This window comes from Phalacrocorax carbo, chromosome 10, assembly GCF_963921805.1.
Source record: "Phalacrocorax carbo chromosome 10, bPhaCar2.1, whole genome shotgun sequence".
Lineage (NCBI taxonomy): Eukaryota > Metazoa > Chordata > Aves > Suliformes > Phalacrocoracidae > Phalacrocorax > Phalacrocorax carbo.
Window position 1 is genome coordinate 26711954 of NC_087522.1, and position 67063 is coordinate 26779016.

Sequence of the window (67063 nt, forward strand, 5' to 3'; positions counted from 1 at the left end):
GTTTTTCCGCGGGCCGGATCCAGTCCGGTTTTTGCGCGGCGGCCCATTCCGCGGGCCGGATCCGGTCGGGTTTTTGCGCGGCAGCCCGTTCCGCGGTCCGGATCCCGTCCGGTTTTTGCGCGGCAGCCCATTCCCCGGGCCGGATCCGGTCTGGTTTTTGCGCGGCAGCCTGTTCCGCGGGCCGGATCCGGTCTGGTTTTTGCGCGGCAGACCTGATCCGGTCCGGTTTTTGCACGGCGGCCCGTTCCGGGGGCCGGATCCCGTCAGGTTTTTGCGCGGCAGCCTGTTCCACGGGCTGGATCGGGTCCGGTTTTTGCGCGGCGGGACGGATCCTGTCCGGTTTTTGCGCGGCGGCCTCTTTCGCGGGCCGAATCCTGTCCTTTTTATGTGCGGCGGACTGTTCCGCGGGCAAGATCGGTCCGTTTTTTGCGTGGCGGACCGTTCCGTGGGCCGGATACCATCCGGTTTTTGCGCCGCAGGCCGTTCCGCGGGCCGGATCCGGTCCGGTTTTTGCACGGCGGCCCGTTCAGCGGGCCGGATCCCGTCCGGTTTTTGCGCGGCAGCCCGTTCCACGGGTCGCCTCCGGTCCTGTTTTTGCGCGGCAGGCAGATCCGGGCCGGTTTTTGCGCGGCGGACCGTTCCGCTGACTGGATCCGGTCCATTTTTTGCGCGGCGGCCCGTTCCGCGGGCCACATCCGGTACGGTTTTTGTGTGGCGGCCGGATCCCGGCCGCTTTTTGCGCGGCGCCCTGTTCCTCAGGCCGGATCCCATCTGTTTTTTGCGCGGCGGCCCGTTCCGTGGGCCGGATCCACTCAGGTTTTTGCGTGGCGGATGGGTCCCATCCGCTTTTTGCGCAGCGGCCCGTTCCGCGGGCTGGATCCCATCCGGGTTTTGCGTGGCGGGCCGGATCCGGTCCGGTTTTTGTGCGGCGGCCCGTTCCGCGGGCCGGATCCGGTCATGTTTTTGCGTGGCGGCCCGTTCCGCGGGCCGGATCCGGTCCGGGTTTTGCACGGCGGGACGGATCCCGTCCGTTTTTTGCGCGGCGGCCCGTTCCGCGGGCCGGATCCGGTCCGGTTTTTCCGCGGCGGCCCATTTCGCGGGCTGGATCCCCTCCGGTTTTCTGCGCGGCGGCCCGTTCCGCGGGCCGGATCCGGTCATGTTTTTGCACGGCGGCAGGATCCCGTCCGGTTTTTACGCGGCGGCCCGTTCCGCGGGCCGGATCCGGTCCGGTTTTTACGCGGGCCGGATCCAGTCCGGTTTTTGCGCGGCGGCCCATTCCGCGGGCCGGATCCGGTCGGGTTTTTGCGCGGCAGCCCGTTCCGCGGTCCGGATCCCGTCCGGTTTTTGCGCGGCAGCCCATTCCGCGGGCCGGATCCGGTCTGGTTTTTGCGCGGCAGCCTGTTCCGCGGGCCGGATCCGGTCTGGTTTTTGCGCGGCAGACCTGATCCGGTCCGGTTTTTGCACGGCGGCCCGTTCCGGGGGCCGGATCCCGTCCGGTTTTTGCGCGGCAGCCTGTTCCACGGGCTGGATCGGGTCCGGTTTTTGCGCGGCGGGACGGATCCTGTCCGGTTTTTGCGCGGCGGCCTCTTTCGCGGGCCGAATCCCGTCCTTTTTATGTGCGGCGGACTGTTCCGCGGGCAAGATCGGTCCGGTTTTTGCGCGGCGGACCGTTCCGTGGGCCGGATACCATCCGGTTTTTGCGCGGCAGGCCGTTCCGCGGGCCGGATCCCGTCCGGTTTTTGCACGGCGGCCCTTTCAGCGGGCCGGATCCCGTCCGGTTTTTGCGCGGCAGCCCGTTCCACGGGTCGCCTCCGGTCCTGTTTTTGCGCGGCAGGCAGATCCGGGCCGGTTTTTGCGCGGCGGACCGTTCCGCTGACTGGATCCGGTCCATTTTTTGCGCGGCGGCCCGTTCCGCGGGCCTGATACGGGCCGGTTTTTGCACGGCGGCGCGTTCCGTGGGTCGGGGTCGTTCCGGTTTTTGCGCGTCGGCCCGTTCCTCGACCCGGATCCGGTGTGGTTTTTGCGCGGCGGACTGTTCCGCGGGCCGGATCCGGTCCAGTTTTTGCGCGGCGGCCCGTTCCGCGGGCCACATCCGGTACGGTTTTTGTGTGGCGGCCGGATCCCGGCCGCTTTTTGCGCGGCGCCCTGTTCCTCAGGCCGGATCCCATCTGTTTTTTGCGCGGCGGCCCGTTCCGTGGGCCGGATCCACTCAGGTTTTTGCGTGGCGGATGGGTCCCATCCGCTTTTTGCGCAGCGGCCCGTTCCGCGGGCTGGATCCCGTCCGGGTTTTGCGCGGCGGGCCGGATCCGGTCCGGTTTTTGTGCGGCGGCCCGTTCCGCGGGCCGGATCCGGTCATGTTTTTCCGTGGCGGCCCGTTCCGCGGGCCGGATCCGGTCCGGGTTTTGCACGGCGGGACGGATCCCGTCCGTTTTTTGCGCGGCGGCCCGTTCCGCGGGCCGGATCCGGTCCGGTTTTTCCGCGGCGGCCTGTTCCGCGTTCCAGATATGGTCCGGATTTTACGCGGCGGTCCGTTCCACGGGCCGGATCCAGTTCGGTTTTTGCGCGGCGGCCCGTTCCCTGGGCCACATCCGGTACGGTTTTTGCGCGGCGCCCCGTTCCGTGGGCCGCATCCGGTCCGGTTTTTGCGCGACGGACCGTTCCGTGGGCCGGATCCGGTCCGGTTTTTGCGCGACGGCAGGATCCCGTCCGGTTTTTGCGTGGCGGCCCTTCCGCGGGCCGGATCTGGTCCAGTTTTTCCGCGGTCCCGATCCGGTGTGGTTTTTGCGCGGCGGTCCGTTCCCCGGGCCGGATCCCGTCCAGTTTTTGCGCGGCGGCCCGTTCCGCGGGCCACATCCGGTACGGTTTTTGTGTGGCGGCCGGATCCCGTCCTCTTTTTGCGCGGCGCCCTGTTCGTCAGGCCGGATCCCATCCGTTTTTTGCGCGGCGGGCCGTTCCGTGGGCCGGATCCACTCAGGTTTTTGCGCGGCGGATGGGTCCCATCCGCTTTTTGCGCGGCGGCCCGTTCCGCGGGCCGGATCCCGTCCGGGTTTTGCGCGGCGGGCCGGATCCGATCCGGTTTTTGCGCGGCGGCCCGTTCCGCGGGCCGGATCCAGTCCGGTTTTTGCGCGGCGGCCCCTTCCTCGGGCCGGATCCGGTCCGGGTTTTGCACGGCGGTCCGGATCCCGTCCGGTTTTTTGCGCGGCGGCCCGTTCCTCGGTTCGGATCCCCTCCGGTTTTTGCGCGGCGGCAGGACCCCGTCCGGTTTTTGCGTGGCGGCCCGTTCCGCGGGCCGGATCCTGTCCGGTTTTTCCGCCGGCCGGATCCGGTCCGGTTTTTGCACAGCGGCCCGTTCCGCGGGCCGGATCCGGTCCGGTTTTTGCGCGGCGTCCTGTTCCGCGGGCCGGATCCGGTCCGGTTTTTGCGCGTCAGGCCGTTCCGCGGGCCAGATCCCGTCCGGTTTTTGCGCAGCGGCCCCTTAGGCGGGCCGGATCCCGTCCGGTTTTTGCGCCGCGGCCTCTTTCGCGGGCCGAATCCCGTCCTTTTTTTGCGCGGCGGACTGTTCCGCGGGCAAGATCGGTCCGGTTTATGCGCTTCGGCCCGTTCCGCGGGCCGGATCCGGTCCGGTTTTTGCGCGGCAGCCCGTTCCGCGGGCCGGATCCCTTCTGGTTTTTCCGCGGGCCGGATCCGGTCCGGTTTTTGCACGGCGGCAGGATCCCGTCCGGTTTTTGCGCGGCGGCCCATTCCGCGGGCCGGATCCGTTCGCGTTTTTGCACGGCAGCCCGTTCCACGGGTCGCCTCCGGTCCTGTTTTGCGCGGCAGGCAGATCCGGTCCGGTTTTTGCGCGGCGGACCGTTCCGCTGGCTGGATCCGGTCCATTTTTTGCGCGGCGGCCCGTTCCGCGGGCCTGATACGGGCCGGTTTTTGCGCGGCGGCGCGTTCCGTGGGTCGGGGTCGGTCCGGTTTTTGCGCGGCGGCCCGTTCCGCGACCCGGATCCGGTCCGGATTTTGCGCGGCTGCCCGTTCCGTGGGCCAAATTCCGTCCGTTTTTTGAGCGGCGGACTGTTTCGCGGGCCGGATCCCGTCCGGTTTTTACGCGGCGGTCCGTTCCGCGGGCCGGATCCGGTCCAGTTTTTGCGCGACGTCCCATTCCGCGGGCCGGATCCCGTCCGGTTTTTGCGCGGCTGCAGGATCCCGTCCGATTTTTGCGCGGCGGACCGTTCCGTGGGCCGGATCCCGTCCGGTTTTTGTGCGGCGGCCCATTCCGCGGGCCGGATCCCGTCCGGTTTTTGCGCAGCGGCCCTTTCCATGGGCCGGATCCGGTCCGGTTTTTGTGTGGCTGGCCAGATCCGGTCCGGTTTTTGAGCGGCGGTCTGTTTCGCAGCGGGCCGGATCCCGTCCGTTTTTTGCACGGCGGACTGTTCCGCCGGCCGGATCCTGTCCGGTTATTGCGCGGCGGCCCGTTCCGTGGGCCGGATCCGATCCGGTTTTTGAACGGCGGGCCGGATCCGGTCCGGTTTTTGCGCGGTGGTCCGTTCCGCGGGCTGGATCCCGTCCGTTTTTTGCGCGGTGGACTGTTCCGCAGGCCGTATCCAGTCCGGTTTTTGCGCAGCGGCCCGTTCCGCCGGCTGGATCCCGTCCGTTTTTTGCGCGGCGGCCCATTATGCGGTCCGTATTCGGTCGGGTTTTTGCGCAGCAGCCCGTTCCGCGGGCCGGATCCCGTCCGGTTTTTGCGCGGCAGCCCGTTCCGCGGGCCGGATCCGGTCTGGTTTTCGCGTGGCGGACCTGATCCGGTCCGGGGTTTGCGCGGCGGCCCCTTCCGCGGGCGGCATCCCGTCCGGTTTTTGCAGGGCAGCCTGTTCCGCGGGCCGGATCCGGTCCGGGTTTTGCACGGCGGGCCGGATCCCGTCCGTTTTTTGCGCGGCGGCCCGTTCCGCGGGCCGGATCCGGTCCGGTTTTTCCGCGGCGGCCTGTTCCGCGTTCCAGATATGGTCCGGATTTTACGCGGCGGTCCGTTCCATGGGCCGGATCTAGTTCGGTTTTTGCGCTGCGGCCCGTTCCCTGGCCCACATCCGGTACGGTTTTTGCGCGGCGCCCCGTTCCGTGGGCCGCATCCGGTCCGGTTTTTGCGCGGCGTCCCGTTCCGTGGGCCGGATCCCGTACGGTTTTTGCGCGGCAGCCCGTTTTGCGGGCCGGATCCCGTCCGGTTTTTGCGCAGCGGCCCGTTCCATGCACCGGATCCGATCCGGTTTTTGCGCGGCGGGCCGGATCTGGTCCGGTTTTTACGCGGCGGCCCGTTCCGTGGGACGGATCCCGTCCGGTTTTTGCGCAGCGGTCTGATCCGGTCCGGTTTTTGCGCGCGGCCCGTTCTGCGGGCCTGCTCCGGTCCGGTTTTTGCGCGGCGGCCCGTTCCGCGGGCCGGATCCCTTCCGGTTTTTGCGTGGCGGGCCAGATCCCGTCCGGTTTTTGCGCGGCGGCCCGTTCAGCGGGCCGGATCCGGTCCGGTTTTTGAGCGGCGGGCAGGATCCGGTCGGTTTTTGCGCGGCGGCCCGTTCCGCGGGCTGGATCTTGTCCAGTTTTTGCGCGGCGGCCCGTTCCACGGGCCGGATCCGGACCGGTTTTTGCACGGCGACCCGTTCACCGGGCCGGATCCGGTCCGGTTTTTGTGCGGCGGGCCGGATCCGGTCCGGTTTTTGCGTGGCGGCCCCTTCCACGGGCCAGATGCTGTCCGGTTTTTGCGCGGCGGCCCGTTTCGCGGGCCCGATCCGGTCCGGTTTTTGCTCGGCGGCCCGTTCCGTGGACCAGATCTGGTCCGGTTTTTGCGTGGCGGGACGGATCCGCTCCGGTTTTTGCGCGGCAGCCCGTTCTGCGGGCCTGCTCCGTTACGGTTTTTGCGCGGCGGCCCGTTCCGCGAGCCAGATCTGGTGTGGTTTTCGCGCGGCGGCCGGATCCGGTCCTGTTTTTGCTCGGCGGCCCATTCCGTGGACCAGATCTGGTCCGGTTTTTGCGTGGCGGGACGGATCCAGTCCGATTTTTGCGCGGCGGCCCATTCCGCGGGCCGGATCTGGTCAGGTTTTGCGCAGCGGCCCGTACGGCGGGCCGGACCCCGTCCGGTTTTTGCACGGAGGCCCGTTCCGCTGGCCGGATCCGGTCCAGTTTTTGCGCGGCGGGACGGATTCGGTCCGGTTTTTGCGCGGCGGCCCGTTCCGCGGGTCGGATCCGGTCCGGTTTTTGCGCAGCGGGACGGATCCAGTCCTGTTTTTCCGCGGCGGCCCATTCCGCAGGCCAGATCCGGTCCAAATTTTGCACGGCGGCCCCTTCCATGGGCCGGATCCGGTCCGGTTTTTGCGCGGCGGCCGATTCCGCGGGCAAGATCCGGTCCGGTTTTTGCTCGGCGGTACGGATCCTGTCCGGTTTTTCCGCGGCGGCCCGTTTCGCAGGCCAGATCCGGTCGGGATTTTGCGCAGCGGCCCATTCCGTGGGCCGGATCCGGTCAGGCTTTTGCGTGGCGGGACGGATCCGGTCCGGTATTTGCGCGGTGGCCCGTTCCGCAGGCCGGATGTGGTCCGGTTTTTGCACGGCGGCCCGTTCCGCGGGCCGGATCCGGTCCGGTTTTTGCGCGGCGGCCCTTTCCGTGGGCCGGATCCAGTCCGGTTTTTGCGCGGCGGCCCGATCCATGGGCAGGATCTGGTCCGGTTTTTGAGCGGCGGCCTGTTTCGCGGCGGGCCGGATCCCGTCCGTTTTTTGCACGGCGGACTGTTCCGCCGGCCGGATCGGGTCCGGTTATTGCGCGGCGTCCCGTTCCGTGGGCCGGTTCCGGTCCGGTTTTTGCGCGGCGGCCAGTTCCGCAGGCTGGATCCAGTCCGGTTTTTGCGCGGCGGCCCATTTCGCGGGCTGGATCCCCTCCGGTTTTCTGCGCGGCGGCCCGTTCCGCGGGCCGGATCCGGTCCGGTTTTTCCGCGGGCCGGATCCAGTCCGGTTTTTGCGCGGCGGCCCATTCCGCGGGCCGGATCCGGTCGGGTTTTTGCGCGGCAGCCCGTTCCGCGGTCCGGATCCGGTCCGGTTTTTGCGCGGCAGCCCATTCCGCGGGCCGGATCCGGTCTGGTTTTTGCGCGGCGGCCGGTTCCGCGGGCCGGATCCGGTCTGGTTTTTGCGCGGCAGACCTCATCCGGTCCGGTTTTTGCGCGGCGGCCGGTTCCGCAGTCCGGATCCGGTCCGGTTTTTGTGCGGCGGCCTCTTTCACGGGCCGAATCCCGTCCTTTTTTTGCGCGGCGGACTGTTCCGCGGGCAAGATCGGTCCGGTTTTTGCATGGCGGCCCGTTCTGCAGTCCGGATCCGGTCCGGTTTTTGCGCGGCAGCCTGTTCCGTGGGCCGGGTCCGGTCCGGTTTTTGCGCGGCGGCCGGATCCCATCCACTTTTTGCGCGGCAGGCCGTTCCGCGGTCCGGATCCCGTCCGGTTTTTGCGCGGCAGCCCATTCCGCGGGCCGGATCCGGTCTGGTTTTTGCGCGGCACCCTGTTCCGTGGGCCGGGTCCGGTCCGGTTTTTGCGCGGCGGCCGGATCCCATCCGCTTTTTGCACGGCAGCCCGTTCCGCGGTCTGGATCCCGTCCGGGTTTTGCGCGGCAGCCCGTTCCGCGGGCCGCATCCGGTCCTGTTTTTGCGCGGCAGGCCGGATCCCGTCCGGTTTTTGCGCGGCAGGCCGGATCCGATCCGGTTTTCTGCGCGGCGGCCCGTTCCACTGGCCGGTTCCAGTCCATTTTTTGCGCGGCGGCCCATTCCGCGGGCCAGATCCAGTCCATTTTTTGTGCGGCGGCCCGTTCCGCTGGCCAGATCCCGTCCGGTTTTTCCGCCGGCCAGATACGGTCCGGTTTTTGCGCGGCGGACCGTTCCGCGGGCTGGATCCGATCCGGTTTTCGCGCGGCAGCCCGTTCCGCGGGCCGGATCCGTTCCGGTTTTTGCGTGGCGGCCCGTTCCGTGGGCCGGATCCAGTCCGGTTTTTGCGCGGCGGCCCGTTCCATGGGCCGGATCCGGTCCGGTTTTTGAGCGGCGGCCTGTTTCGAGGCGGGCCGGATCCCGTCCGTTTTTTGCACGGCGGACTGTTCCGCCGGCCGGATCGGGTCCGGTTATTGCGCGGTGTCCCGTTCCGTGGGCCGGTTCCGGTCCGGTTTTTGCGCGGCGGCCAGTTCCGGAGGCTGGATCCAGTCCGGTTTTTGCGCGGCGGCCCATTTCGCGGGCTGGATCCCCTCCGGTTTTCTGCGCGGCGGCCCGTTCCGCGGGCCGGATCCGGTCATGTTTTTGCACGGCGGCAGGATCCCGTCCGGTTTTTACGCGGCGGCCCGTTCCGCGGGCCGGATCCGGTCCGGTTTTTACGCGGGCCGGATCCAGTCCGGTTTTTGCGCGGCGGCCCGTTCCGCGGGCCGGATCCCTTCCGGTTTTTGCGCGGCGGCCCGTTCAGCGGGCCGGATCCCGTCCGGTTTTTGCGCGGCAGCCCATTCCGCGGGCCGGATCCGGTCTGGTTTTTGCGCGGCAGCCTGTTCCGCGGGCCGGATCCGGTCTGGTTTTTGCGCGGCAGACCTGATCCGGTCCGGTTTTTGCACGGCGGCCGGTTCCGCGGTCCGGATCCCGTCCGCTTTTTGCTCGGCAGCCTGTTCCACGGGCTGGATCGGGTCCGGTTTTTGCGCGGCGGGACGGATCCTGTCCGGTTTTTGCGCGGCGGCCTCTTTCGCGGGCCGAATCCCGTCCTTTTTATGTGCGGCGGACTGTTCCGCGGGCAAGATCGGTCCGTTTTTTGCGCGGCGGACCGTTCCGTGGGCCGGATACCATCCGGTTTTTGCGCGGCGGACCGTTCCGCTGACTGGATCCGGTCCATTTTTTGCGCGGCGGTCCGTTCCGCGGGCCTGATACGGGCCGGTTTTTGCGCAGCGGCGCGTTCCGTGGGTCGGGGTCGTTCCGGTTTTTGCGCGTCGGCCCGTTCCTCGACCCGGATCCGGTGTGGTTTTTGCGCGGCGGACTGTTCCGCGGACCGGATCCGGTCCAGTTTTTGCGCGGCGGCCCGTTCCGCGGGCCACATCCGGTACGGTTTTTGTGTGGCGGCCGGATCCCGGCCGCTTTTTGCGCGGCGCCCTGTTCCTCAGGCCGGATCCCATCTGTTTTTTGCGCGGCGGCCCATTCCGTGGGCCGGATCCACTCAGGTTTTTGCGTGGCGGATGGGTCCCATCCGCTTTTTGCGCAGCGGCCCGTTCCGCGGGCTGGATCCCGTCCGGGTTTTGCGCGGCGGGCCGGATCCGGTCCGGTTTTTGTGCGGCGGCCCGTTCCGCGGGCCGGATCCCGTCATGTTTTTGCGTGGCGGCCCGTTCCGCGGGCCGGATCCGGTCCGGGTTTTGCACGGCGGGACGGATCCCGTCCGTTTTTTGCGCGGCGGCCCGTTCCGCGGGCCGGAACCGGTACGGTTTTTCCGCGGCGGCCTGTTCCGCGTTCCAGATATGGTCCGGATTTTACGCGGTGGTCCGTTCCACGGGCCGGATCCAGTTCGGTTTTTGCGCGGCGGCCCGTTCCCTGGGCCGCATCCGGTCCGGTTTTTGCGCGGCGTCCCGTTCCGTGGGCCGGATCCCGTACGGTTTTTGCGCAGCAGCCCGTTTTGCGGGCCGGATCCCGTCCGGTTTTTGCGCAGCGGCCCGTTCCATGGGCCGGATCTGATCCGGTTTTTGCGCGGCGGGCCGGATCTGGTCCGGTTTTTACGCGGCGGCCCGTTCCGCGGGACGGATCCCATCCGGTTTTTGCGCAGCGGTCTGGTCCGGTCCGGTTTTTGCGCGCGGCCCGTTCTGCGGGCCTGCTCCGGTCCGGTTTTTGCGCGGCGGCCCGTTCCGCGGGCCGGATCCCGTCCGGTTTTTGCGCAGCGGTCTGATCCGGTCCGGTTTTTGCGCGCGGCCCGTTCTGCGGGCCTGCTCCGGTCCGGTTTTTGCGCGGTGGCCCGTTCCTCGAGCCGGATCCGGTCTGGTTTTCGCGCGGCGGACGGATCCGGTCCTGTTTTTGCTCGGCGGCCCGTTCCGTGGACCAGATCTGGTCCGGTTTTTGCGTGGTGGGACGGATCCGCTCCGATTTTTGCGCGGCGGCCCATTCCGCGGGCCGGATCCGGTCAGGTTTGCGCGGCGGCCCGTTCCGCAGAGCAGATCCGGTCCGGATTTTGCGCGGCGGCCCCTTCCGTGGGCCGGATCCGGTCCGGTTTTTGCGCGGCGGCCATTCCGCGGGCCGGATCCGGTCCGGTTTTTGCTCGGCGGTACGGATCCTGTCCGGTTTTTCCGCGGCGGCCCGTTTCGCAGGCTGGATCTGGTCCGGTTTTTGCACGGCGGCCCGTTCCTCGGGTCGGATCCGGTCCAGTTTTTGCGCAGCGGCCTCTTAGGCGGGCCAGATCCGGTCCGGTTTTTGCGCGGGCCGGATCCCGTCCGGTTTTTGCGCGGCGGCCAGTTCCGCGGGTTGGATCCCGTCCGGTTTTCGCGCGGCGGCCCGTTCCGCGGGCCGCATCCGGTCCGGTTTTTGCGCGGCGGCCCGTTCCGTGGGCCAGATCCGGTCCGGTTTTTGCGCGGCGGCAGGATCCCGTCCGGTTTTTGCCTGGCGGCCCATTCCACGGGCCGGATCTGGTCCAGTTTTTCCGCGGTCCGGATCCGGTCCGGTTTTTGCGCGGTGGCGCGTTCCGCGGGCCGGATCCGATCCGGTTGTCGCGCGGCGGCCCGTTCCGTGGGCCGGATCCGGTCCGGTTTTTGCGTGGCGGCCTGTTCCGCGGGCCGGATCCCATACGGTTTTTGCGCGGCAGCCCGTTCCGCGGGCCGGATCCCGTCCAGTTTTTGCGCAGCGGCCTCTTTTGCCGGCCGAATTCCATCCTTAGTTTGCACGGCGGACTGTTCCGCGGGCAAGATCGGTCCGGTGTTTGCGCGGCGGCCCGTTCCGTGGGCCGGATCCCATCCAGTTTTTGCGCGGCGGCAGGATCCCGTCCGGTTTTTACGCGGCGGCCCGTTCCGCGGGCCGGATCCCGTCCGGTTTTTGCGCGGCTGCAGGATCCCGTCCGATTTTTGCGCGACGGCCCGTTCCGTGGGCAGGATCCGGTCCGGTTTTCGCGCGGCGGACCGTTCCGTGGGCCGGATCCCGTCCGGTTTTTGTGCGGCGGTCCATTCCGCGGGCCGGATCCCGTCCGGTTTTTGCGCAGCGGCCCTTTCCATGGGCCGGATCCGGTCCGGTTTTTGTGTGGCTGGCTGGATCCGGTCCGGTTTTTGAGCGGCGGTCTGTTTCGCAGCGGGCCGGATCCCGTCCGTTTTTTGCACGGCGGACTGTTCCGCCGGCCGGATTGGGTCCGGTTATTGCGTGGCGGCCCGTTCCGTGGGCCGGTTCCGGTCTGGTTTGTTCGCGGCGGCCCATTACGCGGTCCGTATTCGGTCGGGTTTTTGCGCGGCAGCCCCTTCCGTGGGCCGGATCCCTTCCGGTTTTTGCGCGGCAGCCCGTTCCGCGGGCCGGATCCGGTCTGGTTTTTGCGCGGCGGACCTGATCCGGTCCGGGGTTTGCGTGGCGGCCCCTTCCGCGGGCTGGATCCCGTCCGGTTTATGCGCGGCGGCCCATTTCGCGGGCTGGATCCGGTCCGGTTTTTTCCGCGGCGGCCTCATTCGCGGGCCGAAACCCGTCCTTTTTTTGCGCGGCGGACTGTTCCGCGGGGAAGATCGGTCCGGTTTTTGAGCGGCGGCCCGTTCCTCGGTCCGGATCCCCTCCGGTTTTTGCGCGGCGGCAGGACCCCGTCCGGTTTTTGCGTGGCGGCCCGTTCCGCGGGCCGGATCCTGTCCGGTTTTTCCGCCGGCCGGAACCGGTCCGGTTTTTGCACAGCGGCCTGTTCCGCGCGCCGGATCCGGTCCGGTTTTTGCGCGGCGTCCTGTTCCGCGGGCCGGATCCGGTCCGGTTTTTGCGCGTCAGCCCGTTCCGCGGGCCAGATCCCGTCCGGTTTTTGCGCAGCGGCCCCTTAGGCGGGCCGGATCCCGTCCGGTTTTTGCGCCGCGGCCTCTTTCGCGGGCCGAATCCCGTCCTTTTTTTGCGCGGCGGACTGTTCCGCGGGCAAGATCGGTCCGGTTTATGCGCTTCGGCCCGTTCCGCGGGCCGGATCCGGTCCGGTTTTTGCGCGGCAGCCCGTTCCGCGGGCCGGATCCCTTCCGGTTTTTGCGCGGGCTGGATCCGGTCCGGTTTTTGCACGGCGGCAGGATCCCGTCCGGTTTTTGCGCGGCGGCCCATTCCGCAGGCCGGATCCGTTCGCGTTTTTGCACGGCAGCCCGTTCCACGGGTCGCCTCCGGTCCTGTTTTGCGCGGCAGGCAGATCCGGTCCGGTTTTTGCGCGGCGGACCATTCCGCTGGCTGGATACGGTCCATTTTTTGCGCGGCGGCCCGTTCCGCGGGCCTGATACGGGCCGGTTTTTGCGCGGCGGCGCGTTCCGTGGGTCGGGGTCGGTCCGGTTTTTGCGCGGCGGCCCGTTCCGCGACCCAGATCCGGTCCGGATTTTGCGCGGCTGCCCGTTCCGTGGGCCAAATTCCGTCCGTTTTTTGAGCGGCGGACTGTTTCGCGGGCCGGATCCCGTCCGGTTTTTACGCGGCGGTCCGTTCCGCGGGCCGGATCCGGTCCAGTTTTTGCGCGGCGGCCCATTCTGCGGGCCGGATCCCGTCCGGTTTTTGCGCGGCTGCAGGATCCCGTCCGATTTTTGCGCGGCGGACCGTTCCGTGGGCCGGATCCCGTCCGGTTTTTGTGCGGCGGCCCATTCCGCGGGCCGGATCCCGTCCGGTTTTTGCGCAGCGGCCCTTTCCATGGGCCAGATCCGGTCCGGTTTTTGTGTGGCTGGCCGGATCCGGTCCGGTTTTTGAGCGGCGGTCTGTTTCGCAGCGGGCCGGATCCCGTCCGTTTTTTGCGCGGCGGACTGTTCCGCCGGCCGGATTGGGTCTGGTTATTGCGCGGCGGCCCGTTCCGTGGGCCGGATCCGATCCGGTTTTTGCGCGGCGGGCCGGATCCGGTCCGGTTTTTGCGCGGTGGTCCGTTCCGCGGGCGGGATCCCGTCCGTTTTTTGCGCGGCGGACTGTTCCGCAGGCCGTATCCAGTCCGGTTTTTGCGCAGCGGCCCGTTCCGCCGGCTGGATCCCGTCCGGTTTTTGCGCGGCGGCCCATTACGCGGTCCGTATTCGGTCGGGTTTTTGCGCAGCAGCCCGTTCCGCGGGCCGGATCCCGTCCGGTTTTTGCGCGGCAGCCCGTTCCGCGGGCCGGATCCGGTCTGGTTTTCGCGCGGCGGACCTGATCCGGTCCGGGGTTTGCGCGGCGGCCCCTTCCGCGGGCGGCATCCCGTCCGGTTTTTGCAGGGCAGCCTGTTCCGCGGGCCGGATCCGGTCCGGGTTTTGCACGGTGAGCCGGATCCCGTCCGTTTTTTGCGCGGCGGCGCGTTCCGCGGGCCGGATCCGGTCCGGTTTTTCCGCGGCGGCCTGTTCCGCGTTCCAGATATGGTCTGGATTTTACGCGGCGGTCCGTTCCATGGGCCGGATCTAGTTCGGTTTTTGCGCTGCGGCCCGTTCCCTGGCCCACATCCGGTACGGTTTTTGCGCGGCGCCCCGTTCCGTGGGCCGCATCCGGTCCGGTTTTTGCGCGGCGTCCCGTTCCGTGGGCCGGATCCCGTACGGTTTTTGCGCGGCAGCCCGTTTTGCGGGCCGGATCCCGTCCGGTTTTTGCGCAGCGGCCCATTCCATGCACCGGATCCGATCCGGTTTTTGCGCGGCGGGCCGGATCTGGTCCGGTTTTTACGCGGCGGCCCGTTCCGTGGGACGGATCCCGTCCGGTTTTTGCGCAGCGGTCTGATCCGGTCCGGTTTTTGCGCGCGGCCCGTTCTGCGGGCCTGCTCCGGTCCGGTTTTTGCGCGGCGGCCCGTTCCGCGGGCCGGATCCCTTCCGGTTTTTGCGTGGCGGGCCAGATCCCGTCCGGTTTTTGCGCGGCGGCCCGTTCAGCGGGCCGGATCCGGTCCGGTTTTTGAGCGGCGGGCAGGATCCGGTCGGTTTTTGCGCGGCGGCCCGTTCCGCGGGCTGGATCTTGTCCAGTTTTTGCGCGGCGGCCCGTTCCGCGGGCCGGATCCGGACCGGTTTTTGCACGGCAGCCCGTTCACCGGGCCGGATCCGGTCCGGTTTTTGTGCGGCGGGCTGGATCCGGTCCGGTTTTTGCGTGGCGGCCCCTTCCACGGGCCAGATGCTGTCCGGTTTTTGCGCGGCGGCCCGTTTCGCGGGCCCGATCCGGTCCGGTTTTTGCTCAGCGACCCGTTCCGTGGACCAGATCTGGTCCGGTTTTTGCGTGGCGGGACGGATCCGCTCCGGTTTTTGCGCGGCAGCCCGTTCTGCGGGCCTGCTCCGTTACGGTTTTTTAGCGGCTGCCCGTTCCGCGAGCCAGATCTGGTGTGGTTTTTGCGCGGCGGCCGGATCCGGTCCTGTTTTTGCTCGGCGGCCCATTCCGTGGACCAGATCTGGTCCGGTTTTTGCACGGCGGGACGGATCCAGTCCGATTTTTGCGCGGCGGCCCATTCCGCGGGCCGGATCTGGTCAGGTTTTGCGCAGCGGCCCGTTCGGCGGGCCGGACCCCGTCCGGTTTTTGCACGGAGGCCCGTTCCGCTGGGGGATCCGGTCCAGTTTTTGCGCGGCGGGACGGATTCGGTCCGGTTTTTGCGCGGCGGCCCGTTCCGCGGGTCGGATCCGGTCCGGTTTTTGCGCAGCGGGACGGATCCAGTCCTGTTTTTCCGCGGCGGCCCATTCCGCAGGCCAGATCCGGTCCGGATTTTGCGCGGCGGCCCCTTCCATGGGCCGGATCCAGTCCGGTTTTTGCGCAGCGGCCCATTCCGTGGGCCGGATCCGGTCCGGATTTTGCGTGGCGGGACGGATCCGGTCCGGTATTTGCGCGGTGGCCCGTTCCGCGGGCCGGATCCCGTCCGGTTTTTGCGCGGCGGCCCGTTCCGCGGGCCGGATCCAGTCCGGTTTTTGCGCGGCGGCAGGATCCCGTCCGGTTTTTACGCGGCGGCCCGTTCCGCAGACCGGATCCAGTCCGGTTTTTCCGCGGGCCGGATCCAGTCCGGTTTTTGCGCGGCGGCCCATTCCGCGGACCGGATCCGGTCGGGTTTTTGCGCGGCAGCCCGTTCCGCGGTCCGGATCCCGTCCGGTTTTTGCGCGGCAGCCCATTCCGCGGGCCCGATCCGGTCTGGTTTTTGCGCGGCAGCCTGTTCCGCGGGCCGGATCCGGTCCGGTTTTTGCGTGGCAGACCTGATCCGGTCCGGTTTTTGTTCGGCGGCCCTTTCCGGGGGCTGCATCCCGTCCGGTTTTTGCGCGGCAGCCTGTTCCACGGGCTGGATCGGGTCCGGTTTTTGCGCGGCGGCCTCTTTCACGGGCCGAATCCCGTCCTTTTTTTGCACGTCGGCCCATTCCGCGGGCAAGATCGGTCCGGTTTTTGCGCGGCGGCCCGTTCCGCAGTCCGGATCCCCTCCGGTTTTTGCGCGGCAGCCAGTTCCGCAGGCTGGATGCGATCCAGTTTTTGCGCGGCAGCCCATTTCGCGGGCTGGATCCCGTCCGGTTTTCTGCGCGGCGGCCCGTTCCGCGGGCCGGATCCGGTCATGTTTTTGCGCGGCGGCCTCTTTCACGGGTCGAATCCCGTCCTTTTTTTGCGCGGCAGACTGTTCCGCGGGCAAGATCGGTCCGTTTTTTGTGCGCCGGCCCGTTCCGCGGTGCGGATCCGGTCCGGTTTTTGCGCGGCGGCAGGATCCCGTCCGGTTTTTGCGCGGCGGCCCATTCCGCGGGCCGGATCCGGTCTCGTTTTTGCGCGGCAGCGCGTTCCGCGGGCAGGATCCTGTCTGTTTCTTGCGCAGCGGACTGTTCCTCCGGCCGGATCCCGTCCGGTTTTTGCGCGGCGCACAGTTCCGCGGGCCAGATCCCGTCCAGTTTTTTGCGCGGCGGCAGGATCCCGTCCGGTTTTTGCGTGGCGGCCCATTCCGCGGGCCGAATGCCGTCCGGTTTTTCCGCCGGCCAGATCCGGTCCGGTTTTTGCACAGCGGCCTGTTCCGCGGGCCGGTTCCGATCCGGTTTTTGCGCGGCGGCCTGTTCCGCGGGCTGGATCCGGTCCGGTTTTTGCATGGCGGCCTGTTCCGTGGGCCGGATCCCGTCCGCTTTTTGCGCGGCAGCCTGTTCCGCGTGCCGGATCCGGTACGGTTTTTGCGCGGCGGGACGGATCCTGTCCTTTTTTTGCGTGGCGGACTGTTCCGCCGGCAAAATCCGGTCCCGTTTTTGCGCGGCAGCCCGTTCCGCAGTCCGGATCCGGTCCAGTTTTTGCGCGGCGGCAGGATCCCGTCTGGTTTTTGCATGGCGGCCCATTCCGCGGGCCGGATGCCGTCCGGTTTTTCCGCGGTCCGGATCCGATCTGGTTTTTGCGCGGCGGCCCGTTCCGCGGGCCAGATCCCGTCCGGTTTTTGCGCGGCGGCCTCTTTCGTGGGCCGAATCCCGTCCTTTTTTTGCGCGGCGGACTGTTCCGCGAGCCGGATCCGGTCCAGTTTTTACGCGGCAGCCCGTTCCGCGGGCCGGATCCGGTCTGGTTTTTGCGCGGCGGGCCTGATCCGGTCCGGCGTTTGCGCGGCGGTCCGTTCCGCGGTCCGGATCCCTTACGGTTTTTGCGCGGCGGCCTGTTCCGCGGGCCAGATCCCGTCCGGTTTTTGCGCGGCGGCTTCTTTCACTGGCCCGGTCCCGTCCAGTTTTTGCGCGGCAGCCTGTTCCACGGGCCGGATCCCGTCCGGTTTTTTGCACGGCGACCTCATTCGCGGGCCGAATCCCGTCCTTTTTTTGCGCGGCGGACAGTTCCGCGGGCAACATCGGTCCGGTTTTTGCGCGGCGGCCCGTTCCGCGGGCCGGATCCCGTCCGGTTTTTGAGCGGCGGCAGGATCCCGTCCGGTTTTTGCGTGGCGGCCCGTTCCGCGGGCCGGATCCCTTGCGGTTTTTGCGCGGCGGCAGGATGCCGCCCGGTTTTTACGCGGCGGCCCCTTCCGCGGGCCGGATCCCGTCCGGATTTTCCGCAGGCCGGATCCAGTCCGGTTTTTGCGCGGCGGCCCATTCCGCGGGCCGGATCCGGTCGGGTTTTTGCGCGGCAGCCCGTTCCGCGGTCCGGATCCCGTCCGGTTTTTGCGCGGCAGCCCATTCCGTGGGCCAGATCCGGTCTGGTTTTTACGTGGCAGCCTGTTCCGCGGGCAAGATCCCGTCCGGTTTTTGCGCGGCAGCCCGTTCCGCGGGCCGGATCCGGTCTGGTTTTTGCGCGGCAGACCTGATCCGGTCCGGTTTTTGCGCGGCGGACCATTCTGCGGGCCGGATCCGGTCCCGTTTTTGCGCGGCGGCCGGTTCCGCGGTCCGGATCCCGTCCGGTTTTTGCGCGGCGGCCTCTTTCACGGGCCGAATCCCGTCCGGTTTTTGTGCGGTGGGACGGATCCTGTCCGGTGTTTGCGCGGCGGCCGGTTCCGCGGTACGGATCCCGTCCGGTTTTTGCGCGGCGGCCTCTTTCATGGGCCGAATCCCGTCCGGTTTTTGCGCGGCAGGACGGATCCTGTCCGGTGTTTGCGCGGCGGCCGGTTCCGCGGTCCGGATCCGGTCCGGTTTTTCCGCGGGCCGAATCCAGTCCGGTTTTTGCGCGGCGGCCCATTCCGCGGGCCGGATCCGGTCGGGTTTTTGCGCGGCAGCCCGTTCCGCGGTCCGGATCCCGTCCGGTTTTTACGCGGCAGCCCATTCCGCGGGCCGGATCCGGTCGGGTTTTTGCGCGGCAGCCCGTTCCGCGGTCCGGATCCCGTCCGGTTTTTGCGCGGCAGCCCATTCCGCGGGCCCGATCCGGTCCGGTTTTTGCGCGGCAGCCTGTTCCGCGGGCCAGATCCGGTCTGGTTTTTGCGTGGCAGACCTGATCCGGTCCGGTTTTTGTTCGGCGGCCCTTTCCGGGGGCTGCATCCCGTCCGGTTTTTGCGCGGCAGCCTGTTCCACGGGCTGGATCGGGTCCGGTTTTTGCGCGGCGGCCTCTTTCACGGGCCGAATCCCGTCCGGTTTTTGCACGTCGGCCCGTTCCGCGGGCAAGATCGGTCCGGTTTTTGCGCGGCGGCCCGTTCCGCAGTCCGGATCCCCTCCGGTTTTTGCGCGGCAGCCAGTTCCGCAGGCTGGATGCGATCCAGTTTTTGCGCGGCAGCCCATTTCGCGGGCTGGATCCCGTCCGGTTTTCTGCGCGGCGGCCCGTTCCGCGGGCCGGATCCGGTCATGTTTTTGCGCGGCGGCCTCTTTCACGGGTCGAATCCCGTCCTTTTTTTGCGCGGCAGACTGTTCCGCGGGCAAGATCGGTCCGTTTTTTGTGCGCCGGCCCGTTCCGCGGTGCGGATCCGGTCCGGTTTTTGCGCGGCGGCAGGATCCCGTCCGGTTTTTGCGCGGCGGCCCATTCCGCGGGCCGGATCCGGTCGCGTTTTTGCGCGGCAGCCCGTTCCGCGGGCAGGATCCTGTCTGTTTTTTGCGCAGCGGACTGTTCCTCCGGCCGGATCCCGTCCGGTTTTTGCGCGGCGCACAGTTCCGCGGGCCAGATCCCGTCCGGTTTTTTGCGCGGCGGCAGGATCCCGTCCGGTTTTTGCGTGGCGGCCCATTCCGCGGGCCGGATGCCGTCCGGTTTTTCCGCCGGCCAGATCCGGTCCGGTTTTTGCACAGCGGCCTGTTCCGCGGGCCGTTTCCGATCCGGTTTTTGCGCGGCGGCCTGTTCCGCGGGCTGGATCCGGTCCGGTTTTTGCACGGCGGCCTGTTCCGTGGGCCGGATCCCGTCCGGTTTTTGCGCGGCGGCCTGTTCCGCGGGCTGGATCCGGTCCGGATTTTGCACGGCGGCCTGTTCCGTGGGCCGGATCCGGTCTGGTTTTTGAGCGGCAGCCTGTTCCGCGAACCGGATCCGGTCGGGTTTTTGCGCGGCGGCCCGTTCCGCGGGCCGGATCCGGTCCGGTTTTTCCGTGGGCCGGATCCAGTCCGGTTTTTGCGCGGCGGCCCGTTCCGCGGGCCGGATCCGGTCGGGTTTTTGCGCGGCAGCCCGTTCCGCGGTCCGGATCCGGTCGGGTTTTTGCGCGGCAGCCCATTCCGCGGGCCGGATCCGGTCGCGTTTTTGCGCGGCAGCCCGTTCCGCGGGCAGGATCCTGTCTGTTTTTTGCGCAGCGGACTGTTCCTCCGGCCGGATCCCGTCCGGTTTTTGCGCGGCGGGAGGCATCCGGTCCGGTTTTTGCGCGGCGGCCAGTTCCGCGGGCCGGATCCCGTCCGGTTTTTGCGCGGCGCACAGTTCCGCGGGCCAGATCCCGTCCGGTTTTTTGCGCGGCAGCAGGATCCCGTCCGGTTTTTGTGTGGCGCCCCATTCCGCGGACCGGATGCCGTCCGGTTTTTCCGCCGGCCAGATCCGGTCCGGTTTTTGCACAGCGGCCTGTTCCGTGGGCCGGATCCCGTCTGGTTTTTGCGCGGCGGACCTGATCCGGTCCGGCGTTTGCGCGGCGGCCGGTTCCGCGGTCCGGATCCCGTCCGGTTTTTGCGCGGCAGCCTCTTTCACGGGCCGAATCCCGTCCGGTTTTTGTGCGGCGGGACGGATCCTGTCCGGTGTTTGCGCGGCGGCCCATTCCGCGGTCCAGATCCCGTCCGGTTTTTGCGCGGCGGCCTCTTTCACGGGCCGAATCCCGTCCGGTTTTTGCGCGGCAGGACGGATCCTGTCCGGTGTTTGCGCGGCGGCCGGTTCCGCGGTCCGGATCCGGTCCGGTTTTTCCGCGGGCCGAATCCCGTCCGGTTTTTGCGCGGCGGCCCATTCCGCGGGCCGGATCCGGTCGGCTTTTTGTGCGGCAGCCCGTTCCGCGGTCCGGATCCCGTCCGGTTTTTGCGCGGCAGCCCATTCCGCGGGCCGGATCCGGTCTGGTTTTTGCGCGGCAGCCTGTTCCGCAGTCCGGATCCAGTCCGGTTTTTGCGCGGCGGCAGGATCCAGTCCGGTTTTTACGCGGCGGCCCGTTCCGCGGGCCGGATCCGGTCCGGTTTTTCCGTGGGCCGGATCCAGTCCGGTTTTTGCACGGCGGCCCATTCCGCGGGCCGGATCCGGTCGGGTTTTTGCGCGGCAGCCCGTTCCGCGGTCCGGATCCGGTCGGGTTTTTGCGCGGCAGCCCATTCCGCGGGCCGGATCCGGTCTGGTTTTTGAGCGGCAGCCTGTTCCGCGGGCCGGATCCGGTCTGGTTTTTGCGCGGCAGACCTGATCGGGTCCGGTTTTTGCGCGGCGGCCCGTTCCGGGGGCCGCATCCCGTCCGGTTTTTGCACGGCAGCCTGTTCCACGGGCTGGATCGGGTCCGGTTTTTGCGCGGCGGGACGGATCCTGTCCGGTGTTTGCGCGGCGGCCGGTTCCGCAGTCCGGATCCCGTCCGGTTTTTGCGCGGCGGCCTCTTTCACGGGCTGAATCCCGTCCTTTTTTTGCGCGGCGGACTGTTCCGCGGGCAAGATCGGTCCGGTTTTTGCGCGGCGTGACGGATCCTGTACGGTGTTTGCGCGGCGGCCCGTTCCGCAGTCCGGATCCCGTCCGGTTTTTGCGCGGCAGCCCATTCCGCGGGCCAGATCGCCTCCGGTTTTTCCGCCGGCCAGATCCGGTCCGGTTTTTGCGCGGCGGCCCGTTCCGCGGGCTGGATCCGATCCGGTTTTCGCGCGGCGGCCCGTTCCGTGGGCCGGATCCCGTCCGTTTTTTGCGCGGTGGCCCGTTCCGTGGGCCGGATCCAGTCCGGTTTTTGCGTGGCGGCCCGTTCCATGGGCCAGATCTGGTCCGGTTCTTGAGCGGCGGCCTGTTTCGCGGCGGGCCGGATCCCGTCCGTTTTTTGCACGGCGGACTGTTCCGCCGGCCGGATCGGGTCCGGTTATTGTGCGACGTCCCGTTCCGTGGGCCGGATCCCGTCCGGTTTTTGCGCGGCTGCCCCTTCCGTGAGCCGGATCCGGTCTGGTTTTTGCGCGGCGGCCGGATCCGGTCTGGTTTTTGCGCGGCGGTACGTATCCGGTCTGTTTTTTGCGCGGCAGGCTGGATCCGGTCCGGTTTTTGCGCGGCGGCCCGTTCCGCGGGCCGGATCCGGTCCGGTTTTTGCTCGGAGGCCCGTTCCGCGGGCCGGATCCCGTTCGGTTCTTGCGCGACGGCCCGTTCCGCGGGCCGGATCCCGTCCGGTTTTTGCGTGGCAGGCCAGATCCGGTCCGGTTTTTGCGCGGCGGCCTGTTCCGTGGGCCGGATCCGGTCCGGTTTTCGCGCGGCAGCCCGTTCCGCCGGCCGGATCCGGTCCGGTTTTTGCGCGGCAGCCCGTTCCGCCGGCCGGATCCGCTCCGGTTTTCGCGCGGCTGCCCCTTCCGTGAGCCGTATCCCGTCTGGCTTTTGCGCGGCGGCCGGATCCGGTCTGGTTTTTGCGCGGCGGTACGTATCCGGTCTGTTTTTTGCGCGGCAGTCTGGATCCGGTCTGGTTTTTGCGCGGCAGCCCATTCCGCGGTCCGGATCCCGTCCGGTTTGTGCGCGGCAGCCCATTCCGTGGGCCGGATCCGGTCTGGTTTTTGCGTGGCAGCCTGTTCCGCGGGCAAGATCCCGTCCGGTTTTTGCGCGGCAGCCCGTTCCGCGGGCCGGATCCGGTCTGGTTTTTGCGCGGCAGACCTGATCCGGTCCGGTTTTTGCGCGGCGGACCATTCTGCGGGCCGGATCCGGTCCCGTTTTTGCGCGGCAGCCCGTTCCGCGGGCCGGATCCCGTCTGGTTTTTGCGCGGCGGACCTGATCCGGTCTGGCGTTTGCGCGGCGGCCGGTTCCGCGGTCCGGATCCGGTCCGGTTTTTGCGCGGCGGCCTCTTTCACGGGCCGAATCCCGTCCGGTTTTTGTGCGGCGGGACGGATCCTGTCCGGTGTTTGCGCGGCGGCCGGTTCCGCGGTCCGGATCCCGTCCGGTTTTTGCGCGGCGGCCTCTTTCACGGGCCGAATCCCGTCCGGTTTTTGTGCGGCGGGACGGATCCTGTCCGGTGTTTGCGCGGCGGCCGGTTCCGCGGTCCGGATCCCGTCCGGTTTTTGCGCGGCGGCCTCTTTCACGGGCCGAATCCCGTCCGGTTTTTGCGCGGCAGGACGGATCCTGTCCGGTGTTTGCGCGGCGGCCGGTTCAGCGGTCCGGATCCGGTCGGGTTTTTGCGCGGCAGCCCGTTCCGCGATCCGGATCCCGTCCGGTTTTTGCGCGGCAGCCCATTCCGCGGGCCGGATCCGGTCTGGTTTTTGCGCGGCAGCCTGTTCCGCAGTCCGGATCCAGTCCGGTTTTTGCGCGGCGGCAGGATCCCGTCCGGTTTTTACGCGGCGGCCCGTTCCGCGGGCCGGATCCTGTCCGGTTTTTCCGTGGGCCGGATCCAGTCCGGTTTTTGCGCGGCGGCCCATTCCGCGGGCCGGATCCGGTCGGGTTTTTGCGCGGCGGCCCGTTCCGCGGTCCGGATCCCGTCCGGTTTTTGCGCGGCAGCCCATTCCGCGGGCCGGATCCGGTCTGGTTTTTGCGCGGCAGCCTGTTCCGCAGTCCGGATCCAGTCCGGTTTTTGCGCGGCGGCAGGATCCCGTCCGGTTTTTACGCGGCGGCCCGTTCCGCGGGCCGGATCCGGTCCGGTTTTTCCGTGGGCCTTGATCCAGTCCGGTTTTTGCGCGGCGGCCCATTCCGCGGGCCGGATCCGGTCGGGTTTTTGCGCGGCAGCCCGTTCCGCGGTCCGGATCCGGTCGGGTTTTTGCGCGGCAGCCCATTCCGCGGGCCTGATCCGGTCTGGTTTTTGAGCGGCAGCCTGTTCCGCGAACCGGATCCGGTCGGGTTTTTGCGCGGCAGCCCGTTCCGCGGTCCGGATCCGGTCCGGTTTTTCCGTGGGCCGGATCCGGTCGGGTTTTTGCGCGGCGGCCCGTTCCGCGGGCCGGATCCGGTCCGGTTTTTCCGTGGGCCGGATCCAGTCCGGTTTTTGCGCGGCGGCCCGTTCCGCGGGCCGGATCCGGTCGGGTTTTTGCGCGGCAGCCCGTTCCGCGGTCCGGATCCGGTCGGGTTTTTGCGCGGCAGCCCATTCCGCGGGCCGGATCCGGTCGCGTTTTTGCGCGGCAGCCCGTTCCGCGGGCAGGATCCTGTCTGTTTCTTGCGCAGCGGACTGTTCCTCCGGCCGGATCCCGTCCGGTTTTTACGCGGCGGGAGGCATCCGGTCCGGTTTTTGCGCGGCGGCCCGTTCCGCGGGCCGGATCCCGTCCGGTTTTTGCGCGGCGCACAGTTCCGCGGGCCAGATCCCGTCCGGTTTTTTGCGCGGCAGCAGGATCCCGTCCGGTTTTTGCGTGGCGCCCCATTCCGCGGACCGGATGCGGTCCGGTTTTTCCGCCGGCCAGATCCGGTCCGGTTTTTGCACAGCGGCCTGTTCCGTGGGCCGGATCCCGTCCGGTTTTTGCGCGGCAGCCTGTTCCGCGTGCCGTATCCGGTACGGTTTTTGCGCGGCGGGACGGATCCTGTCCTTTTTTTGCGTGGCGGACTGTTCCGCCGGCAAAATCCGGTCCCGTTTTTGCGCGGCAGCCCGTTCCGCGGTCCGGATCCGGTCCAGTTTTTGCGCGGCGGCAGGATCCCGTCTGGTTTTTGCATGGCGGCCCATTCCGCGGGCCGGATGCCGTCCGGTTTTTCCGCGGTCCGGATCCGATCTGGTTTTAGCGCGGCGGCCCGTTCCGCGGGCCAGATCCCGTCCGGTTTTTGCGCGGCGGCCTGTTTCGTGGGCCGAATCCCGTCCTTTTTTTGCGCGGCGGACTGTTCCGCGGGCCGGATCCGGTCCAGTTTTTACGCGGCAGCCCGTTCCGCGGGCCGGATCCGGTCTGGTTTTTGCGCGGCGGGCCTGATCCGGTCCGGCGTTTGCGCGGCGGTCCGTTCCGCGGGCCGGATCCCTTACGGTTTTTGCGCGGCGGCCTGTTCCGCGGGCCAGATCCCGTCCGGTTTTTGCGCGGCGGCTTCTTTCACTGGCCCGATCCCGTCCAGTTTTTGCGCGGCAGCCTGTTCCCCGGGCCGGATCCCGTCCGGTTTTTTGCACGGCGACCTCATTCGCGGGCCGAATCCCGTCCTTTTTTTGCGCGGCGGACAGTTCTGCGGGCAAGATCGGTCCGGTTTTTGCGCGGCGGCCCGTTCCGCGGGCCGGATCCCGTCCGGTTTTTGAGCGGCGGCAGGATCCCGTCCGGTTTTTGCGTGGCGGCCCGTTCCGCGGGCCGGATCCCTTGCGGTTTTTGCGCGGCGGCAGGATGCCGTCCGGTTTTTACGCGGCGGCCCCTTCCGCGGGCCGGATCCCGTCCGGATTTTCCGCAGGCCGGATCCAGTCCGGTTTTTGCGCGGCGGCCCATTCCGCGGGCCGGATCCGGTCGGGTTTTTGCGCGGCAGCCCGTTCCGCGGTCCGGATCCCGTCCGGTTTTTGCGCGGCAGCCCATTCCGCGGGCCGGATCCGGTCTGGTTTTTGCGTGGCAGCCTGTTCCGCGGGCAAGATCCCGTCCGGTTTTTGCGCGGCAGCCTGTTCCGCGGGCCGGATCCGGTCTGGTTTTTGCGCGGCAGACCTGATCCGGTCCGGTTTTTGCGCGGCGGACCATTCTGCGGGCCGGATCCGGTCCCGTTTTTGCGCGGCAGCCCGTTCCGCGGGCCGGATCCCGTCTGGTTTTTGCGCGGCGGACCTGATCCGGTCCGGCGTTTGCGCGGCGGCCGGTTCCGCGGTCCGGATCCCGTCCGGTTTTTGCGCGGCGGCCTCTTTCACGGGCCGAATCCCGTCCGGTTTTTGTGCGGCGGGACGGATCCTGTCCGGTGTTTGCGCGGCGGCCGGTTCCGCGGTCCGGATCCGGTCCGGTTTTTCCGCGGGCCGAATCCAGTCCGGTTTTTGCGCGGCGGCCCATTCCGCGGGCCGGATCCGGTCGGCTTTTTGTGCGGCAGCCCGTTCCGCGGTCCGGATCCCGTCCGGTTTTTGCGCGGCATCCCATTCCGCGGGCCGGATCCGGTCTGGTTTTTGCGCGGCAGCCTGTTCCGCAGTCCGGATCCAGTCCGGTTTTTGCGCGGCGGCAGGATCCCGTCCGGTTTTTACGCGGCGGCCCGTTCCGCGGGCCGGATCCGGTCCGGTTTTTCCGTGGGCCGGATCCAGTCCGGTTTTTGCGCGGCGGCCCATTCCGCGGGCCGGATCCGGTCGGGTTTTTGCGCGGCAGCCCGTTCCGCGGTCCGGATCTGGTCGGGTTTTTGCGCGGCAGCCCATTCCGCGGGCCGGATCCGGTCTGGTTTTTGAGCGGCAGCCTGTTCCGCGGGCCGGATCCGGTCTGGTTTTTGCGCGGCAGACCTGACCGGGTCTGGTTTTTGCGCGGCGGCCCGTTCCGGGGGCCGCATCCCGTCCGGTTTTTGCACGGCAGCCTGTTCCACGGGCTGGATCGGGTCCGGTTTTTGCGCGGCGGGACGGATCCTGTCCGGTGTTTGCGCGGCGGCCCGTTCCGCGGGCCAGATCCCCTCCGGTTTTTCCGCCGGCCAGATCCGGTCCGGTTTTTGCGCGGCGGCCCGTTCCGCGGGCTGGATCCGATCCGGTTTTCGCGCGGCGGCCCGTTCCGTGGGCCGGATCCCGTCCGGTTTTTGCGCGGTGGCCCGTTCCGTGGGCCGGATCCAGTCCGGTTTTTGCGTGGCGGCCCGTTCCATGGGCCAGATCTGGTCCGGTTCTTGAGCGGCGGCCTGTTTCGCGGCGGGCCGGATCCCGTCCGTTTTTTGCACGGCGGACTGTTCCGCCGGCCGGATCGGGTCCGGTTATTGCGCGGCGGCCCGTTCCGTGGGCCGGATCGGTCCGGTTTTTGCGTGGTGATCGGATCCGGTCCGGTTTTTGCGTGTCGGCCCGTTCCGTGGGCCGGATCCCGTCCGGTATTTGTGCGGTGGCCTGTTCCGCGGGCTGGATCCCTTCCGTTTTTTTCGCGGCGGCCCGTTCCGCGGGCCGGATCCAGTCATGTTTTTCGCGGCGGCCTCTTTCACGGGCCGAATCCCGTCCTTTTTTTGCGCGGCGGACTGTTCCGCGGGCAAGATCGGTCCGGTTTTTGCGCGGCGGCCCGTTCCGCAACCCGGATCCGGTCCGGTTTTTGCGCGGCGGCCTGTTCTGTGGGCTGGATCCCGTCCGGTTTTTGCGCAGCGGACCATTCCGCAGGCCGGATCTGGTCCGGTTTTTGCGCGGCAGCCCATTCTGCCGGCCGGATCTGGTCCTGTTTTTGCGCGGCGGCCAGTTCCGCAGGATGGATCCGGTCCGGTTTTTGCGCGGCGGCACATTCCGCGGGCCGGATGCCGTCGGGTTTTTGCGCGGCAGCACGTTCCGGGGGCCGGATCCTATCCGGTTTTTGCGCGGCAGCCTGTTCCGTGGGCTGGATCCGGTCCGGTTTTTGCGCGGCGGACCGGATCCGGTCCGGTTTTTCCGCGGCGGCCTCATTCGCGGGCCGAATCCGGTCATTTTTTTGCGCGGCGGACTGTTCCGCAGGCAAGATCTGTCCGGATTTTGCGCGGCGGCCCATTCCGCGGTCCGGATCCGGTCCGGTTTTTGCGCGGCGGACCGTTCCGCGAACCGGATCCCGTATGGTTTTTGCGCGGCGGCAGGATCCCGTCCGGTTTTTGCGTGGCGGCCTGTTCCGCCGGCTGGATGCCATCCGGTTTTTCCGCGGTCCGGAACCGGTCTGGTTTTTGCGCGGCAGCCCGTACCGCCGGCCGGATCCGATCCGGTTTTCGCGCGGCAGCCCATTCCGTGGGCCGGATCCGGTCCGCTTTTTGCGCTGCGGCCTGTTCCGCGGGCCGGATCCCGTACGGTTTTTGCGCGGCAGCCTGTTGCGCGGGCCGTATCCGGTCCGGTTTTTGCGCGGCTGGACGGATCCCGTTCGGTTTTTGCGCGACGGCCCGTTCCGCGGGCCGGATCCGGTCCGTTTTTTGCGCGGTAGCCAGTTCCGCAGGCCGGATCTAGTCCGGTTTTTGCGCGGCGGCACATTCCGCGGGCCGGATCCAGTCGGGTTTTCGCGCGGCAGCACGTTCCGGGGGCCGGATACCGTCCGGTTTTTGCGCGGCAGCCTGTTCCGTGGGCTGGATCCGGTCCTGTTTTTGCGCGGCGGACCGGATCCGGTCCGGTTTTGGCGCGGCGGCCTCATTCGCGGGCCGAATACGGTCATTTTTTTGCGCGGAGGACTGTTCCGCGGCAAGATCGGTCCGGTTTTTGCGCGGCGGCAGGATCCCGTCTGGTTTTTGCGTGGCGGCCTGTTCCGCCGGCTGGATCCCGTCTGGTTTTTCCGTGGGCCGGATCCGGTCCGGTTTTTGCGCGGCGGCCTGTTCCGTGGGCCAGATCCCGTCCTGTTTTTGCAAACCGGGCCAGATCCGGTCCGGTTTTTACGCGTCGGCCCATTCCGCGGGCCGGATCCCGTCCGGTTTTTGCGCGGCGGCCCCTTCCATGGGCCGGATCCGGTCCGGTTTTTGAGCGGCGGTCTGTTTAGCGGCGGGCCAGATCCCGTCTGTTTCTTGCACGGCGGACTGTTCCGCTGGCCGGATCGGGTCCGGTTATTGCGCGGCGGCCCGTTCCGTGGGCCGGATCGGTCCGGTTTTTGCGTGGTGATCGGATCCGGTCCGGTTTTTGCGTGTCGGCCCGTTCCGTGGGCCGGATCCCGTCCGGTATTTGTGCGGTGGCCTGTTCCGCGGGCTGGATCCCTTCCGTTTTTTTCGCGGCGGCCCGTTCTGCGGGCCGGATCCGGTCATGTTTTTCGCGGCGGCCTCTTTCACGGGCCGAATCCCGTCCTTTTTTTGCGTGGCGGACTGTTCCGCGGGCAAGATCGGTCCAGTTTTTGCGCGGCGGCCCGTTCCGCAACCCGGATCCGGTCCGGTTTTTGCGCGGCGGCCTGTTCTGTGGGCTGGATCCCGTCCGGTTTTTGCGCAGCGGACCATTCCGCAGGCCGGATCTGGTCCGGTTTTTGCGCGGCAGCCCGTTCTGCCGGCCGGATCTGGTCCTGTTTTTGCGCGGCGGCCAGTTCCGCAGGATGGATCCGGTCCGGTTTTTGCGCGGCGGCACATTCCGCGGGCCGGATCCAGTCGGGTTTTTGCGCGGCAGCACGTTCCGGGGGCCGGATCCCGTCCGGTTTTTGCGCGGCAGCCTGTTCCGTGGGCCGGATCCGGTCCGGTTTTTGCGCAGCGGACCGGATCCGGTCCGGTTTTGGCGCGGCGGCCTCATTCGCGGGCCGAATCCGGTCATTTTTTTGCGCGGCGGACTGTTCCGCAGGCAAGATCGGTCCGGATTTTGCGCGGCGGCCCATTCCGCGGTCCGGATCCGGTCCGGTTTTTGCGCGGCGGACCGTTCCGCGAACCGGATCCCGTCTGGTTTTTGCGCGGCGGCAGGATCCCGTCCGGTTTTTGCGTGGCGGCCTGTTCCGCCGGCTGGATCCCATCCGGTTTTTCCGTGGGCCGGATCCGGTCCGGTTTTTGCAAACCGGGCCGGATCCGGTCCGGTTTTTGCGCATCGGCCCCTTCCATGGGCCGGATCCGGTCCGGTTTTTGAGCGGCGGCCCCTTCCATGGCCGGATCCTGTCCGGTTTTTGAGCGGCGGTCTGTTTAGCGGCGGGCCGGATCCCGTCTGTTTTTTGCACGGCGGACTGTTCCGCTGGCCCGATCGGGTCCGGTTATTGCGCGGCGGCCCGTTCCGTGGGCCGGTTCCGGTCCAGTTTTTGCGCGGCGGGCCGGATCCGGTCCGGTTTTTGCACAGCGGCCCGTTCCGCGCGCTGGATCCCGTCCGTTTTTTGCGCGGCGGCCCGTTCCGCGGCCTGGATCCCGTCCGGTTTTTGCACGGCGGCCTCTTTCACGGGCCGAATCCTGTCCTTTTTTTGCGCGGCGGACTGTTCCGCGGGCAAGATCCGGTCCGGTTTTTGCGCAGCAGCCCATTCCGCGAACCGGATCCGGTCCGGTTTTTGCGCGGCGGCCCGTTCCGCGGGCCAGATATGGTCCGGTTTTTGCGCGGCGGCTGGATCCTGTCCGGTTTTTGCGTGGCGGCCCGTTCCGTGGAACGGATGCCGTCCGGTTTTTCCGTGGGCCGGATCCGGTCCGGTTTTTGCGCGGCGGCCCGTTCCGCGGGCCGGATTCGGTCATGTTTTTGCGCGGCGGCCTCTTTCACGGGCCGAATCCCGTCCTTTTTTTTCGCGGAGGACTGTTCCGCGGGCAAGATCGGTCCGGTTTTTGCGCGGTGGCCCGTTCCACGACCACGATCCGGTCCGGTTTTTGCAAGGCGGCCTGTTCTCTGGGCTGGATCCGGTCCGGATTTTGCGCAGCGGCCAGTTCCGCAGGACGGATCCTGTCCGGTTTTTGCGCGGCAGCCCGTTCCGTGGGCCGGATCCGGTCCGGTTTTTCCGCGGCGGGGCGGATCCGGTCCGGTTTATGCGCGGCGGCCCATTCCGCGGGCCGGATCCCGTCCAGTTTTTGTGCGGCGGCCCGTTCCATGGGCCGGATCCTGTCCGGTTTTTGTGCGGCGGGACGGATCCGGTCCGGTTTTTGAGCGGCGGTCTATTTAGCGGCGTGCCGGATCCCGTCTGTTTTTTGCGCGGCGGACTGTTCCGCGGGCCAGATCCGGTCTGGTTTTTGAGCGGCGGCCGGATCCGGTCCGGTTTTTGCGCGGCAGCCCGTTCCGTGGGCTGGATCCGGTCTGGATTTTGCGCGGTGGCCCGTTCCGCGGGCCGGATCCCGTCCGGTGTTTGCGCGGCAGCCTGTTCCGCGGGCCGGATCCGGTCCGGTTTTTGCTCGGCGGCCTGTTCCGTGGACCAGATCTGGTCCGGTTTTTGCGCGGCAGGACGTATCCGCTCCGGTTTTTGCGCGGCAGCCCATTCTGCAGGCCAGCTCCGTTCCGGTTTTTGCGCGGCTGCCCCTTCCGTGAGCCGGATCCGGTCTGGTTTTTGCGCGGCGGCCGGATCCGGTCTGGTTTTTGCGCGGCGGGACGTATCCGGTCTGTTTTTTGCGCGGCAGCCCGGATCCGGTCCGGTTTTTGCGCGGCGTCCCGTTCCGTGGGCCGGTTCCGGTCCGGTTTGTGCGCGGCGGGCCGGATCGGGTCCGGTTTTTGCGCGGAGGCCCATTCTGCGGGCCGGCTCCCGTCCGGTTTTTGCGCGGCTGCCCCTTCCGTGAGCCGGATCCGTTCTGGTTTTTGCGCGGCGGCTGGATCCGGTCTGGTTTTTGCGCGGCGGTACGTATCCGGTCTGTTTTTTGCGCGGCAGGCCGGATCCGGTCCGGTTTTTGCGCGGTGGCCCGTTCCGCGAGCCGGATCCCGTCCGGTTTTTGCTCGGAGGCCCGTTCCGCGGGCCGGATCCCGTCCGGTTTTTGCGCGACGGCCCGTTGCGCAGGCCGGATCCGATCCGGTTTTCGCGCGGCAGCCCGTTCCGCCGGCCGGATCCGGTCCGGTTTTTGCGCGGCGGCCCGTTCCGCGGGCCGGATCTGGTCCGGTTTTTGCGCGGCAGCCCGTTCCACCGGCCGGATCCGGTCCGGTTTTCGCGCGGCTGCCCGTTCCGTGAGCCGTATCCCGTCTGGCTTTTGCGCGGCGGCCGGATCCGGTCTGGTTTTTGCGCGGCGGGACGTATCCGGTCTGTTTTTTGCGCGGCAGCCCGGATCCGGTCCGGTTTTTGCGCGGCGGCCCGTTCCGCGGGCCGGATCCCGTTCGGTTTTTGCGCGAAGGCCCGTTCCGCGGGCCGGATCCCGTCCGGTTTTTGCGTGGCAGGCCAGATCCGGTCCGGTTTTTGGGCGGCGGCCCGTTCCGCGGGCCGGATCCGGTCCGGTTTTTCCGCGGCAACCCGTTCCGCCGGCCGGATCCGGTCCGCTTTTTGCGCGGCAGCCTGTTCTGCGGGCCGGGTCCAGTCCGGTTTTTGCACGGCGGCCCGTTCCGCGGGCTGGATCCCGTCCGGTTTTTGCACGGCGGCCTCTTTCACGGGCCGAATCCTGTCCTTTTTTTGCACGGCGGACTGTTCCGCGGTCAAGATCCGGTCCGGTTTTTGCGCAGCAGACCGTTCCGCGGTCCGGATCCGGTCCGGTTGTTGCGCGGCGGCAGGATCCTGTCCGGTTTTTGCGTGGCGGCCCGTTCCTTGGAACGGATGCCGTCCGGTTTTTCCGTGGGCCGGATCCGGTCCGGTTTTTGCGCGGCGGCCCGTTCCGCGGGCTGGATCCCGTACGTTTTTTGCGCGGCAGCCAGTTCCGCAGGCCGGATCCAGTCCAGTTTTTGTGCGGCGGCCCGTTCCGCGGGCCGGATCCAGTCCGGTGTTTGCGCGGCGGCCCCTTCCGCGGGCCGGATCCGGTCCGGTTGTTGCGCAGCGGCCCGTTCCGCGAACCGGATCCGGTCCGGTTTTTGCGCGGCGGCCTGTTTCGTGGGCCGAATCCCGTCCTTTTTTTGCGCGGCGGACTGTTCCGAGGTCCGGATCCGGTCCGCTTTTTGCGCGGCGGCCCGTTCCGCGGGCCGGATCCCGTCTGTTTTTTGCACGGCAGCCAGTTCCGCGGGCTGGATCCCGTCCGTTTTTTGCGCGGCGGGACGAATCCTGTCCGGTGTTTGCGCGGCGGCCCCTTCCGCGGGCCAGATCCGGTCCGGTTGTTGCGCAGCGGCCCGTTCCGCGGGCCGGATCCGGTCCGGTTTATGCGCGGCGGCCTGTTTCGTGGGCCGAATCCCGTCCTTTTTTTGCGCAGCGGACTGTTCCGCGGGCAAGGTCGGTCCGGTTTTTGCGCGGCAGCCCGTTCCGCGGTGCGGATCCGGTCCAGTTTTTGCGCGGCGGCCCATTCCGCGGTTCGGATGCGGTCTGGTTTTTGCGCGGCGGCCTGTTTCGTGGTCCGGATCCGGTCTGGTTTTTGCGCGGTGATCGGATCCGGTCCAGATTTTGTGCGGCGGCCCGTTCCGCGGTCCGGATCCAGTCCGGTTTTTGCGCGGCGGCCTGTTCCGCGGGCTGGATCCCGTCCATTTTTTGCGCGGCGGCCTGTTCTGTGGGCTGGATCCCGTCCGGTTTTTGAGCGGCGGACCATTCCGCTGGCCGGATCTGGTCCGGTTTTTGCGCGGCGGCCCGTTCCGCGGGCCGGATCCGGTCCGGTTTTTGCGCGGCGGCCCGTTCCGCGGGCCCGATCTGGTCCGGTTTTTCCGCGGCGGGGCGGATCCGGTCCGGTTTTTGCGCGGCGGCCCGTTCCGCGGGCCGGATCCGGTCTGGTTTTTACGCGGCGGCATGTTTCGTGGGCCGGATCCGGTCCGGTTTTTGCGCGGCGATCGGATCCGGTCCGGTTTTTGCACGGCGGCCCGTTCCGCGCGCTGGATCCCGTCCGTTTTTTGCGCGGCGGCCCGTTCCGCGGGCTGGATCCCGTCCGGTTTTTGCACGGCGGCCTCTTTCACGGGCCGAATCCTGTCCTTTTTTTGCACGGCGGACTGTTCCGCGGGCAAGATCCGGTCCGGTTTTTGCGCAGCAGACCGTTCCGCGGTGCGGATCCGGTCCGGTTTTTGCGCGGCGGCAGGATCCTGTCCGGTTTTTGCGTGGCGGCCCGTTCCGTGGAACGGATGCCGTCCGGTTTTTCCGTGGGCCGGATCCGGTCCGGTTTTTGCGCGGCGGCCCGTTCCGCGGGCTGGATCCCGTACGTTTTTTGCGCGGCGGCCTGTTCCGCAGGCCGGATCCAGTCCAGTTTTTGTGCGGCGGCCCGTTCCGCGGGCCGGATCCAGTCCGGTTTTTGCGCGGCGGCCAGTTCCGCGAACCGGATCCGGTCTGGTTTTTGCTCGGCGGCCGGATCCGGTCCGCTGTTTGCGCGGCGGCCCCTTCCGCGGGCCGGATCCGGTCCGGTTGTTGCGCAGCGGCCCGTTCCGCGAACCGGATCCGGTCCGGTTTTTGCGCGGCGGCCTGTTTCGTGGGCCGAATCCCGTCCTTTTTTTGCGCGGCGGACTGTTCCGCGGTCCGGATCCGGTCCGCTTTTTGCGCGGCGGCCCGTTCCGCGGGCCGGATCCCGTCTGTTTTTTGCACGGCAGCCAGTTCCGTGGGCTGGATCCCGTCCGTTTTTTGCGCGGCGGGACGAATCCTGTCCGGTGTTTGCGCGGCGGCCCCTTCCGCGGGCCAGATCCGGTCCGGTTGTTGCGCAGCGGCCCGTTCCGCGGGCCGGATCCGGTCCGGTTTTTGCGCAGCGGCCTGTTTCGTGGGCCGAATCCCGTCCTTTTTTTGCGCAGCGGACTGTTCCGCGGGCAAGGTCGGTCCGGTTTTTGCGCGGCGGCCCGTTCCGCGGTGCGGATCCGGTCCGGTTTTCGCGCGGCGGACCATTCCGGGGGCCGGATCCGATCTGGTTTTTGCGCGGCGGACCTGATCCGGTCCGGGTTTTGCACGGCGGCGCGTTCCGCGGTTCGGATGCGGTCTGGTTTTTGTGCGGCGGCCTGTTCCGCGGGCTGGATCCCGTCCATTTTTTGCGCGGCGGCCTGTTCTGTGGGCTGGATCCCGTCCGGTTTTTGAGCGGCGGACCATTCCGCTGGCCGGATCTGGTCCGGTTTTTGCGCGGCGGCCCATTCCGCGGGCCAGATCCGGTCCGATTTTTGCGCGGCGGCCCGTTCCGCGGGCCCGATCTGGTCCGGTTTTTCCGCGGCGGGGCGGATCCGGTCCGGTTTTTGCGCGGCGGCCCGTTCCGCGGTTCGGATCCGGTCTGGTTTTTACGCGGCGGCATGTTTCGTGGGCCGGATCCGGTCCGGTTTTTGCGCGGCGATGGGATCCGGTCCGGTTTTTGCACGGCGGCCCGGTCCATGGACCGGATCCAGTCCGGTTTTTGCGCGGCGGCCCATTCCGCGGGCTGGATCCCGTCCGGTTTTTGCACGGCGGCCCATTCCCTGGGCCGGATCCGGTCGGGTTTTTGCGCGGCAGCCCGTTCCACGGGCCGGATCCCGTCCGGTTTTTGCGCGGCAAACCGTTCCGCGGGCCGGATCCGATCTGGTTTTTGCGCGGCGGACCTGATCCGGTCCGGGTTTTGCACGGCGGCGCGTTCCGCGGGCCGGATCCGGTCCGGTTTTTGTGCGGCGGGCCGGATCCGGACCGGTTTTCGCGTGGCGGCCCGTTCGACGGGCCAGATGCAGACCGGTTTTTGCGCGGCTTGTTCCGCGGTCCAGATCCGGTCTGGTTTTTGAGCGGCGGCCGGATCCGATCCGGTTATTGCGCGGCAGCCCGTTCCGTGGGCTGGATCCGGTCTGGATTTTGCGCGGTGGCCCGTTCCGCGGGCCGGATCCCGTCCGGTGTTTGCGCGGCAGCCTGTTCCGCGGGCCGGATCCGGTCCGGTTTTGGCTCGGCGGCCTGTTCCGTGGACCAGATCTGGTCCGGTTTTTGCGCGGCAGGACGTATCCGCTCCGGTTTTTGCGCGGCAGACCATTCTGCAGGCCAGCTCCGTTCCGGTTTTTGCGCGGCAGCCCGGATCCGGTCCGGTTTTTGCGCGGCGTCCCGTTCCGTGGGCCGGTTCCGGTCCGGTTTGTGCGCGGCGGGCCGGATCGGGTCCGTTTTTTGCGCGGAGGCCCATTCTGCGTGCCGGCTCCGGTCCGGTTTTTGCGCGGCTGCCCCTTCCGTGAGCCGGATCCGTTCTGGTTTTTGCGCGGCAGCTGGATCCGGTCTGGTTTTTGCGCGGCGGGACGTATCCGGTCTGTTTTTTGCGCGGCAGGCCGGATCCGGTCCGGTTTTTGCGCGGCAGCCCGTTCCACCGGCCGGATCCGGTCCGGTTTTCGCGCGGCTGCCCCTTCTGTGGGCCGTATCCCGTCTGGCTTTTGCGCGGCGGCCGGATCCGGTCTGGTTTTTGCGCGGCGGGACGTATCCGGTCTGTTTTTTGCGCGGCAGCCCGGATCCGGTGTGGTTTTTGCGCGGCGTCCCGTTCCGGGGGCCGGTTCCGGTCCGGTTTGTGCGCGGCCGGCCGGATCGGGCCCGGTTTTTGCGCGGAGGCCCATTCTGCGGGCCCGCTCCGTTTCGGTTTTTGCGCGGCTGCCCCTTCCGTGAGCCGGATCCGGTCTGGTTTTTGCGCGGCGGCTGGATCCGGTCTGGTTTTTGCGCGGCGGTACGTATCCGGTCTGTTTTTTGCGCGGCAGGCCGGATCCGGTCCGGTTTTTGCGCGGCGGCCCGTTCCGCGGGCCGGATCGGGTCCGGTTTTTGCGCGGAGGCCCGTTCCGCGGGCCGGATCCCGTTCGGTTTTTGCGCGACGGCCCGTTCCGCGGGCCGGATCCGGTCCGGTTTTTCCGCGGCAACCCGTTCCGCCGGCCGGATCCGGTCCGCTTTTTGCGCGGCAGCCTGTTCTGCGGGCCGGGTCCAGTCCGGTTTTTGCACGGCGGCCCGTTCCGCGGGCCGGATCCCGTCCGGTTTTTGCACGGCGGCCTCTTTCACGGGCCGAATCCTGTCCTTTTTTTGCACGGCGGACTGTTCCGCGGGCAAGATCCGGTCCGGTTTTTGCGCAGCAGCCCGTTCCGCGGTCCGGATCCGGTCCGGTTTTTGCGCGGCGGCAGGATCCTGTCCGGTTTTTGCGTGGCGGCCCGTTCCGTGGAACGGATGCCGTCCGGTTTTTCCGTGGGCCGGATCCGGTCCGGTTTTTGCGCGGCGGCCCGTTCCGCGCGCTGGATCCCGTACGTTTTTTGCGCGGCGGCCAGTTCCGCAGGCCGGATCCAGTCCAGTTTTTGTGCGGCGGCCCGTTCCGCGGGCCGGATCCAGTCCGGTTTTTGCGCGGCGGCCAGTTCCGCGAACCGGATCCGGTCTGGTTTTTGCTCGGCGGCCGGATCCGGTCCGCTGTTTGCGCGGCGGCCCCTTCCGCGGGCCGGATCCGGTCCGGTTGTTGCGCAGCGGCCCGTTCCGCGAACCGGATCCGGTCCTGTTTTTGCGCGGCGGCCTGTTTCGTGGGCCGAATCCCGTCCTTTTTTTGCGCGGCGGACTGTTCCGCGGTCCGGATCCGGTCCGCTTTTTGCGCGGCGGCCCGTTCCGCAGGCCGGATCCCGTCTGTTTTTTGCACGGCAGCCTGTTCCGCGGGCTGGATCCCGTCCGTTTTTTGCGCGGCGGGACGAATCCTGTCCGGTGTTTGCGCGGCGGCCCCTTCCGCGGGCCAGATCCGGTCCGGTTGTTGCGCAGCGGCCCGTTCCGCGGGCCGGATCCGGTCCGGTTTATGCGCGGCGGCCTGTTTCGTGGGCCGAATCCCGTCCTTTTTTTGCGCAGCGGACTGTTCCGCGGGCAAGGTCGGTCCGGTTTTTGTGCGGCGGGCCGGATCCGGACCGGTTTTCGCGTGGCAATCCGTTCGACGGGCCAGATGCAGACCGGTTTTTGCGCGGCGGCCCGTTCCGCGGGCCAGATCCGGTCTGGTTTTTGAGCGGCGGCCGGATCCGGTCCGGTTTTTGCGCGGCAGCCCGTTCCGTGGGCTGGATCCGGTCTGGATTTTGCGCGGTGGCCCGTTCCGCGGGCCGGATCCCGTCCGGTGTTTGCGCGGCAGCCTGTTCCGCGGGCCAGATCCGGTCCGGTTTTTGCTCGGCGGCCTGTTCCGTGGACCAGATCTGGTCCGGTTTTTGCGCGGCAGGACGTATCCGCTCCGGTTTTTGCGCGGCAGCCCATTCTGCAGGCCAGCTCCGTTCCGGTTTTTGCGCGGCTGCCCCTTCCGTGAGCCGGATCCGGTCTGGTTTTTGCGCGGCGGCCGGATCCGGTCTGGTTTTTGCGCGGCGGGACGTATCCGGTCTGTTTTTTGCGCGGCTGGCCGGATCCGGTCCGGTTTTTGCGCGGCGTCCCGTTCCGTGGGCCGGTTCTGGTCCGGTTTGTGCGCGGCGGGCCGGATCGGGTCCGGTTTTTGCGCGGAGGCCCATTCTGCGGGCCGGCTCCCGTCCGGTTTTTTCGCGGCTGCCCCTTCCGTGAGCCGGATCCGGTCTGGTTTTTGCGCGGCGGCCGGATCCGGTCTGGTTTTTGCGCGGCGGTACGTATCCGGTCTGTTTTTTGTGCGGCAGCCCGGATCCGGTCCGGTTTTTGCGCGGCGGCCCGTTCCGCGAGCCGGATCCAGTCCGGTTTTTGCTCGGAGGCCCGTTCCGCGGACCGGATCCCGTCCGGTTTTTGCGTGGCAGGCCAGATCCGGTCCGGTTTTTGGGCGGCGGCCCGTTCCGCAGGCCGGATCCGATCCGGTTTTCGCGCGGCAGCCCGTTCCGCCGGCCGGATCCGGTCCGGTTTTTGCGCGGCGGCCCGTTCCGCGGGCCGGATCTGGTCCGGTTTTTGCGCGGCAGCCCGTTCCGCCGGCCGGATTCGGTCCGGTTTTCGCGCGGCTGCCCCTTCCGTGAGCCGTATCCCGTCTGGCTTTTGCGCGGCGGCCGGATCCGGTCCGGTTTTTGCGCGGCGTCCCGTTCCGTGGGCTGGTTCCGGTCCGGTTTGTGCGCGGCCGGCCGGATCGGGCCCGGTTTTTGCGCGGAGGCCCGTTCTACGGGCCGGCTCCGTTCCGGTTTTTGCGCGGCTGCCCCTTCCGTGAGCCGGATCCGGTCTGGTTTTTGCGCGGCAGCCGGATCCGGTCTGGTTTTTGCGCGGCGGTACGTATCCGGTCTGTTTTTTGTGCGGCAGGCCGGATCCGGTCCGGTTTTTGCGCGGCAGGCCAGATCCGGTCCGGTTTTTGGGCGGCGGCCCGTTCCGCGGGCCAGATCCGGTCCGGTTTTTGGGCGGCGGCCCGTTCCGCGGGCCGGATCTGGTCCGGTTTTTGGGCGGCAGCCCGTTCCGCCGGCCGGATCCGGTCCGGTTTTTGCGCGGCAACCCGTTCCGTGGGCCGGATCCGGTCCGCTTTTTGCGCGGCGGCCTGTTCCGCGGGCCGGATCCCGTACGGTTTTTGCGCGGCAGCCTGTTCTGCGGGCCGGGTCCGATCCGGTTTTTGCACGGCGGCCCGTTCCGCGGGCTGGATCCCGTCCGGTTTTTGCATGGCGGCCGGATCCGCGGGCTGGATCCCGTACGTTTTTTGCGCGGCGGGACGAATCCTGTCCGGTGTTTGCGCGGCGGCCCCTTCCGCGGGCCAGATCCGGTCCGGTTGTTGCGCAGCGGCCCGTTCCGCGGGCCGGATCCGGTCCGGTTTATGCGCGGCGGCCTGTTTCGTGGGCCGAATCCCGTCCTTTTTTTGCGCAGCGGACTGTTCCGCGGGCAAGGTCGGTCCGGTTTTTGCGCGGCGGCCCGTTCCGCGGTGCGGATCCGGTCCGGTTTTTGCGCGGCGGACCATTCCGGGGGCCGGATCCGATCTGGTTTTTGCGCGGCGGACCTGATCCGGTCCGGGTTTTGCACGGCGGCGCGTTCCGCGGGCCGGATCCGGTCCGGTTTTTGTGCGGCGGGCCGGATCCGGACCGGTTTTAGTGTGGCGGCCCGTTCGACGGGCCAGATGCAGACCGGTTTTTGCGCGGCGGCCCGTTCCGCGGGCCAGATCCGGTCTGGTTTTTGAGCGGCGGCCGGATCCGGTCCGGTTATTGCGCGGCAGCCCGTTCCGTGGGCTGGATCCGGTCTGGATTTTGCGCGGTGGCCCGTTCCGCGGGCCGGATCCGGTCCGGTGTTTGCGCGGCAGCCTGTTCCGCGGGCCAGATCCGGTCCGGTTTTTGCTCGGCGGCCTGTTCCGTGGACCAGATCTGGTCCGGTTTTTGCGCGGCAGCCCATTCTGCAGGCCAGCTCCGTTCCGGTTTTTGCGCGGCTGCCCCTTCCGTGAGCCGGATCCGGTCTGGTTTTTGCGCGGCGGTCGGATCCGGTCTGGTTTTTGCGCGGCGGGATGTATCCGGTCTGTTTTTTGCGCGGCAGCCCGGATCCGGTCCGGTTTTTGCGCGGCGTCCCGTTCCGTGGGCCGGTTCCGGTCCGGTTTGTGTGCGGCGGGCCGGATCGGGTCCGGTTTTTGCGCGGAGGCCCATTCTGCGGGCCGGCTCCGGTCCGGTTTTTGCGCGGCTGCCCCTTCCGTGAGCCGGATCCGGTCTGGTTTTTGCGCGGCGGCCGGATCCGGTCTGGTTTTTGCGCGGCGGTACGTATCCGGTCTGTTTTTTGTGCGGCAGGCCGGATCCGGTCCGGTTTTTGCGCGGCGGCCCGTTCCGCGAGCCGGATCCAGTCCGGTTTTTGCTCGGAGGCCCGTTCCGCGGGCCGGATCCCGTCCGGTTTTTGCGTGGCAGGCCAGATCCGGTCCGGTTTTTGGGCGGCGGCCCGTTCCGCAGGCCGGATCCGATCCGGTTTTCGCGCGGCAGCCCGTTCCGCCGGCCGGATCCGGTCCGGTTTTTGCGCGGCGGCCCGTTCCGCGGGCCGGATCCCATCCGGTTTTTGCGCGGCAGCCCGTTCCGCCGGCCGGATCCGGTCCGGTTTTCGCGCGGCTGCCCCTTCCGTGAGCCGTATCCCGTCTGGCTTTTGCGCGGCGGCCGGATCCGGTCCGGTTTTTGCGCGGCGTCCCGTTCCGTGGGCCGGTTCCGGTCCGGTTTGTGCGCGGCCGGCCGGATCGGGCCCGGTTTTTGCGCGGAGGCCCGTTCTACGGGCCGGCTCCGTTCCGGTTTTTGCGCGGCTGCCCCTTCCGTGAGCCGGATCCGGTCTGGTTTTTGCGCGGCAGCCGGATCCGGTCTGGTTTTTGCGCGGCGGTACGTATCCGGTCTGTTTTTTGTGCGGCAGGCCGGATCCGGTCCGGTTTTTGCGCGGCAGGCCAGATCCGGTCCGGTTTTTGGGCGGCGGCCCGTTCCGCGGGCCAGATCCGGTCCGGTTTTTGGGCGGCGGCCCGTTCCGTGGGCCGGATCCGGTCCGGTTTTTGGGCGGCAGCCCGTTCCGCCGGCCGGATCCGGTCCGGTTTTTGCGCGGCAACCCGTTCCGTGGGCTGGATCCGGTCCGCTTTTTGCGCGGCGGCCTGTTCCGCGGGCCGGATCCCGTACGGTTTTTGCGCGGCAGCCTGTTCTGCGGGCCGGGTCCGGTCCGGTTTTTGCACGGCGGCCCGTTCCGTGGGCTGGATCCCGTCCGGTTTTTGCATGGCGGCCGGATCCGCGGGCTGGATCCCGTACGATTTTTGCGCGGCGGCCAGTTCCGCAGGCCGGATCCAGTCCAGTTTTTGTGCAGCGGCCCGTTCCGCGGGCCGTATCCGGTCCGGTTTTTGCGCGGCGGCCGGTTCCGCGAACCGGATCCGGTCTGGTTTTTGCTCGGCGGCCGGATCCGGTCCGGTGTTTGCGCGGCGGCCCCTTCCGCGGGCCGGATCCGGTCCGGTTGTTGCGCAGCGGCCCGTTCCGCGGGCCGGATCCGGTCCGGTTTTTGCGCGGCGGCCTGTTTCGTGGGCCGAATCCCGTCCTTTTTTTGCGCGGCGGACTGTTCCGCGGTCCGGATCCGGTCCGGTTTTTGCGCGGCGGCCCGTTCCGCAGGCCGGATCCCGTCTGTTTTTTGCACGGCAGCCTGTTCCGCGGGCTGGATCCCGTCCGTTTTTTGAGCGCGGGACGAATCCTGTCCGGTGTTTGCGCGGCGGCCCCTTCCGCGGGCCGGATCCGGTCCGGTTGTTGCGCAGCGGCCCGTTCCGCGGGCCGGATCGGGTCCTGTTTTTGCGCGGCGGCCTCTTTCACGGGCCGAATCCCGTCCTTTTTTTGCACGGCGGACTGTTCCGCGGGCAAGATCCGGTCCGGTTTTTGCGCAGCAGCCCGTTCCGCGGTCCGGATCCGGTCCGGTTTTTGCGCGGCAGCAGGATCCTGTCCGGTTTTTGCGTGGCGGCCCGTTCCATGGAACGGATGCCGTCCGGTTTTTCCGTGGGCCGGATCCGGTCCGGTTTTTGCGCGGCGGCCCGTTCCGCGGGCAAGATCCGGTCATTTTTTTGCGCGGCGGCCTCTTTCACGGGCCGAATCCCGTCCTTTTTTTGCGCGGCGGACTGTTCCGCGGGCAAGATTGGTCCGGTTTTTGCGCGGCGGCCCGTTCCACGACCCGGATCCCGTCCAGTTTTTGCACGGCGGCCTGTTCTGTGGGCTGGATCCCGTCCGATTTTTGAGCGGCGGACCATTCCGCGGGCCGGATCTGGTCCGCTTTTTGCGCGGCGGCCCCTTCCGCGGGCCGGATCCGGTCCGGTTTTTGCGCGGCGGCCAGTTCCGCAGGACAGATCCGGTCCGGTTTTTGCGCGGCGGCCCGTTCCGCGGGCCGGATCCGGTCTGGTTTTTCCGCGGCGGGGCGGATCCGGTCGGGTTTTTGCGCGGCAGCCCGTTCCACGGGCCGGATCCCGTCCGGTTTTTGCGCGGCAGCCCGTTCCGCGGGCCGGATCCGATCTGGTTTTTGCGCGGCGGACCTGATCCGGTCCGGTTTTTGCGCGGCAGCCCGTTCCGTGGGCTGGATCCGGTCTGGATTTTGCGCGGTGGCCCGTTCCGCGGGCCGGATCCCGTCCGGTGTTTGCGCGGCAGCCTGTTCCGCGGGCCGGATCCGGTCCGGTTTTTGCTCGGCGGCCTGTTCCGTGGACCAGATCTGGTCTGGTTTTTGCGCGGCGGGACGTATCCGCTCCGGTTTTTGCGCGGCAGCCCATTCTGCAGGCCAGCTCCGTTCCGGTTTTTGCGCGGCTGCCCCTTCCGTGAGCCGGATCCGGTCTGGTTTTTGCGCGGCGGACGGATCCGGTCTGGTTTTTGCGCGGCGGGATGTATCCGGTCTGTTTTTTGCGCGGCAGCCCGGATCCGGTCCGGTTTTTGCGCGGCGTCCCGTTCCGTGGGCCGGTTCCAGTCCGGTTTTTGCGCGGCAGCACGGATCCGGTCCGGTTTTTGCTCGGAGGCCCGTTCCGCGGGCCGGATCCCGTCCGGTTTTTGCGTGGCAGGCCAGATCCGGTCCGGTTTTTGGGCGGCGGCCCGTTCCGCAGGCAGGATCCGATCCGGTTTTCGCGCGGCAGCCCGTTCCGCCGGCCGGATCCGGTCCGGTTTTTGAGCGGCGGCCCGTTCCGCGGGCCGGATCCGGTCCGGTTTGTGCGCGGCCGGCCGGATCGGGCCCGGTTTTTGCGCGGAGGCCCGTTCTACGGGCCGGCTCCGTTCCGGTTTTTGCGCGGCTGCCCCTTCCGTGAGCCGGATCCGGTCTGGTTTTTGTGCGGCAGCCGGATCCGGTCTGGTTTTTGCGCGGCGGTACGTATCCGGTCTGTTTTTTGTGCGGCAGGCCGGATCCGGTCCGGTTTTTGCGCGGCAGGCCAGATCCGGTCCGGTTTTTGGGCGGCGGCCCGTTCCGCGGGCCAGATCCGGTCCGGTTTTTGGGCGGCGGCCCGTTCCGTGGGCCGGATCCGGTCCGGTTTTTGGGCGGCAGCCCGTTCCGCCGGCCGGATCCGGTCCGGTTTTTGCGCGGCAACCCGTTCCGTGGGCTGGATCCGGTCCGCTTTTTGCGCGGCGGCCTGTTCCGCGGGCCGGATCCCGTACGGTTTTTGCGCGGCAGCCTGTTCTGCGGGCCGGGTCCGATCCGGTTTTTGCACGGCGGCCCGTTCCGCGGGCTGGATCCCGTCCGGTTTTTGCACGGCGGCCGGATCCGCGGGCTGGATCCCGTACGTTTTTTGCGCGGCGGCCAGTTCCGCAGGCCGGATCCAGTCCAGTTTTTGTGCAGCGGCCCGTTCTGCGGGCCGGATCCAGTCCGGTTTTTGCGCGGCGGCCCGTTCCGCGAACCGGATCCGGTCTGGTTTTTGCTCGGCGGCCGGATACGGTCCGGTGTTTGCGCGGCGGCCCCTTCCGCGGGCCGGATCCGGTCCGGTTGTTGCGCAGCGGCCCATTCCGCGGGCCGGATCCGGTCCGGTTTTTGCGCGGCGGCCTGTTTCGTGGGCCGAATCCCGTCCTTTTTTTGCGCGGCGGACTGTTCCGCGGTCCGGATCCGGTCCGGTTTTTGCGCGGCGGCCCGTTCCGCAGGCCGGATCCCGTCTGTTTTTTGCACGGCAGCCTGTTCCGCGGGCTGGATCCCGTCCGTTTTTTGAGCGCGGGACGAATCCTGTCCGGTGTTTGCGCGGCGGCCCCTTCCGCGGGCCAGATTCGGTCCGGTTGTTGCGCAGCGGCCCGTTCCGCGGGCCGGATCCGGTCCGCTTTTTGCGCAGCGGCCTGTTTCGTGGGCCGAATCCCGTCCTTTTTTTGCACGGCAGACTGTTCCGCGGGCAAGGTCGGTCCGGTTTTTGCGCGGCGGCCCGTTCCGCGGTCCGGATCCGGTCCGGTTTTCGCGCGGCGGACCATTCCGGGGGCCGGATCCGGTGTGGTTTTTGCGCGGCGTCCTGTTCCGTGGGCCGGATCTGGTCCGGTTTTCGCGCGGCAGCCCGTTCCGCCGGCCGGATCCGGTCCGGTTTTTGCGCGGCGGCCCGTTCCGTGAGCCGTATCCCGTCTGGCTTTTGCGCGGCGGCCGGATCCGGTCTGGTTTTTGCGCGGCGGGACGTATCCGGTCTCTTTTTTGCGCGGCAGCCCGGATCCGGTGTGGTTTTTGCGCGGCGTCCCGTTCCGTGGGCCGGTTCCGGTCCGGTTTGTGCGCGGCCGGCCGGATCGGGCCCGGTTTTTGCGCGGAGGCCCGTTCTGCGGGCCGGATCCAGTCCGGTTTTTGCGCGGCTGCCCCTTCCGTGAGCCGGATCCGGTCTGGTTTTTGCGCGGCGGTACGTATCCGGTCTGGTTTTTGCGCGGCGGTACGTATCCGGTCTGTTTTTTGTGCGGCAGGCCGGATCCGGTCCGGTTTTTGCGCGGCGGCCCGTTCCACGGGCCGGATCCCGTCCGGTTTTTGCTCGGAGGCCTGTTCCGCGGGCCGGATCCCGTCCGGTTTTTGCGCGACGGCCCGTTCCGCGGGCCGGACCCCGTCCGTTTTTTGCGTGGCAGGCCAGATCCGGTCCGGTTTTTGGGCGGCGGCCCGTTCCGCCGGCCGGATCCGATCCGGTTTTTGTGCGGCAGCCCGTTCCGCCGGCCGGATCCGGTCCGCTTTTTGCACGGCGGCCTGTTCCGCGGGCAGGATCCCGTACGGTTTTTGCGCGGCAGCCTGTTCTGCGGGCCGAGTCCGGTCCGGTTTTTGCGCGGCGGCCCGTTCCGCGGGCTGGATCCCGTCCGGTTTTTGCACGGCGGCCGCTTTCACGGGCCGAATCCTGTCCTTTTTTTGCGCGGCGGACTGTTCCGTGGTCCGGATCCGGTCCGGTTTTTGCGCAGCAGCCCGTTCCGCGGTCCGGATCCGGTCCGGTTTTTGCGCGGCGGCAGGATCCTGTCCGGTTTTTCCGTGGCGGCCCGTTCCGCGGGCCGGATCCCATCCGGTTTTTGCGCGGCGGCAGGATCCTGTCCGGTTTTGGCGCGGCGGCCTCATTCGCGGGCCGAATCCGGTCATTTTTTTGCGCGGCAGACTGTTCCGCGGGCAAGATCGGTCCGGTTTTTGCGCGGCGGCCCATTCCGCGGTCCGGATCCAGTCCGGTTTTTGCGCGGCGGACCGTTCCGCGAACCGGATCCCGTATGGTTTTTGCGCGGCGGCAGGATCCCGTCCGGTTTTTGCGTGGCGGCCCGTTCCGCCGGCTGGATCCCGTCCGGTTTTTCCGTGGGCCGGATCCGGTCCGGTTTTCGCGCGGCGGCCTGTTCCGTGGGCCGGATCCCGTCCTGTTTTTGCAAACCGGGCCGGATCCGGTCCGGTTTTTACGCGTCGGCCCATTCCGCGGGCCGGATCCCGTCCGGTTTTTGCGCGGTGGCCCCTTCCATGGGCCGGATCCGGTCCGGTTTTTGAGCGGCGGGCCGGATCAGGTCCGGTTTTTGAGCGGCGGTCTGTTTAGCGGCGGGCCGGAATCCGTCTATTTTTTGCACGGCGGACTGTTCCGCTGGCCGGATCGGGTCCGGTTATTGCGCAGCGGCCTGTTCCGTGGGCCGGTTCCGGTCTGGTTTTTGCTCGGCGGCCGGATCCGGTCCGGTGTTTGCGCGGCGGCCCCTTCCGCGGGCCAGATCCGGTCCGGTTGTTGCTCAGCGGCCCGTTCCGCGGGCCGGATCCGGTCCGGTTTTTGCGCGGCGGCCTGTTTCGTGGGCCGAATCCCGTCCTTTTTTTGCGCGGCGGACTGTTCCGCGGTCCGGATCCGGTCCGGTTATTGCGCGGCGTCCCGTTCCGCGGGCCGGATCCCGTCTGTTTTTTGCGCGGCAGCCTGTTCCGCGGGCCGGATCCGGTCCGCTTTTTGCGCGGCGGACCTGATCCGGTCCGGGTTTTGCACGGCGGCGCGTACCGCGGTCCGGATCCGGTCCGATTTTTGTGCGGCGGGCCGGATCCGGACCGGTTTTAGCGTGGCGGCCCGTTCGACGGGCCAGATGCAGACCGGTTTTTGCGCGGCAGCCTGTTCCGCGGGCCGGATCCCGTCCGGTTATTGCGCGGCAGCCTGTTCCACGGGCCGGATCCGGTCCGGTTTTTGCTCGGCGGCCTGTTCCGTGGACCAGATCTGGTCCGGTTTTTGCGCGGCAGGACGTATCCGCTCCGGTTTTTGCGCGGCAGCCCATTCTGCAGGCCAGCTCCGTTCCGGTTTTTGCGCGGCTGCCCCTTCCGTGAGCCGGATCCGGTCTGGTTTTTGCGCGGTGGCCGGATCCGGTCTGGTTTTTGCGCGGCGGGACGTATCCGGTCTGTTTTTTGCGCGGCAGCCCGGATCCGGTCCGGTTTTTGCTCGGAGGCCCGTTCCGTGGGCCGGTTCCGGTCCGGTTTGTGCGCGGTGGGCCGGATCGGGTCCGGTTTTTGCGCGGAGGCCCATTCTGCGGGCCAGCTCCGGTCCGGTTTTTGCGCGGCTGCCCCTTCCGTGAGCCGGATCCGGTCTGGTTTTTGCGCGGCGGTACGTATCCGGTCTGTTTTTTGCGCGGCAGGCCGGATCCGGTCCGGTTTTTGCGCGGCAGCCCGTTCCGCGAGCCGGATCCAGTCCGGTTTTTGCTCGGAGGCCCGTTCCGCGGGCCGGATCCCGTCCGGTTTTTGCGCGACGGCCCGTTCCGCGGGCCGGATCCCGTTCGGTTTTTGCGTGGCAGGCCAGATCCGGTCCGGTTTTTGGGCGGCGGCCCGTTCCGCAGGCCAGATCCGATCCGGTTTTCGCGCGGCAGCCCGTTCCGCCGGCCGGATCCGGTCCGGTTTTTGCGCGGAGGCCCGTTCCGTGAGCCGTATCCCGTCTGGCATATGCGCGGCGGCCGGATCCGGTCTGGTTTTTGCGCGGCGGGACGTATCCGGTCTGTTTTTTGCGCGGCAGCCCGGATCCGGTCCGGTTTTTGCGCGGCGTCCCGTTCCATGGGCCGGTTCCGGTCCGGTTTGTGCGCGGCCGGCCGGATCGGGCCCGGTTTTTGCGCGGAGGCCCGTTCTACGGGCCGGCTCCGTTCCGGTTTTTGCGCGGCTGCCCCTTCCGTGAGCCGTATCCGGTCTGGTTTTTGCGCGGCGGCCGGATCTGGTCTGGTTTTTGCGCGGCAGTACGTATCCGGTCTGTTTTTTGTGCGGCAGGCCGGATCCGGTCCGGTTTTTGCGCGGCGGCCGGTTCCGCGGGCCGGATCCCGTCCGGTTTTTGCTCGGAGGCCCGTTCCGCGGGCCGGATCCCGTTCGGTTTTTGCGTGGCAGGCCATATCCGGTCCGGTTTTTGGGCGGCGGGCCGGATCCGATCCGGTTTTTGTGCGGCAGCCCGTTCCGCCGGCCGGATCCGATCCGCTTTTTGCGCGGCGGCCTGTTCCGCGGGCCGGATCCCGTACGGTTTTTGCGCGGCGGACTGTTCCGCAGGCAAGGTCGGTCCGGTTTTTGCGCGGCGGCCCGTTCTGCGGTCCGGATCCAGTCCGGTTTTCGTGCGGCGGACCATTCCGGGGGCCGGATCCGGTCTGGTTTTTGCGCGGCGTCCTGTTCCGTGGGCCGGATCGGTCCGGTTTTTGCGTGGTGATCGGATCCGCTCCGGTTTTTGCGCGTCGGCCCGTTCCGTGGGCTGGATCCGGTCCGGTATTTGTGCGGTGGCCTGTTCCGCGGGCTGGATCCCGTCCGTTATCTGCGCGGCGGCCCGTTCCGCGGGCCAGATCCGGTCATGTTTTTGCGCGGCGGCCTCTTTCACGAGCCGAATCCCGTCCTTTTTTTGCGCGGCGGACTGTTCCGCGGGCAAGATCCGGTCCCGTTTTTGCGCGGCGGCCCGTTCCGCGATCCGGATCCGGTCCGGTTTTTGCGCGGCGGCCTGTTCTGTGGGCTGGATCCCGTCCGGTTTTTGCGCAGCGGACCATTCCGCGGGCCGGATCTGGTCCGGTTTTTGCACGGCAGCCCGTTCCGCAGGCCGGATCCGGTCCTGTTTTTGCGCGGCGGCCAGTTCCGCAGGACGGATCCGGTCTGGTTTTTGCGCCGCGGCCCGTTCCACCGGCCGGATCCGGTCCGGTTTTTCCGCGGCGGGGCGGATGCCGTGCGCTTTTTGCGTGGCGGACCATTCTGCGGGCCGGATCCGGTCCGGTTTTTACGCGGCGGACGTGATCCGGCCCGGCGTTTGCGCGGCGGTCCGTTCCGCGGGCCGGATCCGGTCCGGTTTTTGCGCGGCGGCCTCTTTCACGGGCCGAATCCCGTCCTTTTTTTGCGCGGCGGCCCGTTCCGCGGGCCGGATCCCGTCCGGTTTTCGCTCGGCGGCCTGGTCCGTGGGCCGCGTCCGGTTTTTGCACGGCGGCCCGTTCCGTGGGCCGGATCCGGTCCGGTTTTTGCGCGGCGGCAGGATCCCTTCAGGTTTTTGCCTGGCGGCCCATTCCGCGGGCCGGATCTTGTCCAGTTTTTCCGCGGTCCGGCTCCGGTCCGGTTTTTGCGCGGCGGCCTGTTCCGCGGGCCGGATCCCGTACGGTTTTTGCGCGGCAGACCGTTCCGCGGGCCGGATCCCGTCCGGTTTTTGCGCAGCGGCCTGTTAGGCTGGCCGGATCCCGTCCGGTTTTTGCGCGGCGGCCTCTTTCGCGGGCCGAATTCCGTCCTTTTTTTGCGCGGCGGCCCGTTCCGCGGGCCGGATCCCGTCCGGTTTTTGCGCGGCAGCCTCTTAGGCGGGCCAGATCCGGTCCGGTTTTTGGGCGGCGGCCTCTTTCGCGGGCCGAATCCCGTCCTTTTTATGTGCGGTGGACTGTTCCGCGGGCAAGATCGGTCCGGTTTTTGCGCGGCGGCCCGTTCCGCGGTCCGGATCCTGTCCGGTTTTTGCACGGCGGCCCATTCCACGGGCCGGATCCTGTCCGGTTTTTGCGCGGCGGCAGGATCCCTTCTGGTTTTTGCGCGGATGCCCCTTCCGTGGGCCGGATCCGGTCCGGTTTGTGCGTGGCGGGACGGATCCGGTCCGGTATTTGCGCGGTGGCCCGTTCCGCGGGCCGGATCCGGTCCGGTTTTTGCACGGCGGCCCGTTCCGCAGGTTGGATCCAGTCCGGTTTTTGCGCAGCGGCCTCTTTCGCGGGCCAGATCCCGTCCTTTTTTTGCGCGGCGGACTGTTCCGCGGGCAAGGTCGGTCCGGTTTTTGCGTGGCGGCCTGTTCCGCGTGCCGGATCCCGTCCGGTTTTTGTGCAGCGGCCTGTTAGGATGGCCGGATCCCGTCCGGTTTTTGCGCGGCGGCCTCTTTCGCGGGCCGAATTCCGTCCTTTTTGCGCGGCGGCCCGTTCCGCGGGCCGGATCCCGTCCGGTTTTTGCGCGGCGGCCTCTTAGGCGGGCCAGATCCGGACCGGTTTTGGGGCGGCGGCCTCTTTCGCGGGCCGAATTCCGTCCTCTTTATGTGCGGCGGACTGTTCCGCGGGCAAGATCGGTCCGGTTTTTGCGCGGCGGCCTGTTCCGCGGTCCGGATCCCATCCGGTTTTTGCGCGGCGGCCCATTCCGCGGGCCGGATCCCGTCTGGTTTTTCCGTGGGCCGCATCCGGTCCGGTTTTTGCGCGGCGGCCCGTTCCGCAGGCCGGATCCCGTCCGGTTTTTGCGCGGCGGCCTCTTTCACGGGCCGAATCCTGTCCTTTTTTTGCGCGGCGGACTGTTCCGCGGGCTGGATGCCGTCCGCTTTTTGCGCGGCAGCCCGTTCTGTGGGCCGGATCCGGTCCGGTTTTTGCGCGGCGGGAAGAATCCGGTCCGGTGTTTGCGCGGCGGCCCGTTCCGCGGGCTGGATCCCGTCAGGTTTTTGCGCGGCGGCCCGTTCCGCGGGCCGGATCCTGTCCGGTTTTCCCGCGGCAGCCTGTTCCGCGGGCCGGATCCCGTCCTTTTTTTGCTCGGCAGCCTGTTCCGCGGGCCAGATCCCGTCCGGTTTTTGCGCAGCGGCCCGTTAGGCTGGCCGGATCCCGTCCGGTTTTTGCGCGGCGGCCTCTTTCGCGGGCCGAATTCCGTCCTTTTTTTGCGCGGCGGCCCGTTCCGCGGGCCGGATCCCGTCCGGATTTTGCGCGGCGGCCCCTTCCGTGGGCCGGATCCGGTCCGGTTTGTGCGTGGCGGGACGGATCCGGTCCGGTATTTGCGCGGTGGCCCGTTCCGCGGGCCGGATCCGGTCCGGTTTTTGCACGGCGGCCCGTTCCGCAGGTCGGATCCAGTCCGGTTTTTGCGCAGCGCCCTCTTTCGCGGGCCAGATCCGGTCCGGTTTTTGGGCGGCGGCCTCTTTCGCGGGCCGAATCCCGTCCTTTTTATGTGCGGCGGACTGTTCCGCGGGCAAGATCGGTCCGGTTTTTGCGCGGCGGCCCGTTCCGCGGTCCGGATCCCGTCCGGTTTTTGCGTGGCGGCCCATTCCGCGGGCCAGATCCCTTCCGGTTTTTCCGCGGGCCGGATCCAGTCCGCTTTTTGCGCGGCGGCCCGTTCCGCCGGCCGGATGCCGTCCGGTTTTCGCTCGGCGGCCTGTTCCGTGTGCACCTTCCGGTCCGGTTTTTGCGCGGCGGCCCGTTCCGCGGGCCGGATCCCGTCCGGTTTTTGCGCGTCGGCCTCTTTCACGGGCCGAATCCTGTCCTTTTTTTGCGCGGCGGACTGTTTCGCCGGCAAAATCCGGTCCGGTTTTTGCGCGGCAGCCCGTTCCGCGGTCCGGATCCGGTCCAGTTTTTGCGCGGCAGCAGGATCCCGTCTGGTTTTTGCATGGCGGCCCATTCCGCGGGCCGGATGCCGTCCGGTTTTTCCGCGGTCCGGAACTGATCTGGTTTTTGCACAGCGGCCCGTTCCGCGGGCCGGATCCGGTCCGGTTTTTGCGCGGTGGCCTGTTTCGTGGGCCGAATCCCGTCCTTTTTTTGCGCGGCGGACTGTTCCGTGGGCTGGATGCCGTGCGGTTTTTGCGCGGCGGACCATTCTGCGGGCCGGATCCGGTCTGGTTTTTACGCGGCGGACGTGATCCGGCCCGGCGTTTGCGCGGCGGTCCGTTCCGCGGGCCGGATCCAGTCCGGTTTTTGCGCGGCGGCAGGATCCCTTCAGGATTTTGCCTGGCGGCCCATTCCGCGGGCCGGATCTTGTCCAGTTTTTCCGCGGTCCGGCTCCGGTCCGGTTTTTGCGCGGCGGCCTCTTTCACGGGCCGAATCCCGTCCTTTTTTTGCGCGGCGGCCCGTTCCGCGGGCCGGATCCCGTCCGGTTTTCGCTCGGCGGCCTGGTCCGTGGGCCGCGTCCGGTTTTTGCGCGGCGGCCCGTTCCGTGGGCCGGATCCGGTCCGGTTTTTGCGCAGCGGCAGGATCCCTTCAGGTTTTTGCCTGGCGGCCCATTCCGCGGGCCGGATCTTGTCCAGTTTTTCCGCGGTCCGGCTCCGGTCCGGTTTTTGCGCGGCGGCCTGTTCCGCGGGCCGGATCCTGTACGGTTTTTGCGCGGCAGACCGTTCCGCGGGCCGGATCCCGTCCGGATTTTGCGCAGCGGCCTGTTAGGCTGGCCGGATCCCGTCCGGTTTTTGCGCGGCGGCCTCTTTCGCGGGCCGAATTCCGTCCTTTTTTTGCGCGGCGGCCCGTTCCGCGGGCCGGATCCCGTCCGGTTTTTGCGCGGCAGTCTCTTAGGCGGGCCAGATCCGGTCCGGTTTTTGGGCGGCGGCCTCTTTCGCGGGCCGAATCCCGTCCTTTTTATGTGCGGCGGACTGTTCCGCGGGCAAGATCGGTCCGGTTTTTGCGCGGCGGCCCGTTCCGCGGTCCGGATCCTGTCCGGTTTTTGCACGGCGGCCCATTCCGCGGGCCGGATCCCGTCCGGTTTTTGCGCGGCGGCAGGATCCTGTCCGGTTTTTGCGCGGCGGCCCCTTCCGTGGGCCGGATCCCGTCCGGTTTGTGCGTGGCGGGACGGATCCGGTCCGGTATTTGCGCGGTGGCCCGTTCCGCGGGCCGGATCCGGTCCGGTTTTTGCACGGCGGCCCGTTCCGCAGGTCGGATCCAGTCCGGTTTTTGCGCAGCGGCCTCTTTCGCGGGCCAGATCCCGTCCGGTTTTTGCGCGGCGGCCTGTTCCGCTGTCCGGATACAGTCCGGTTTTTGCGCGAAGGCCCGTTCCGCGGGACAGATCCCATCCGGTTTTTGCGTGGCGGCAGGATCCCGTCCGTTTTTTGCGTGGCGGCCCGTTCCACGGGCTGGATCAGGTCCAGTTATCGCTCGGCGGCCTTCAAGTGTGCCGGATCCGGTCAGGTTTTAGCTCGGCGGTCCATTCCGCGGGCCGGTTCTCGTCCGGTTTGTGCGTGGCGGGACGGATCCGGTCCGGTATTTGCGCGGTGGCCCGTTCCGCGGGCCGGATCCGGTCCGGTTTTTGCACGGCGGCCCGTTCTGCAGGTCGGATCCAGTCCGGTTTTTGCGCAGCGCCCTCTTTCGCGGGCCAGATCCGGTCTGGTTTTTGGGCAGCGGCCTCTTTCGCGGGCCGAATCCCGTCCTTTTTATGTGCGGCGGACTGTTCCGCGGGCAAGATCGGTCCGGTTTTTGCGCGGCGGCCCATTCCGCGGTCCGGATCCCATCCGGTTTTTGCGTGGCGGCCCATTCCGCGGGCCAGATCCCTTCCGGTTTTTCCGCGGGCCGGATCCAGTCCGCTTTTTGCGCGGCGGCCCGTTCCACCGGCCGGATGCCGTCCGGTTTTCGCTCGGCGGCCTGTTCCGTGTGCACCTTCCGGTCCGGTTTTTGCGCGGCGGCCCGTTCCGCGGGCCGGATCCCGTCCGGTTTTTGCGCGTCGGCCTCTTTCACGGGCCGAATCCTGTCCTTTTTTTGCGCGGCGGACTGTTTCGCCGGCAAAATCCGGTCCGGTTTTTGCGCGGCAGCCCGTTCCGCGGTCCGGATCCGGTCCAGTTTTTGCGCGGCAGCAGGATCCCGTCTGGTTTTTGCATGGCGGCCCATTCCGCGGGCCGGATGCCGTCCGGTTTTTCCGCGGTCCGGAACTGATCTGGTTTTTGCACAGCGGCCCGTTCCGCGGGCCGGATCCCGTCCGGTTTTTGCGCGGCGGCCCCTTCCGTGGGCCGGATCCGGTCCGGTTTGTGCGTGGCGGGACGGATCCGGTCCGGTATTTGCGCGGTGGCCCGTTCCGCGGGCCGGATCCGGTCCGGTTTTTGCACGGCGGCCCGTTCCGCAGGTCGGATCCAGTCCGGTTTTTGCGCAGCGCCCTCTTTCGCGGGCCAGATCCGGTCCGGTTTTTGGGCGGCGGCCTCTTTCGCGGGCCGAATTCCGTCCTCTTTATGTGCGGCGGACTGTTCCGCGGGCAAGATCGGTCCGGTTTTTGCGCGGCGGCCTGTTCCGCGGTCCGGATCCCATCCGGTTTTTGCGCGGCGGCCCATTCCGCGGGCCGGATCCCGTCTGGTTTTTCCGTGGGCCGCATCCGGTCCGGTTTTTGCGCGGCGGCCCGTTCCGCAGGCCGGATCCCGTCCGGTTTTTGCGCGGCGGCCTCTTTCACGGGCCGAATCCTGTCCTTTTTTTGCGCGGCGGACTGTTCCGCGGGCTGGATGCCGTCCGCTTTTTGCGCGGCAGCCCGTTCTGTGGGCCGGATCCGGTCCGGTTTTTGCGCGGCGGGAAGAATCCGGTCCGGTGTTTGCGCGGCGGCCCGTTCCGCGGGCTGGATCCCGTCAGGTTTTTGCGCGGCGGCCCGTTCCGCGGGCCGGATCCTGTCCGGTTTTCCCGCGGCAGCCTGTTCCGCGGGCCGGATCCCGTCCTTTTTTTGCTCGGCAGCCTGTTCCGCGGGCCAGATCCCGTCCGGTTTTTGCGCAGCGGCCCGTTAGGCTGGCCGGATCCCGTCCGGTTTTTGCGCGGCGGCCTCTTTCGCGGGCCGAATTCCGTCCTTTTTTTGCGCGGCGGCCCGTTCCGCGGGCCGGATCCCGTCCGGATTTTGCGCGGCGGCCCCTTCCGTGGGCCGGATCCGGTCCGGTTTGTGCGTGGCGGGACGGATCCGGTCCGGTATTTGCGCGGTGGCCCGTTCCGCGGGCCGGATCCGGTCCGGTTTTTGCACGGCGGCCCGTTCCGCAGGTCGGATCCAGTCCGGTTTTTGCGCAGCGCCCTCTTTCGCGGGCCAGATCCGGTCCGGTTTTTGGGCGGCGGCCTCTTTCGCGGGCCGAATCCCGTCCTTTTTATGTGCGGCGGACTGTTCCGCGGGCAAGATCGGTCCGGTTTTTGCGCGGCGGCCCGTTCCGCTGTGCGGATCCCGTCCGGTTTTTGCGTGGCGGCCCATTCCGCGGGCCAGATCCCTTCCGGTTTTTCCGCGGGCCGGATCCAGTCCGCTTTTTGCGCGGCGGCCCGTTCCGCCGGCCGGATGCCGTCCGGTTTTCGCTCGGCGGCCTGTTCCGTGTGCACCTTCCGGTCCGGTTTTTGCGCGGCGGCCCGTTCCGCGGGCCGGATCCCGTCCGGTTTTTGCGCGTCGGCCTCTTTCACGGGCCGAATCCTGTCCTTTTTTTGCGCGGCGGACTGTTTCGCCGGCAAAATCCGGTCCGGTTTTTGCGCGGCAGCCCGTTCCGCGGTCCGGATCCGGTCCAGTTTTTGCGCGGCAGCAGGATCCCGTCTGGTTTTTGCATGGCGGCCCATTCCGCGGGCCGGATGCCGTCCGGTTTTTCCGCGGTCCGGAACTGATCTGGTTTTTGCACAGCGGCCCGTTCCGCGGGCCGGATCCGGTCCGGTTTTTGCGCGGTGGCCTGTTTCGTGGGCCGAATCCCGTCCTTTTTTTGCGCGGCGGACTGTTCCGTGGGCTGGATGCCGTGCGGTTTTTGCGCGGCGGACCATTCTGCGGGCCGGATCCGGTCTGGTTTTTACGCGGCGGACGTGATCCGGCCCGGCGTTTGCGCGGCGGTCCGTTCCGCGGGCCGGATCCGGTCCGGTTTTTGCGCGGCGGCAGGATCCCTTCAGGATTTTGCCTGGCGGCCCATTCCGCGGGCCGGATCTTGTCCAGTTTTTCCGCGGTCCGGCTCCGGTCCGGTTTTTGCGCGGCGGCCTCTTTCACGGGCCGAATCCCGTCCTTTTTTTGCGCGGCGGCCCGTTCCGCGGGCCGGATCCCGTCCGGTTTTCGCTCGGCGGCCTGGTCCGTGGGCCGCGTCCGGTTTTTGCGCGGCGGCCCGTTCCGTGGGCCGGATCCGGTCCGGTTTTTGCGCAGCGGCAGGATCCCTTCAGGTTTTTGCCTGGCGGCCCATTCCGCGGGCCGGATCTTGTCCAGTTTTTCCGCGGTCCGGCTCCGGTCCGGTTTTTGCGCGGCGGCCTGTTCCGCGGGCCGGATCCTGTACGGTTTTTGCGCGGCAGACCGTTCCGCGGGCCGGATCCCGTCCGGATTTTGCGCAGCGGCCTGTTAGGCTGGCCGGATCCCGTCCGGTTTTTGCGCGGCGGCCTCTTTCGCGGGCCGAATTCCGTCCTTTTTTTGCGCGGCGGCCCGTTCCGCGGGCCGGATCCCGTCCGGTTTTTGCGCGGCAGTCTCTTAGGCGGGCCAGATCCGGTCCGGTTTTTGGGCGGCGGCCTCTTTCGCGGGCCGAATCCCGTCCTTTTTATGTGCGGCGGACTGTTCCGCGGGCAAGATCGGTCCGGTTTTTGCGCGGCGGCCCGTTCCGCGGTCCGGATCCTGTCCGGTTTTTGCACGGCGGCCCATTCCGCGGGCCGGATCCCGTCCGGTTTTTGCGCGGCGGCAGGATCCTGTCCGGTTTTTGCGCGGCGGCCCCTTCCGTGGGCCGGATCCCGTCCGGTTTGTGCGTGGCGGGACGGATCCGGTCCGGTATTTGCGCGGTGGCCCGTTCCGCGGGCCGGATCCGGTCCGGTTTTTGCACGGCGGCCCGTTCCGCAGGTCGGATCCAGTCCGGTTTTTGCGCAGCGGCCTCTTTCGCGGGCCAGATCCCGTCCGGTTTTTGCGCGGCGGCCTGTTCCGCTGTCCGGATACAGTCCGGTTTTTGCGCGAAGGCCCGTTCCGCGGGACAGATCCCATCCGGTTTTTGCGTGGCGGCAGGATCCCGTCCGTTTTTTGCGTGGCGGCCCGTTCCACGGGCTGGATCAGGTCCAGTTATCGCTCGGCGGCCTTCAAGTGTGCCGGATCCGGTCAGGTTTTAGCTCGGCGGTCCATTCCGCGGGCCGGTTCTCGTCCGGTTTGTGCGTGGCGGGACGGATCCGGTCCGGTATTTGCGCGGTGGCCCGTTCCGCGGGCCGGATCCGGTCCGGTTTTTGCACGGCGGCCCGTTCTGCAGGTCGGATCCAGTCCGGTTTTTGCGCAGCGCCCTCTTTCGCGGGCCAGATCCGGTCTGGTTTTTGGGCGGCGGCCTCTTTCGCGGGCCGAATCCCGTCCTTTTTATGTGCGGCGGACTGTTCCGCGGGCAAGATCGGTCCGGTTTTTGCGCGGCGGCCCATTCCGCGGTCCGGATCCCATCCGGTTTTTGCGTGGCGGCCCATTCCGCGGGCCAGATCCCTTCCGGTTTTTCCGCGGGCCGGATCCAGTCCGCTTTTTGCGCGGCGGCCCGTTCCACCGGCCGGATGCCGTCCGGTTTTCGCTCGGCGGCCTGTTCCGTGTGCACCTTCCGGTCCGGTTTTTGCGCGGCGGCCCGTTCCGCGGGCCGGATCCCGTCCGGTTTTTGCGCGTCGGCCTCTTTCACGGGCCGAATCCTGTCCTTTTTTTGCGCGGCGGACTGTTTCGCCGGCAAAATCCGGTCCGGTTTTTGCGCGGCAGCCCGTTCCGCGGTCCGGATCCGGTCCAGTTTTTGCGCGGCAGCAGGATCCCGTCTGGTTTTTGCATGGCGGCCCATTCCGCGGGCCGGATGCCGTCCGGTTTTTCCGCGGTCCGGAACTGATCTGGTTTTTGCACAGCGGCCCGTTCCGCGGGCCGGATCCCGTCCGGTTTTTGCGCGGCGGCCCCTTCCGTGGGCCGGATCCGGTCCGGTTTGTGCGTGGCGGGACGGATCCGGTCCGGTATTTGCGCGGTGGCCCGTTCCGCGGGCCGGATCCGGTCCGGTTTTTGCACGGCGGCCCGTTCCGCAGGTCGGATCCAGTCCGGTTTTTGCGCAGCGCCCTCTTTCGCGGGCCAGATCCGGTCCGGTTTTTGGGCGGCGGCCTCTTTCGCGGGCCGAATTCCGTCCTCTTTATGTGCGGCGGACTGTTCCGCGGGCAAGATCGGTCCGGTTTTTGCGCGGCGGCCTGTTCCGCGGTCCGGATCCCATCCGGTTTTTGCGCGGCGGCCCATTCCGCGGGCCGGATCCCGTCTGGTTTTTCCGTGGGCCGCATCCGGTCCGGTTTTTGCGCGGCGGCCCGTTCCGCAGGCCGGATCCCGTCCGGTTTTTGCGCGGCGGCCTCTTTCATGGGCCGAATCCTGTCCTTTTTTTGCGCGGCGGACTGTTCCGCGGGCTGGATGCCGTCCGCTTTTTGCGCGGCAGCCCGTTCTGTGGGCCGGATCCGGTCCGGTTTTTGCGCGGCGGGAAGAATCCGGTCCGGTGTTTGCGCGGCGGCCCGTTCCGCGGGCTGGATCCCGTCAGGTTTTTGCGCGGCGGCCCGTTCCGCGGGCCGGATCCTGTCCGGTTTTCCCGCGGCAGCCTGTTCCGCGGGCCGGATCCCGTCCTTTTTTTGCTCGGCAGCCTGTTCCGCGGGCCAGATCCCGTCCGGTTTTTGCGCAGCGGCCCGTTAGGCTGGCCGGATCCCGTCCGGTTTTTGCGCGGCGGCCTCTTTCGCGGGCCGAATTCCGTCCTTCTTTTGCGCGGCGGCCCGTTCCGCGGGCCGGATCCCGTCCGGATTTTGCGCGGCGGCCCCTTCCGTGGGCCGGATCCGGTCCGGTTTGTGCGTGGCGGGACGGATCCGGTCCGGTATTTGCGCGGTGGCCCGTTCCGCGGGCCGGATCCGGTCCGGTTTTTGCACGGCGGCCCGTTCCGCAGGTCGGATCCAGTCCGGTTTTTGCGCAGCGCCCTCTTTCGCGGGCCAGATCCGGTCCGGTTTTTGGGCGGCGGCCTCTTTCGCGGGCCGAATCCCGTCCTTTTTATGTGCGGCGGACTGTTCCGCGGGCAAGATCGGTCCGGTTTTTGCGCGGCGGCCCGTTCCGCGGTCCGGATCCCGTCCGGTTTTTGCGTGGCGGCCCATTCCGCGGGCCAGATCCCTTCCGGTTTTTCCGCGGGCCGGATCCAGTCCGCTTTTTGCGCGGCGGCCCGTTCCGCCGGCCGGATGCCGTCCGGTTTTCGCTCGGCGGCCTGTTCCGTGTGCACCTTCCGGTCCGGTTTTTGCGCGGCGGCCCGTTCCGCGGGCCGGATCCCGTCCGGTTTTTGCGCGTCGGCCTCTTTCACGGGCCGAATCCTGTCCTTTTTTTGCGCGGCGGACTGTTTCGCCGGCAAAATCCGGTCCGGTTTTTGCGCGGCAGCCCGTTCCGCGGTCCGGATCCGGTCCAGTTTTTGCGCGGCAGCAGGATCCCGTCTGGTTTTTGCATGGCGGCCCATTCCGCGGGCCGGATGCCGTCCGGTTTTTCCGCGGTCCGGAACTGATCTGGTTTTTGCACAGCGGCCCGTTCCGCGGGCCGGATCCCATCCGGTTTTTGCGCGGCAGCCCGTTCCGTGGGCTGGATCCGGTCTGGATTTTGCGCGGTGGCCCGTTCCGCGGGCCGGATCCCGTCCGGTGTTTGCGCGGCAGCCTGTTCCGCGGGCCGGATCCGGTCCGGTTTTTGCTCGGCGGCCTGTTCCGTGGACCAGATCTGGTCCGGTTTTTGCGCGGCAGGACGTATCCGCTCCGGTTTTTGCGCGGCAGCCCATTCTGCAGGCCAGCTCCGTTCCGGTTTTTGCGCGGCTGCCCCTTCCGTGAGCCGGATCCGGTCTGGTTTTTGCGCGGCGGTCGGATCCGGTCTGGTTTTTGCGCGGCGGGATGTATCCGGTCTGTTTTTTGCGCGGCAGCCCGGATCCGGTCCGGTTTTTGTGCGGCGTCCCGTTCCGTGGGCCGGTTCCAGTCCGGTTTGTGCGCGGCGGGCCGGATCGGGTCCGGTTTTTGCGCGGAGGCCCATTCTGCGGGCCGGCTCCGGTCCGGTTTTTGCGTGGCTGCCCCTTCCGTGAGCCGGATCCGGTCTGGTTTTTGCGCGGCGGCCGGATCCGGTCTGGTTTTTGCGCGGCGGTACGTATCCGGTCTGTTTTTTGCGCGGCAGTCCGGATCCGGTCCGGTTTTTGCGCGGCGGCCCGTTCCGCGAGCCGGATCCAGTCCGGTTTTTGCTCGGAGGCCCGTTCCGCGGGCCGGATCCCGTCCGGTTTTTGCGTGGCAGGCCAGATCCGGTCCGGTTTTTGGGCGGCGGCCTGTTCCGCAGGCCGGATCCGATCCGGTTTTCGCGCGGCAGCCCGTTCCGCCGGCCGGATCCGGTCCGGTTTTTGCGCGGCGGCCCGTTCCGCGGGCCGGATCTGGTCCGGTTTTTGCGCGGCAGCCCGTTCCGCCGGCCGGATCCGGTCCGGTTTTCGCGCGGCTGCCCCTTCCGTGAGCCGTATCCCGTCTGGCTTTTGCGCAGCGGCCGGATCCGGTCCGGTTTTTGCGCGGCGTCCCGTTCCGTGGGCCGGTTCCGGTCCGGTTTGTGCGCGGCCGGCCGGATCGGGCCCGGTTTTTGCGCGGAGGCCCGTTCTACGGGCCGGCTCCGTTCCGGTTTTTGCGCGGCTGCCCCTTCCGTGAGCCGGATCCGGTCTGGTTTTTGCGCGGCAGCCGGATCCGGTCTGGTTTTTGCGCGGCGGTACGTATCCGGTCTGTTTTTTGTGCGGCAGGCCGGATCCGGTCCGGTTTTTGCGCGGCAGGCCAGATCCGGTCCGGTTTTTGGGCGGCGGCCCGTTCCGCGGGCCAGATCCGGTCCGGTTTTTGGGCGGCGGCCCGTTCCGTGGGCCGGATCCGGTCCGGTTTTTGGGCGGCAGCCCGTTCCGCCGGCCGGATCCGGTCCGGTTTTTGCGCGGCAACCCGTTCCGTGGGCTGGATCCGGTCCGCTTTTTGCGCGGCGGCCTGTTCCGCGGGCCGGATCCCGTACGGTTTTTGCGCGGCAGCCTGTTCTGCGGGCCGGGTCCGATCCGGTTTTTGCACGGCGGCCCGTTCCGCGGGCTGGATCCCGTCCGGTTTTTGCACGGCGGCCGGATCCGCGGGCTGGATCCCGTACGTTTTTTGCGCGGCGGCCAGTTCCGCAGGCCGGATCCAGTCCAGTTTTTGTGCAGAGGCCCGTTCCGCGGGCCGGATCAGTCCGGTTTTTGCGCGGCGGCCCGTTCCGCGAACCGGATCCGGTCTGGTTTTTGCTCGGCGGCCGGATCCGGTCCGGTGTTTGCGCGGCGGCCCCTTCCGCGGGCCGGATCCGGTCCGGTTGTTGCGCAGCGGCCCGTTCCGCGGGCCGGATCCGGTCCGGTTTTTGCGCGGCGGCCTGTTTCGTGGGCCGAATCCCGTCCTTTTTTTGCGCGGCGGACTGTTCCGCGGTCCGGATCCGGTCCGGTTTTTGCGCGGCGGCCCGTTCCGCGGGCCGGATCCCGTCTGTTTTTTGCACGGCAGCCTGTTCCGCGGGCTGGATCCCGTCCGTTTTTTGAGCGTGGGACGAATCCTGTCCGGTGTTTGCGCGGCGGCCCCTTCCGCGGGCCAGATTCGGTCCGGTTGTTGCGCAGCGGCCCGTTCCGCGGGCCGGATCCGGTCCGCTTTTTGCGCAGCGGCCTGTTTCGTGGGCCGAATCCCGTCCTTTTTTTGCACGGCAGACTGTTCCGCGGGCAAGGTCGGTCCGGTTTTTGCGCGGCGGCCCGTTCCGCGGTGCGGATCCGGTCCGGTTTTCGCGCGGCGGACCATTCCGGGGGCGGGATCCGGTGTGGTTTTTGCGCGGCGTCCTGTTCCGTGGGCCGGATCTGGTCCGGTTTTCGCGCGGCAGCCCGTTCCGCCGGCCGGATCCGGTCCGGTTTTTGCACGGCGGCCCGTTCCGTGAGCCGTATCCCGTCTGGCTTTTGCGCGGCGGCCGGATCCGGTCTGGTTTTTGCGCGGCGGGACGTATCCGGTCTGTTTTTTGCGCGGCAGCCCGGATCCGGTCCGGTTTTTGCGCGGCGTCCCGTTCCGTGGGCCGGTTCCGGTCCGGTTTGTGCGCGGCCGGCCGGATCGGGCCCGGTTTTTGCGCGGAGGCCCGTTCTGCGGGCCGGATCCAGTCCGGTTTTTGCGCGGCTGCCCCTTCCGTGAGCCGGATCCGGTCTGGTTTTTGCGCGGCGGTACGTATCCGGTCTGGTTTTTGCGCGGCGGTACGTATCCGGTCTGTTTTTTGTGCGGCAGGCCGGATCCGGTCCGGTTTTTGCGCGGCGGCCCGTTCCACGGGCCGGATCCCGTCCGGTTTTTGCTCGGAGGCCTGTTCCGCGGGCCGGATCCCGTTCGGTTTTTGCGCGACGGCCCGTTCCGCGGGCCGGACCCCGTCCGGTTTTTGCGTGGCAGGCCAGATCCGGTCCGGTTTTTGGGCGGCGGCCCGTTCCGCGGGCCGGATCCGATCCGGTTTTTGTGCGGCAGCCCGTTCCGCCGGCCGGATCCGGTCCGCTTTTTGCACGGCGGCCTGTTCCGCGGGCAGGATCCCGTACGGTTTTTGCGCGGCAGCCTGTTCTGCGGGCCGAGTCCGGTCCGGTTTTTGCGCGGCGGCCCGTTCCGCGGGCTGGATCCCGTCCGGTTTTTGCACGGCGGCCGCTTTCACGGGCCGAATCCTGTCCTTTTTTTGCGCGGCGGACTGTTCCGTGGTCCGGATCCGGTCCGGTTTTTGCGCAGCAGCCCGTTCCGCCGTCCGGATCCGGTCCGGTTTTTGCGCGGCGGCAGGATCCCGTCCGGTTTTTCCGTGGCGGCCCGTTCTGCCGGCTGGATCCCGTCCGGTTTTTGCGCGGCAGCCTGTTCCGTGGGCTGGATCCGGTCCGGTTTTTGCGCGGCGGACCGGATCCCGTCCGGTTTTGGCGCGGCGGCCTCATTCGCGGGCCGAATCCGGTCATTTTTTTGCGCGGCAGACTGTTCCGCGGGCAAGATCGGTCCGGTTTTTGCGCGGCGGCCCATTCCGCGGTCCGGATCCGGTCCGGTATTTCGCGGCGGACCGTTCCGCGAACCGGATCCCGTCCGGTTTTTGCGCGGGGGCAGGATCCCGTCCGGTTTTTGCGTGGCGGCCCGTTCCGCCGGCTGGATCCCGTCCGGTTTTTCCGTGGGCCGGATCCGGTCCGGTTTTCGCGCGGCGGCCTGTTCCGTGGGCCGGATCCCGTCCTGTTTTTGCAAACCGGGCCGGATCCGGTCCGGTTTTTACGCGTCGGCCCATTCCGCGGGCCGGATCCCGTCCGGTTTTTGCGCGGTGGCCCCTTCCATGGGCCGGATCCGGTCCGGTTTTTGAGCGGCGGGCCGGATCAGGTCCGGTTTTTGAGCGGCGGTCTGTTTAGCGGCGGGCCGGAATCCGTCTGTTTTTTGCACGGCGGACTGTTCCGCAGGCCGGATCGGGTCCGGTTATTGCGCAGCGGCCCGTTCCGTGGGCCGGTTCCGGTCTGGTTTTTGCTCGGCGGCCGGATCCGGTCCGGTGTTTGCGCGGCGGCCCCTTCCGCGGGCCAGATCCGGTCCGGTTGTTGCTCAGCGGCCCGTTCCGCGGGCCGGATCCGGTCCGGTTTTTGCGCGGCGGCCTGTTTCGTGGGCCGAATCCCGTCCTTTTTTTGCGCGGCGGACTGTTCCGCGGGCCGGATCCGGTCCGGTTATTGCGCGGCGGCCTGTTCCGTGGACCAGATCTGGTCCGGTTTTTGCGCGGCAGGACGTATCCGCTCTGGTTTTTGCGCGGCAGCCCATTCTGCAGGCCAGCTCCGTTCCGGTTTTTGCGCGGCTGCCCCTTCCGTGAGCCGGATCCGGTCTGGTTTTTGCGCGGTGGCCGGATCCGGTCTGGTTTTTGCGCGGCGGGACGTATCCGGTCTGTTTTTTGCGCGGCAGCCCGGATCCGGTCCGGTTTTTGCGCGGCGTCCCGTTCCGTGGGCCGGTTCCAGTCCGGTTTGTGCGCGGTGGGCCGGATCGGGTCCGGTTTTTGCGCGGAGGCCCATTCTGCGGACCAGCTCCGGTCCGGTTTTTGCGCGGCTGCCCCTTCCGTGAGCCGGATCCGGTCTGGTTTTTGCGCGGCGGTACGTATCCGGTCTGTTTTTTGCGCGGCAGGCCGGATCCGGTCCGGTTTTTGCGCGGCAGCCCGTTCCGCGAGCCGGATCCAGTCCGGTTTTTGCTCGGAGGCCCGTTCCGCGGGCCGGATCCCGTCCGGTTTTTGCGTGACGGCCCGTTCCGCGGGCCGGATCCCGTTCGGTTTTTGCGTGGCAGGCCAGATCCGGTCCGGTTTTTGGGCGGCGGCCCGTTCCGCAGGCCGGATCCGGTATGGTTTTTGCGCGGTGGCCCGTTCCGTGAGCCGTATCCCGTCTGGCTTTTGCGCGGCGGCCGGATCCGGTCTGGTTTTTGCGCGGCGGTACGTATCCGGTCTGTTTTTTGCGCGGCAGCCCGGATCCGGTCCGGTTTTTGCGCGGCGTCCCGTTCCGTGGGCCGGTTCCGGTCCGGTTTGTGCGCGGCCGGCCGGATCGGGCCCGGTTTTTGCGCGGAGGCCCGTTCTACGGGCCGGCTCCGGTCCGGTTTTTGCGCGGCTGCCCCTTCCGTGAGCCGGATCCGGTCTGGTTTTTGCGCGGCGGCCGGATCTGGTCTGGTTTTTGCGCGGCGGTACGTATCCGGTCTGTTTTTTGTGCGGCAGGCCGGATCCGGTCCGGTTTTTGCGCGGCGGCCGGTTCCGCGGGCCGGATCCCGTCCGGTTTTTGCTCGGAGGCCCGTTCCGCGGGCCGGATCCCGTTCGGTTTTTGCGTGGCAGGCCATATCCGGTCCGGTTTTTGGGCGGCGGGCCGGATCCGATCCGGTTTTTGTGCGGCAGCCCGTTCCGCCGGCCGGATCCGATCCGCTTTTTGCGCGGCGGCCTGTTCCGCGGGCCGGATCCCGTACGGTTTTTGCGCGGCGGACTGTTCCGCGGGCAAGGTCGGTCCGGTTTTTGCGCGGCGGCCCGTTCTGCGGTCCGGATCCAGTCCGGTTTTCGCGCGGCGGACCATTCCGGGGGCCGGATCCGGTCTGGTTTTTGCGCGGCGTCCTGTTCCGTGGGCCGGATCGGTCCGGTTTTTGCGTGGTGATCGGATCCGCTCCGGTTTTTGCGCGTCGGCCCGTTCCGTGGGCTGGATCCGGTCCGGTATTTGTGCGGTGGCCTGTTCCGCGGGCTGGATCCCGTCCGTTATCTGCGGGGCGGCCCGTTCCGCGGGCCGGATCCGGTCATGTTTTTGCGCGGCGGCCTCTTTCACGAGCCGAATCCCGTCCTTTTTTTGCGCGGCGGACTGTTCCGCGGGCAAGATCCGGTCCCGTTTTTGCGCGGCGGCCCGTTCCGCGAACCGGATCCGGTCTGGTTTTTGCTCGGCGGCCGGATCCGGTCCGGTGTTTGCGCGGCGGCCCCTTCCGCGGGCCGGATCCGGTCCGGTTGTTGCGCAGCGGCCCGTTCCGCGGGCCGGATCCAGTCCGGTTTTTGCGCGGCGGCCTGTTTCGTGGGCCGAATCCCGTCCTTTTTTTGCGCGGCGGACTGTTCCGCGGTCCGGATCCGGTCCGGTTTTTGCGCGGCGGCCCGTTCCGCGGGCCGGATCCCGTCTGTTTTTTGCACGGCAGCCTGTTCCGTGGGCTGGATCCCGTCCGTTTTTTGAGCGTGGGACGAATCCTGTCCGGTGTTTGCGCGGCGGCCCCTTCCGCGGGCCAGATTCGGTCCGGTTGTTGCGCAGCGGCCCGTTCCGCGGGCCGGATCCGGTCCGCTTTTTGCGCGGCGGCCTGTTTCGTGGGCCGAATCCCGTCCTTTTTTTGCACGGCAGACTGTTCCGCGGGCAAGGTCGGTCCGGTTTTTGCGCGGCGGCCCGTTCCGCGGTGCGGATCCGGTCCGGTTTTCGCGCGGCGGACCATTCCGGGGGCGGGATCCGGTGTGGTTTTTGCGCGGCGGCCCGTTCCGCGAGCCGGATCTGGTCCGGTTTTCGCGCGGCAGCCCGTTCCGCCGGCCGGATCCGGTCCGGTTTTTGCGCGGCGGCCCGTTCCGTGAGCCGTATCCCGTCTGGCTTTTGCGCGGCGGCCGGATCCGGTCTGGTTTTTGCGCGGCGGGACGTATCCGGTCTGTTTTTTGCGCGGCAGCCCGGATCCGGTCCGGTTTTTGCGCGGCGTCCCGTTCCGTGGGCCGGTTCCGGTCCGGTTTGTGCGCGGCCGGCCGGATCGGGCCCGGTTTTTGCGCGGAGGCCCGTTCTGCGGGCCGGATCCAGTCCGGTTTTTGCGCGGCTGCCCCTTCCGTGAGCCGGATCCGGTCTGGTTTTTGTGCGGCGGTACGTATCCGGTCTGGTTTTTGCGCGGCGGTACGTATCCGGTCTGTTTTTTGTGCGGCAGGCCGGATCCGGTCCGGTTTTTGCGCGGCGGCCCGTTCCACGGGCCGGATCCCGTCCAGTTTTTGCTCGGAGGCCTGTTCCGCGGGCCGGATCCCGTTCGGTTTTTGCGCGACGGCCCGTTCCGCGGGCCGGACCCCGTCCGGTTTTTGCGTGGCAGGCCAGATCCGGTCCGGTTTTTGGGCGGCGGCCCGTTCCGCGGGCCGGATCCGATCCGGTTTTTGTGCGGCAGCCCGTTCCGCCGGCCGGATCCGGTCCGCTTTTTGCACGGCGGCCTGTTCCGCGGGCAGGATCCCGTACGGTTTTTGCGCGGCAGCCTGTTCTGCGGGCCGAGTCCGGTCCGGTTTTTGCGCGGCGGCCCGTTCCGCGGGCTGGATCCCGTCCGGTTTTTGCACGGCGGCCGCTTTCACGGGCCGAATCCTGTCCTTTTTTTGCGCGGCGGACTGTTCCGTGGTCCGGATCCGGTCCGGTTTTTGCGCAGCAGCCCGTTCCGCGGTCCGGATCCGGTCCGGTTTTTGCGCGGCGGCAGGATCCCGTCCGGTTTTTCCGTGGCGGCCCGTTCTGCCGGCTGGATCCCGTCCGGTTTTTGCGCGGCAGCCTGTTCCGTGGGCTGGATCCGGTCCGGTTTTTGCGCGGCGGACCGGATCCCGTCCGGTTTTGGCGCGGCGGCCTCATTCGCGGGCCGAATCCGGTCATTTTTTTGCGCGGCAGACTGTTCCGCGGGCAAGATCGGTCCGGTTTTTGCGCGGCGGCCCATTCCGCGGTCCGGATCCGGTCCGGTTTTTTCGCGGCGGACCGTTCCGCGAACCGGATCCCGTCCGGTTTTTGCGCGGGGGCAGGATCCCGTCCGGTTTTTGCGTGGCGGCCCGTTCCGCCGGCTGGATCCCGTCCGGTTTTTCCGTGGGCCGGATCCGGTCCGGTTTTCGCGCGGCGGCCTGTTCCGTGGGCCGGATCCCGTCCTGTTTTTGCAAACCGGGCCGGATCCGGTCCGGTTTTTACGCGTCGGCCCATTCCGCGGGCCGGATCCCGTCCGGTTTTTGCGCGGTGGCCCCTTCCATGGGCCGGATCCGGTCCGGTTTTTGAGCGGCGGGCCGGATCAGGTCCGGTTTTTGAGCGGCGGTCTGTTTAGCGGCGGGCCGGAATCCGTCTGTTTTTTGCACGGCGGACTGTTCCGCAGGCCGGATCGGGTCCGGTTATTGCGCAGCGGCCCGTTCCGTGGGCCGGTTCCGGTCTGGTTTTTGCTCGGCGGCCGGATCCGGTCCGGTGTTTGCGCGGCGGCCCCTTCCGCGGGCCAGATCCGGTCCGGTTGTTGCTCAGCGGCCCGTTCCGCGGGCCGGATCCGGTCCGGTTTTTGCGCGGCGGCCTGTTTCGTGGGCCGAATCCCGTCCTTTTTTTGCGCGGCGGACTGTTCCGCGGGCCGGATCCGGTCCGGTTATTGCGCGGCGGCCTGTTCCGTGGACCAGATCTGGTCCGGTTTTTGCGCGGCAGGACGTATCCGCTCTGGTTTTTGCGCGGCAGCCCATTCTGCAGGCCAGCTCCGTTCCGGTTTTTGCGCGGCTGCCCCTTCCGTGAGCCGGATCCGGTCTGGTTTTTGCGCGGTGGCCGGATCCGGTCTGGTTTTTGCGCGGCGGGACGTATCCGGTCTGTTTTTTGCGCGGCAGCCCGGATCCGGTCCGGTTTTTGCGCGGCGTCCCGTTCCGTGGGCCGGTTCCGGTCCGGTTTGTGCGCGGTGGGCCGGATCGGGTCCGGTTTTTGCGCGGAGGCCCATTCTGCGGACCAGCTCCGGTCCGGTTTTTGCACGGCTGCCCCTTCCGTGAGCCGGATCCGGTCTGGTTTTTGCGCGGCGGTACGTATCCGGTCTGTTTTTTGCGCGGCAGGCCGGATCCGGTCCGGTTTTTGCGCGGCAGCCCGTTCCGCGAGCCGGATCCAGTCCGGTTTTTGCTCGGAGGCCCGTTCCGCGGGCCGGATCCCGTCCGGTTTTTGCGCGACGGCCCGTTCCGCGGGCCGGATCCCGTTCGGTTTTTGCGTGGCAGGCCAGATCCGGTCCGGTTTTTGGGCGGCGGCCCGTTCCGCGGGCCGGATCCCGTCCGGTTTTTGCTCGGAGGCCCGTTCCGCGGGCCGGATCCCGTTCGGTTTTTGCGTGGCAGGCCATATCCGGTCCGGTTTTTGGGCGGCGGGCCGGATCCGATCCGGTTTTTGTGCGGCAGCCCGTTCCGCCGGCCGGATCCGATCCGGTTTTTGCGCGGCGGCCTGTTCCGCGGGCCGGATCCCGTACGGTTTTTGCGCGGCGGACTGTTCCGCGGGCAAGGTCGGTCCGGTTTTTGCGCGGCGGCCCGTTCTGCGGTCCGGATCCAGTCCGGTTTTCGCGCGGCGGACCATTCCGGGGGCCGGATCCGGTCTGGCTTTTGCGCGGCGGCCGGATCCGGTCTGGTTTTTGCGCGGCGGT